This window comes from Syngnathoides biaculeatus, chromosome 12 (genome assembly GCF_019802595.1).
Source record: "Syngnathoides biaculeatus isolate LvHL_M chromosome 12, ASM1980259v1, whole genome shotgun sequence".
Lineage (NCBI taxonomy): Eukaryota > Metazoa > Chordata > Actinopteri > Syngnathiformes > Syngnathidae > Syngnathoides > Syngnathoides biaculeatus.
The window spans coordinates 29,616,905-29,677,852 of NC_084651.1; the positions used below are offsets into that span (position 1 = coordinate 29,616,905).

Consider the following 60,948-nt stretch of genomic DNA (forward strand, 5'->3'; position numbering starts at 1 on the left):
CAATCACTGCACTGAGTACTGAGAAAAAAAAGTGATGTTGAACCCAGCAACAATTTTTACTACGTCATGAGAAAGGCATGAGGATGGTGCAAAACATGATTGTCAAAAGTTAGCAGAAATATGAGCCAAAAGTAGAAGTGCCCTGAGAGATCAGCTTTTAGAAAGAAGAGAAGTGCTATTTGTAGATGGCTCATCGATGAAAATGAATGGTATAGACAGCCAATATGCATTTCCAACAGTGCATGTTTTTGCACAGCACTTGAAAAAAATAAGGGGAGGAATTCATCCACAGCCAAAGTAACACATGCAAAATTGTTCGTTAATTTTATTATTGCAATGCAAATGCCAAAAAACTGTTACAGTAAGCAAATGCCTCACACGTACATCAAACAAAGATATGATTTCATTGGGAAATGCTTTTGCTGATAGAATACTGAAGGAAGCTGCATTGAAAAAAAAGACAAATGACAAAATTTTGATAAAAGAAGATGTGCGCAACATCGTAAAAAGACATCTGTGACCAAAAAACAAACAAATCTTATAAATAGGCGGCCATTTTGAGCTATGATTTTGTCACATATCTCAACGAGGAGGGATATGAGTCGATACAATCAACATTACACAATTTATGGATCAAATTTTTATTTAAAAAATGTAGGACATGCAAAGACATGTGCAAGACAGAATCCATAAGGTAATTTGAGTCAATTTAGAGGACGGTTCCTTACACCACAATATCTGTTTAAAAACTTTCCATGAGTCTATTGAATTAAAAGTGAAGGGAAAAAAAGGGTTTGGTCATGATAGATGCCTTTTCAAAATGGATGGAACCCTTTCCAAGCAAACATGCCAACAGCTTTAAAAATAGCAGAGTGGAATACTCGAGTGAATTTGTCTCATTGTAAGAAGTTTATTGATTTTGAAACCATTGTTAATACTAATGTGTTTCATTGGCTATTTGTAAGAAAGCTGTTTTCATTCCCACTGCCAAAGTCGCTGTAGTCCAAAGGGGTCGTGGTATTTAGAACCCTTCCGTCTCACTCTGGTGAAGAAAACACTCCGACCGAGGCATTTAGGGAAGTGAGTCTGCTATCACAATAGCAACTAAACTGTTAAATTTTTTGTTGGATGTTGGATGTTATTTTTTCTGCTCCAGTGGTACCTGTGGGAACCACCCAAGGTCCTAAAAAACGGCATAAAAAAAAGGGGGGAATTTGAGTTCATTAAAATAAACACTAAATTAGATGTAGAAAGGCCTTTCACAATAATAATTGGGTTCTCATGGTAGAAAAAATGTGTCACAGTGGAACAGCTGTAAGGCTTTAGCCTCACAGTTCTAAGGACTGGAGTTTAGTCCCAGCTCATCCTGTATGGAATTGCATGTTTCCCCAATGCCTGTGTAGGTTTCCTTCGAGTCCTCCTGTTCCCTCCCGCGTCCCTGGAGCGTGCAACATTGATTGGACACTCTGGAGTGTCCCTACGTGTGATTGTGAGTGTGACCGTCATCTGTCTCAATGTGCCGTGCGATTGGCTGGTGGCCAGTTCACTGTGTACCCTGCCTCCTGCCCGGTGACAGCTGGGATTGGCTCCAGCACTCCTGTGACCCTTATGAGGGTAAGTGGCTAAGAAAATTTTACTTATGAAAGGAACGGTGCCTGATAATGCAGAAAAAAATGGGTTTCTGTGTATACACTAACAAAACATTGTTTTCTAATGATGTACACCAAATTTATTGGAACCGCAAACAAATTGGGAAATTTATCAGCATTGATGTGTTAAAACCATTTTTGTGATTGATAATTCATTTAAGTCATTGCCACATACAGACATCTGATGGTGATGCAGGGGTATAAATTAAAAAAAAAAAAGCAACAGCTTACTGTGCTTCAATAACTTGATAATTGCCATTTGTCTGTTCCTCCTATGTCTGTTTATGAATTTACATCTCCTATACATGCAGTTTTACCCTTGGTTGGAAGAGAAGCGGTATGGGAATGACAAGTGTTTTAACATATATCGACTCCACTGATGTTCCAAGTGAGTATAAATTGGCAGATCAATTTGGCGGCAGGATTTGAGTCCTCAGGTTGTTGGCGTACAACCAACAAAAACATAGACAGAATCAATTCCATTCATCACAATGTACATGAATTGGGCAATTGGACACAGAGAGGGTTTGCATCTGCGTGAACAGTTATCTGCTCATTTATGGCATTCCGAAGAGGAGTTGCTGTTGACAGGTTGGCTGAGAGAGGAGAAATCTGTGCTATGTTCGGAGAACAATGTTACGCAGTGAAGCCAAGACACAGCAACTAGCTACTAGTCATTCCACCAAGGGGCTTCGAACCGTGAACAGCACATTGCGGTATTGACACCTCCGTGTGAGAGACCTGGATGAATGCATTTGGAAGATGCACACCCCTGTTGTCCTCAAATTTGGTATCAATTGCAGTTTTTCCAGCAATTTTGACCTTGTGTGGAAGTTGTTGGATTCCTTGTCTGCGTGCTCTCGTTGCGAAACTAATTCACACTGTTATGTCACCCACAAATGAACTGGTGGTGGAGATGTATCCTTTAATGGTGAAGAATGTCAGTCACGACGATGATGATTTTCTATTCTCTGTGTGCATGTATTTGTTTTCATAAAAAATGTTTGAATCAGAATTTGTGCAAATACAGAATAAACAGGGGGGAAATGTTAGATTTGTTGTGAATATATTATGTATTTGAATTATTGTAGGTCCATTTAGTATGTAAGTTTCATCCTTGCTTCGAAGAGTCTTGTTCACAGGACGAGCTCCTACACACAGATGCAACAGTATCTTCTTAGAAGTGGCCAAGGACAACTCCATCATAACCAAAGAATGTGCCACATCATCACCAAAAACTGTACCTTTGTTCATTTCATCTGCTCACCCCTCCTTTTGAACTTGTGTGATTTCTAATAAAAAGAAAAAAAGAGCACGTGAGAGGCTGGTTCAGAACGTGTTTGGAGACTGTAACTGGCCTGTCTCTCACGTCCTCCTGATCAGAAGAAAGACAACTTCTTGTCGGTTATTTTAGTTTATCAGATTTTCCTTCCACCAGCCACTTATTCCTGCTCTTTCCTAGGGATCCCAAGCATTTCCCAAGCCAGCCGAGAGACATAGTCTCTCCAGCGTGTCCTGGGTCATCGTCGGGGTCTCTTTTCCGGTGGGACATGCCCACAACACCTCAAAATGGAGGCATCCAGTATGCATCCGAATCAGATGTCCCAGCCACCTCATCTGGCTCCTCTCAATGCGGAGAAGTAGCTAGCGGCTCGACACTGAGCCCCTACCGGATGACCGAGCTTCTCACCCTATCTCTAAGGGAGAGCCCAGACACCCTGCGGAGGAAACTAATTTCGTCCGCTTGTATCAGGCATCTTGTTCTTTCGGTCACGACCCACAGGTCATGCCCATAGGTCAGGGTAGGAACATAGACCAACTGGTAAATTGAGAGCTTCGCCTTTCAAATTAGCTCCTTCGTTACCACAACGGACCGACACAAACTCCACATCACTGCAGGCACTGCACCGATCCGTCTGTCGATCTCCCGCTCCATTCTTCCCTCACCCGTGAACAAGACCCCACAATACTTGAACTCCTCCACTTGGGGAAAGATCTCATCCCCGACCTGGAGAGGGCATGCCACCCTTTTCCAACTGAGGACCATAGTCTCAGACAATGTAAGTCGAAACATAAAAATAGAGGAGGAAAGCGGCTTAGTCAGCAGAAGAAGAAGAGACATCCACAGACCCTACAACTGGTGTGTAGGGACTCTGAATGTTGGGGCTATGACAGGAAAAGCTCAGGAGTTAGTTGACATGATGATTAGGAGAAAGGTCGATGTATTGTGCATCCAAGAGAGCAAGTGGAAAGGGAGTAAGGCTAGAAGCTTAGGAGCAGAGTTTAAATTATTTTAACATGGAGTAGGTTATATTAGAATTGAATATTCGGATGGTTCTTCGGGCGGAATTAACCAGAGTCTGACTACTCGGAGACCTACGCGCTACATAAGTGGATGTAAACAAAGGCATCCGGGAGCTCCAGGCTGGCAGCCCCGGATGATTCTTCGGACGGGAATGACGCAGAGTCTGACGAGAGAGCTCAGCGGTGGGCCACGAGCCGACCTTTCAGGTGGCGGAGGCCTTTAACTGAGCATTGGTGGTGGCGGAGGTCTTTAGCCGAGCTACGATGGTGGTAGAGGCCTTAGCCTTGCTTCGGCGCAACAAAGGCTCGATGACATGGGACACCATTATGCCCAGCACTGATTCCTCGGATTTATCCTCATCTGATGAAGAAATAGTAGTCTGGATTGGTCGGCAAGACGGAGGAATACTTCCATACAGATTTGAACCAGTCTCTGTAATTAATGTTGAATATTCGGATGGTTCTTTGGGCAGAATTCTGCGGAGTCTGACGAGAGAGCTCGGCGGCGGCCATGAGCAAGCTTCCAGGCGCCGGAGGTCGTTAGCCCCGGACGCCGAAGTGAGGCGAATGGCCTCCGCCACCCGAAAGCTCGCTGGCGGCCGCTGCCGGAGGTTGTGGCCCACCTTCCGAGGAATCAGCGCTGGGCATAATGGTGTCCCATGTAACCGAGCCTTTGTTGCAGCACGGTACACGTAACATAACTTCAAGTAGATAATGTGACTCACGAAAATGGCAGCGCCCCTGAAAATTCATCATTGGCGATAAAAATCTTTTCAAAACACTCTTAAATGAGAGAGGATTTAACATCACATTGTAAAAATACGGTACATATTACATCACCTATTGATACACTCTTCATGCAAAGCACTGGATTTTCCCTTTAAAGGAAAGCTGGTAAAGAATGTCTTGGAGGTGAAAAGAGTATCAGATCGAGTGATGAGGCTGAAATTTGAAATTGAGGGTATTGTGTATAATGTGATTAGCGGCTATGCCCCACAGGTAGGATGTAACCTTGAGTTGAAAGAGAAATTCTGGAAGGAACTAGACGAAGTAGTCCTGAGCATCCCAGAGAGAGAGAGAAAGTTGTGATTGGTGCAGTATACACTCTGCATGGGAGACTGGAGACAAGCAGCATCTAGATCATGCACTAGTATTGAACACCGAGAAATCAAGACAACTCAGGTATGCTTAACGTACCCAAAGAAACCATATTAAGACCACACTTCGAGCGTCTGGCCGCAGCTATCAAAGAGAGGTTCCCCACTCCTGTTACAGACGCACCGACTTCTTTCCCCTATGTTAGACAACCCACTTGAGCACTTGACTAACTGTACTAAACTTCTGACTGAATCGACTGGACTTCACCGTGGACAGTCTGGTTAGGAAGAGGCTATGGTCAGGATTGCGATCCCGGCAGGTCTCCCTGAACCAGTACAGACCACTCTTAAAGCTGACCCTGACCTCCTGTCCGAAGATGAGCCTAGATTTAGACGACACTCAGTGCATCACCTCAAAATTAATTCAAACCAACAACTGGGTGAGGATAATGAAATTACTAAACTCCAAAAACAACTTCTTAACTTAGAAGTGGCACAGGCAAGACGTAAAGGTCCAAAACCACACCAGATGTAATTTTTTGGCAGACAAAATCACCTTGACAGGCAGGTGGGTTCAAGGTTAATAGATGGATACGCAGGAAGGCATGGAGGGGCCGGAGGAGAGTGCAACATCAACATGATCAAGGGTGTTTTGGTTGTGGTTCTTTCGATCACTGGATTAAAGACTGTCTTACAGCTTCTCCACCTCAAGGTCCAATGCAAGGGCCTGGTGGCTGGTCCAACAACTGAGGGGGCCAAGGCAGAGGCAGAAATGACAGCTTTGGCAGCCCACCCTGGCAGCAGAATGGACAGCAGCAGGTTGGACAGTTCCACAAGGGGTGCCCAGGAAGCCAGGGGTCCGGCGATGCAGGTGGCATGATCGTCATCTCTGTTGCTGGGCGAAAAGTGAACACTCTCATTGACACAGCGGCAACACACTCCTCACTCAACATCTCGCTCCCAGACACTTTATTGTCACAACACACTGTGCAATTGATGGGCTTCTCAGGGACTCAACAGGCCTTGCAATCGACTCAACCCCTCCCAGCAATCTTGGCTGGACAGACCTTCCACCATTCGTTTAGAATCCCGGCAGCTGACACCATCTGCCACCCTTGACAATGGCTTATGACACCTGTGATTGAACCAACTCCAACTGTGGACATTTACTGACTTGGACTTGAACCAGAAACACCGCTCAAACCTGGTCTCATACATCAATTTCAGTTGTGGAAGCCCTGGTTAAACATTCTTAGGGCTTACCTGCCTCCACTAGATCCATACCATTGCACACTATATTAAGACCTCAACCACGATCTAGTACACATGGAAAACTTTGCATACATACAAGGTGATGCTTGGGACATTACATCCACACATACATACACAGCAAGAGAGGGTGTAGCAGCATCCTGCTATCTTACACCAGATCAAATGACATGGTTCAAAATGCAAGAAGAGTCAGTCTTGGAAACATCCACCTACTTGTGGTGTACACCACTCAGGCTAGCTTTAAAACCAGATGGTAACACTTATCGTATGGCGCATGAGCCGTTAATAATGTAATGACCACACCGTTGTTACCTCTACCAGACCCCCACAGAATGTTGTCTACCATCACACCTGGTTTGAAATACTTCATAGCGATTAATTTGGCAAATGCATTTTTCTGTGTCCCACTCGCACTCGAGTGTAGACACTTGTTTGCATTCAGATATCAGGGGCACAATTTGCAATACACCAGTTTGCCACAAGGCTTCAAAAATTCACCTGGAATTTTTAATCAATGTTTGAAATCATTGCTGCAGGATCGAGAACTCCTAGACGGATGTAAACTCCTGATGTATGTTGATGACCTCCTGTTGGGATCCCCAACAGCAGAGTTGTGTTTGTCTCTAACTAAACTTGTTTTGCTTCATTTGGATGAGCTCACATTCAAAGCTTCCAGAAAGAAACTTCAGTGTTGTCGCAAATCGGTCACCTTCTTGGGCAGAGTGGTGTCCTCTGAAAGATCCGCTATGTCCTCGGAGCATCGTTCTTCTATTCTACAGATTCTCTTCATCCACGTGCTGAATTCTCTCTGTCCAACCTCTGACTAACGGCAGGGCTCTGTTCACTGATGGTTGCTGTTACCGTAAGCCGAATGGCTCTTTGGCTTTGGTTTCCTCTTCCATACTAACATCTGCTCCCTCAGCCCAGGCAGCGGAAGCGCTCGCACTCTGTCTCGCACTGGAACTGTCGGTCGGACAATCTGTCACTGTCTATTCTGACTCATCTTACGCTGTCTCAGCTGCTGTGTTGGACCTGTCTGCCTGGAAATGGAATTATTTTAAAACAGCTAAAGGTACTCCTATTGCACATTTGACACTGATCCAACAATTAGATAAAGCCCTGGGCAAACCTTCGGCGGTGAATATCGTCAAGGTCCCTGGCCACTCCAAATCCACTCCAACCACAGCCCTCAGCAATAATGCTGCCGACTTGGCTGCCAAGCAGGCTGTGGGCTATGTCCCACAGATGCTTGTCCAATTATCTGACAAATCCTTTCCTGACCTGCACGAACCTCCGTCTCTTAGTGAATTGGTTAAAATACAGCACAACGCCTCTCCTGAACAAAAGATATTCTGATTGGAACCCACTCGATTGCTCATTTTGGCCCCAGAGCCATGCTAACCAAACTTCGCATATGGTGGCATACTAAAATGTCCTACTTGTGTCATGCCCACTGTTGTGACTGTAATATTTGCCAGCTACACAATGTTCACCCCACACTTAGACCGTTGTCAGGTTCATTTGACCCACCCACCTGGCCCGGTGCGGAACTGATCATGGATTACACAGACATGATCAATCCTGTTCAAGGTAAGCACTAACTTCTTGTTCTTGTTGACACCTTTTCCGGATGGCCTGAAGCCTACCCCTGCGCTCGCGAAGACGCCATGTCGGTTATGAAAACTTTGGTGAACCACTGGATTCCAACGCATGGTTTCCCTGCTGTCATCCGCTCGGACAACGGTGCACATTTCACATCCACACACCTAGCTACTGTAGAGAAGTGTTTAGGGTTAACTCACAAGTTTGGTTGTGTTTATCACCCCGGCAGTCAAGGTTCAGTTGAACTTATGAATAGCACGTTGAAGGAAAAACTGGCTAAAATATGTACTTCTTCTGGCAAGAATTGGGTTCAGGGTCTTCCCCTTGCTCTAATGTCTCTGAGACAAACTGTGTCTCGCCCTACTGGTTTCTCTCCTTACAAACTTCTTACAAGTCGCCCGATGCCTGGCCCTTCCTCCTCACTCCAACCGCTGGAAGAGGGCATTGTGTCTCCCAAGTTTTCTCATAAACTGTTTTGGACACAACTGCACAACTAGGATGAAAGGCAAAGTTTATAAAACAGTGGTGACGCCGGCCATGATGTACGCATTACAGACGGTGGCACTGAAGAAACAACACGAAGCAGAGCTGGAGGTAGCAAAAATGAAGATGCTGAGGTTCTCCCTTGGAGTGAACAGGTTGGATAGGATTAGAAATGACCTCATTAGAGGGACAGCCAAGTTGGATGTTTTGGAGACAAGGCTAGAGAGAGCAGACTTAGATGGTTTGGACATGTTCAGAGGCAAGTCAGGGAGTATATTGGTAGAAGGGAGCTGCAAGGCAAAAGAGCGAGAGGAAGACCAAAGAAAAGGTTGATGGATGTTGTGAGGGAGGACATGATGACAGTGGGTGTTAGAGAGGAAGATGCATGAGATCGGCTGAGATGGAAAAAGATGACACTCTGCGGCGACCCCTAATGGAATAAGACGAAAACAAAAAAAGAAGAAGGGATGAAAAGAAAGAGGAGGAAATATGATGACGTGTATTTAGCGCTTGGCTTCAGAGTGACTACAGTGGGAAAGAAAGAATGTTGGCAGCAGACAGCATCAAATCAAATAAATTAACTCGCCACTTAAAGACATTATACCACAGTCATGCGGATTAGATGCTGGATTACTTTCAGCGAAAAAAAGCCAAATATTGCTAACAATTACCCTGCTTTGTGGAAACTACTTCAGTAAAACAGTGAACACTGTTAGTATCATATAAAGTAGCGTACCAAACTGCTCAGTGAAAAAAAAAAACACACCATAGGAGTTTTATTCATTTTTGGGAGTGTTTGTAGATATTGTGCTCCTGAGTTCATGTTGATGAACTGAATTTGAAGGTATTTATTGATTTTATTTTATTTTTCACTATCAAATGGTGGAATAAATCAAAAACGGTCAAAAATGTTTACAGTATAAACAAGGATTTTTTTTTAATTCCAGGCAAATTGATGCGCTTCAAATCTTTTCTGTTGCAGACTAGAAAACAATATTAATGAAGTTATTCCTTGTTATAAGTTGAACCTTATTTCTAATTTATTTTTTGTTTTCTTTAATGTTAATAAGGATACAATGTTATCCAGCGCTGTACTTAAAACAAATGGATTAACAAGCGATAAGATTTATAGCCCGGGGGAGCTTTGGGGGGACGGAAATTGTTTTCTTCTTGCTAGAGGGGCATGACAGAAAATAATTGGGAAGTACTGTGTTAATAAGAAAGTTCTTGATCCTAGCACGTGAATTGTGCACAGTGTTGGAGGACACTTTTTCCTCTGCATGTTCATTTAATTTCGGGTCGTGAGAATGTTGGTTATCCAAATACAGGCAGGAGACGATGACCAGTTTCTTCAAAGCTTTTAATTATAGAATATTCCGGGCACAAATGAGCGACAGACAATGGCGATAGCAGATCATAAGTGAGAAGATACAGAGGACTTACAGCATTTTTGTACTATCAGAAGGGCCCGCATCACAAAACTATGAAAGCAAAATAAAGACCATCACAAAGAGCAAAAGATTCACATAATAATGACTAAACCAGTTCTAGCTGGTAATAACTGGCACATTCCTATGTCCTGGTCTCCAATAAACAGTTCAGCAAGGTTAACTGAAGGTTAACTGATGAGTTCGCATGCTTCAAACTTTTGGTTACAATACAGTGTTTGACGGTATGAGGAAGTTATACAGTCATGACTAAATATGGGCAGGAAATACTCTTCAATCCCCCTTTTGGACTCAAAAGAGTCCAAAACCTGAAATAAACAAAATTAAAGAAAGGTTCCAGCGGCGTCATCATCCGGAGTGCGAGGTACATCGGGTATGGGGCCTGAATGGGGAAGCAATTCAGTCATCATATAGGGTGGAGGACAATGTCGTTTTTATTAATGGCAGCAGTAATCAATCACTGACACAAGGATCGAATACAAGGAATGGAATTATTTCTGCTTGCACTTCTTCAAAACCTGTTTCTGTGGGCTGGGTTACTGCAAATCCAGACTGTAGGCCATCGTTGCCTTTGAAGCAACATCCGTCTGTGAAAAGAATCAAGTCCGGGTTGTCAAGAGGTGTCTTGTTAAGTTGAGTGCGGAGTGAGTTTTCTTCCATAGCTTATTTTTGTACACAATAATGCGGTTCTCCTTCGAGCAGACCTTCAGCCATGTTTACTCCTTCATGAGTAAAGAGAATATGCAGTTGTGTTAAAATTGCTTCAATTTTTTTTCTGTCTTCCTCCGGTCATGGTGAAACTTGGCTTGTGACGTACTGCACTGTACTGTGTGATGCTCGCACTGTCAGCGGGTTATGGAGAACAATGTGAGATGTTTTCTGAATTACTTTGGCTAGAGCAGATGCGAAAGAAGTGCAAATTGGATGTCTTTGCACCTATTTTTCCAATGGAGTGGATGCATACAGACAAACTTATCGACTTCCTCCTTCCCGCTTCTGATAAAGGGCAGCAGAAACACTCCTGACCTTTTTAGACACATCAAGATAGAACAGGTGGCTGTAATCAGGAATTGGAAGAGCTGCAGCAGTGGAAAGATGCTGTTTCAAGTAAATGAAGGAAGTATCTGCTTCCGTGGTCTAACAAAGAGTGTTGGAAAGGTTTTGCATACCCTGGTCATTTACCATCTGTTGGAGTGGCTGAGTGAGTTCAGCAAAGTCTGGAACATGGGGTCTGGAATAGTTGCAAAGACCAAGAAAGGCCAGCATGGTTTGGACATTCGTTGGTTTTAGGTGATGGAGGATGTCGTCTTTGTGAGAGGGAGACATTCCTGTGCTGTGGTGTGAGATCAGAAAGGCAACCTGTGGTCGGGCAATCTGAAGTTTGGACTTGGAACATTCAGGCCAACAGAGGCCAAATCAGAGAGCAAAGACCTGGTGGCTTCAAGACAAGAAGTTACAGATGGAGCTCCCAGGAAGAGGTCATCCACATACTGCACCAGGAGAACTCCGTGAGGCAATTCAAGCAGAGACAGCAACTGACGAAGACAGTTGTTGAAGAGTCCAGGGGAAAGGACAAAATCTTGAGGCAGCCAATTGTAAGAGTAGCAAACACTATTCCAAGTGAAAGCAAGAAATTTCTTTATGAAGGATGGAGTGGAATGCGAAAGAAAGCTTTAGCCGAATCAATGCAAGTGTGGGTTAATGTAATTTTGGGACCATGCCGAGTAAGGGTTTGGGACTGGCAAAGTGGGAGTTATGACGTTGATTGCTCACACGCAATGTTCCCTCTAAGCTCCACCACTGCACATTTGCGCACTTGTCGCACAGTCTCAGCGGAGAGGAAAATGTGAAACTGGACATAATTTTCTTCTTTTTCTTCCTTTTTTTGAGAAAGGTCTGGTCAGCAGTCAAAGTAGAAACTGCAGGATGAGATGGCGTGTAATTTTAAAATTCCACCTTGGCACAGCTTGATTGAGAATGAAAGCACAGACGATACATTGCCCAGAAAGCTAATTCTGTATTTTAAATGTAGGAGGCAACACAACATTAACCTTAGAAATGTTTGGGAGCATAATTCAGCTTTCAACATGCATTGAGAAAGATATTCATTGGGGATATCATTGTGTGTTGAAAAAGAAAAGAAAGAAAGTTGTAGGCGACATTTCAAATTTATAGTTAATAGTTGGCTTGGTATGTATTTGTATTGCAATGTATTTTTTTTTTTGTGTTTGACATTTTCATTCTAAGTTTGCAAAAACAAAAAATCGTTCTTAAAAATATTCTGAAGGGAATGTAATGTGAACCTTTTAATGAGCCATGTAACTTCAATGGATGACACTGATTGACCACAGTGCATACGTCTGATGTTGCTCACAGTGGTCAAAAGGAGGACTCACAGCCTGGGCGTGTTGTAATCAGAGCCGGGAATTTCACATAACACTCCTGCTTTGGGAAGGCCGTCAATTGTTTCCGAAATACCAATCATCTCAGCATCTTTTACAGAGTATAAGGGAACATACATTTGTCCTGGTTTCATCAGAAACTCAACAGGTGAGACGTTGCACAGACCAACATCAGTGGGATTCAGGGACCACAGCGATGTGGGAAGGGAGTCAAGAAGTTGACCAGCAAAATCGCTGTCAGTTGTTTCACATCCATTGTGTCTATCCAGAAGCTGGTGCTCCAAAATAGAATTGGGTAAAAATGTGTTAGACTGAATCCAATAAGCATCAAGTGTCATGGAATAGAGCAATTGACAGTGAAATGAATTTTGGCAATCAGTGGCCTGTGTGCATGCCAGGGCAAATGGAACAAGATCCTTCGCTGTGTGGTGAGGCGAAACCATCAAGGAGAGATGTGGGTGTCTTTCCCTCATCTGTCATAGTAAAGAGTGCAATGCATACAATCAGTTACCATATCATAAGATCTGAGGTTACGGAACCAAGGTGACCAGAGAGACCAAAAGTGCTCAGCTCTGAGCCAACCACTGTAGTCAATATTCACTCTTGCCCAGTAGATGTCAGCAGTGGCGCATGCCGCAGGGCGTTGTTCAACAAGCGGTAACTGGGAGGTGGCACCGGAGGCAGAGGCGGCAGAGCAGCAGTAGGTGTTCCCGACCGGAAATTCCAGGATAAGTCCATCGGGGCTGCATTTGATGAGAGGGTACGTGGCGATGAGGAGATCTCTACCCAAAAGATTGTCTGGACAGTTGGGTGCAAACACAAAAGAATGCAAAAGAGTCTGTGAAAACATTGAACGGTCACTGGAGTTGTCAAATGCAGCGCAGTTTCTTCACCCTTGAATCCAACAGATGAGATGCTTTTTCTGGTAAGAGAGATATCAGCTGGCAGAGTTGTGACGGTAGAATACCGACCTCCTGTCTCAACCATAAATGATAAAGTGGATCCTCCTATCGTCAGGATCATCAAAGGCTCCTGCAGGGATAAGCATGTGGATTCAGGGCACCATCATTGCGGAAACTCGTGGGAGTGCAGAAACCAGAGGGAGGCCCATACTGGAGGTTTGGCACCGGGGATATCCTTGTTGCTGTGGTTGCTGCTGGTGCTGTGTAACATGTCCTCTCCCTCGGGGTTGGTTGTAACCTCCTCGATTGTACCCACGTGCAGGTTGTTGGCCTCTGCCTCTGTCTCTCCATCCAAACAGTTGAGGTCGCTGTCTGCAAACGCGGCCCCAATTGACCAGGCCGTCCACAATTGAAGCACATGTCACGGCCACCAGGCGGCGCACCTCGACCCGTGAATGAATCTGTTTGATCCATCATGCACTCGGAACCGAGAGAGAGAAATGAGATCTCAGGAAGAGCAGCTTCTTCCTGCTTTTTTAGATTTTGCAACTGCAATACAGCAAGTTGTGTTTGTGCACTTTTGTGTTTGTCAACTTTAGACTCTTTTTCTTTAGCATGTCTCCTGATGTTTAAGATTTGACAACCACGGCTCAACATCAGCACTGGGAAGATGCAGACTGGCCTACATGCCCTGTGCCACAGACTTGGGAACGCCCTTCAAAATGGCTGCTCGGAACACTTGCGAATGCAAGGCGGAGGCTGTAGGGGCATGTCCTGTTTTCAGAGTATAATCAGTGAGGTCTCGGTCAACAAAAGCTGCGGCTTCCTTATCTGCTTTGGGAGCAAACACCAGATCTGAAATGACCCACTCAGGGAGGGGAAACAAAGCGTTGAACGCTGTAGACAAGGTCAAACAATTTTATCATGTAAGAGCTTGATGATCTGGGAGAGAAGAAAAGCCTGAATTTTGCATCAGACTATTCAACTGTGAAAGCGGACATAATTGTGTAAGAAGGACACGGATATCACCTGGTGTTAGCATATGTCCCATAACCGCTGTCTACACATCTTGAAGCCAATTGACACCACCAGATTGCATAGGTGAAAGTTTCTGCATCAGCACACTCACATCAGTGGGAGAGAAATGTTTGTAAAACATTGCAAAGTTACCACTTTGGCCAACATGGGAGCCTGTAAGATTTGGGAACGAGTCACAGGCCGATGAGAAGGAAAAGCTGAACCTTCGGAAGATTCCTCGGGGTCTTCAGGACCACTGGTTCGGTCCAGAACAGAGTCAGGGTGGGTGCCTGAGAGATTCTGGACATGACACTAATTCTGTTGCTTAGTTCTGTAACTGATCAATGTAAAACCTGTTTTCCACTTCCCCATTCGAAGGGCCTCTAACTGCATATTCCGCAGCGAAGTCAGCGAATTCCTGTTCTCTCTTCAGTTAGGCTGCTTCTTGTTCAGCGTGGAGGGCACGGTCTGCTCTTCTGCTTCAGCGTTGGCTCTGTCTTCATGTTCAGTGGCGATTCTCTCAAGTTGATCTCGGATATTTTGTGGAACCTCTTGGTGTCTATTTAATTGCACCTTGTACATTCCGAGCTGAGTCAAATGTGTGATTGGGTCGGCTCTCAAATCTGCAACTTTGTCCAATTCTCTTTCTAATTCTCTAATGGCGACGGTCACTCCAGCAGCCAGAGTTACCACAACCGTATTCATGTTTGATGTTTGTTGTGAGCGAGGAGAGACGTTTGATCGTCTACATCTACTTCAAGTCAGCCCACAGTTGCATTCAACACTGGAGCCTGAAATTCACCTTAATCTTTCCTGACTTACCATGATGTAAGGTGATGGTAAACATGGGTTATTTGGAGACAATGCCAACAGCCGTTTATCCTCCGAGTAAGGAGGCGGCCCGCAGGGCACTTTGGGTGTTGACGGCACCAGACCAACACTCTCTTTCTTGACAGCCAAACGGGACAACTTTAACGCATATCCCATCGCCATCATCCTTGCTCTCGCTTTCAATTCCACAATTTTCTTAGCATTCTCTCCCACCTTTCTACCTCTTGGAGACAACCTGTTAGTTTTTTCTACTTCTAATTTTATCGTCGCTGCTCTTTTAGCACAAGCTTTTTCCATTTCTCACATTAATGTCACCAAACACACAGTTGAAGACATTGGAGGAAACCATCCATTGTCATATTTCCTAATCCATTCTTTCAATTGTTCTTTCTCATTCTCTCGTTGTTTTTAAGGCAACCCTTGCACGGACACATCACATACATTTCTCACTTGTTCACTTAGCACCACTTGTTCAGAATGGTTTGGTATTTGCCGCAAATCGAGCCATTCACTTTCCCTTTCAAACTTTCCCTGCATTTTGGTGTAAATAGTCTTTTATCAAAAGTGGTCAAACCTCTTTATTTTCTCAAAAGTATTCAATACCACTCAAACAAAAGTACTTGACATTAATTTAGCAAACGCACTTGATCCTCTTATACAAAAGTACCCTTATAGTATATCTTACCAGGGTATTCGAATCTTTATTCCAAAGGTGTTTGATCCGATTCATAAAAACACGCAATACCTTTTTCTTCAAAAGTATTCTTAAAACAACCTTATTTTATTTGAGGAATTCTCCTTTCTAGGATTCTTGACAGAATGAAACAACCGCTCCTAAAATAAAATTAAAATTGCGCATTTACGTCTTCTCTTATTTATTTAAAATAATCTAATTTTATTTGAGGAATTCTAGTTTCTAGGATTCTTGACAGAACGAAACAGCCTCTCCTGATATTAAAATTACAATTGCACATTTCATTGTTCATCCGGGTTATTCTTCTCAACTTATTTTTATAGTTTACACTCTTTGTTCTTTGATTCCAAATGGGAAATTCTAGTCTCTAGGATTCTCCAAAAAGAACAAGACAAGCTCCTGGTTCAGAAAGTTTTGGACAGGCTTCAATTTACCAGTCTGTCTGCCAGTCACGGGATTCACAACCTTTTTTGTCGGTACAACCTCCAAACACAGGGGACTTCTAAACCCTTTTTAGAGTGGTACGCCGACACACTCTATGGCTTCTCAAACATTTAGGTGGAACACAATGGTTTCCTGCCAGGGCCTCTAACCCAGGACTATTCCATCCACAATGCCCCTACTGTTCAACCAGCCAGACGCTATAATTTCACAATGTCACAAATTCAAACGTGACACGAACCTCAACACCACTTCACAGACAGAAGGTCACTTTTGGAGGATAAATGTCCTCTTACCTTATCAAATGTTGGCCGGCCGATGTTCTGTCTGTCAACCAACACCTCAGTCTGAAATAACGTCGGGGTCACCAATTGTTGAAGGACACTTTTTCCTCCACGTGTTTGTTTAATTTCGGGTAGGGTGAATGTTGGTTATCCAAATACATGTTGAAGACAATGAACAGTTTCTTCAAAGCTTTTACTGACAGAATATTCGGGGCACAATTGAGTTACAGACAATGGCTGTCGCAAATCACAAGTGCAAAGATACAGAGGACTTAGAGCATTTTTATACTATCAGAAGGGTCCGCATCACAAAACTATGAAAGCAAAATGAAGTGCATCACAAAGAGCAAGAGATCTGCATCATAATGACTGAACGAGTTCTAGCTGGTAATAACTGGCACATTCCTACGTCCTGGTCTCCAGTAGACTGTTCAGCAAGGTTAACTGAAGGTTAACTGGTGAGTTGGCATGCTTCAAACATCTGGTTAAAATACAGTGTTTAACTGAGGGTATGAGAAAGTTATACAGTCATGACTAAATATGGGCAGGAGATACACTTCAATGGAAAAGGGTGTTTAGTTTGGTGATGAGAATGTCTGGGATGATTGTGTTGAAGCCCAAGCTACAGTCTAAAAGATCATTCGGACGTAGGTGTTCTGATGATCCAAAGTGAGCCAGTGCAGAGAGGAGGGCTGGCATCTTAGTGGTAGTAGTTTTTCACGGTATGCAAAATGGTCAAGGTTGGTAGGAACCCTAACCATAACCCTTGAGGTGTTGAAGAAGCAGTCTCTCACAACATTTCATGATTACCAGAATGACGGCCACCAGAAGGGTAGTCATTCAAACTGGTGTTGAGAGACTTCTTTGGTACTGGGATGATTATGCCAGATTTAAGACTGGAAGGGATGACTCCCTGGGCCAGGAAGAGGTTGAAAATCTTGGTAAATATGGAGGTGAGCTGGGAGGCACATGCTCCGAGGACCATACCAGGAACTCGATCTGGGCCCAAAGCCTTCTTGGGGTTTTCTGCCAGGAGCACTTGCCTGATGTCATAATTATCTACAGTAATGGGCTATTGCAGGAGCTGGGTAGGGGTTGGGGCAGAGCAGAGCGTGATGGGTGCTGTTGTGTTATTTCAAAGTTGGCAAAAAAGCTGTTTAGCTCCTCTGCCAGTATTGTACTTAAACCCCCACCACAACGTGTCTGGTGGTCGTCCAGGCCACCCAAAGTAAGGAGCTTAGCTGAGTAGATCAGGAGGTTGGCTAGGACACCAAGCACCAGGGTCCCTATGGGGTGACTCAGACAGATGTCAATGAGGAAGGTACCACTGGAAAAGCATGAACCAAACAGGAAGAGGTGACAGCTGCGGACGGACCACCGCTGAGGCGTTGCCGGGAAGTGGTGGCTGCTGCTGTTGGCTGACCACCAAGGCATGGTTGAGTGGCGGCTGCTGCTGCTGTGGCTCTGGAGTCGCAGGTTGGTCATCCCTGGTTTATGGTGTCATGCAGGATAGAGATCACGTAAGCACTGGGAGAAATATATACAGCCTTGATGAACACTACTGTTAGCTCTCTCGGTAGAAATAAAGGTCTACATCTTATGGACATGTACTTGACATTGGGAGAGCAATGTTTGTCCACAATAGTCCCGTTGTTGTACCAAGTATGCACATACATGCAGAGTTGCTCACCTTCTGCCCTTACCGTAGACCGGAGTCCGGCGTAGCAATGTGTGGCCTGCTAGCTTCAGATAAAGCCAGGTTACCATGATGATCAGGACACAGTCATGAACATAGTGATTACCAGCAAGTTGTAGTTTCAAATCTTCCCTTTATGTGCGAAGGATCTTCCTTTGGAAAGAGACAGGTTCGCAAGAGGTAACTTGTGTGATTGTCTCTTTAGCCTAAGTGTAACACTGGACCCCCCGCTTCTGCTTTCTCTCACGTTTCCACCTCCACCACCTCAATGGCCCGCCATCAATCCACAGAGAGCTTGGTGATCTTGTCGTGTCGACTTGGATTTTATGCGTGTGGTGAAAGATACAACTGGTTTCTGATGTTGATCATCAATTTCAATAAGTCTGACGGGTATAGCGATGGTTAAACGATGCATGAATAAACAATTTTTAATCGTCGTCTTCAGCAATTCTGACGAGTTACAGATCTGTGTGCATGCATGTGTGTGCATCTGTTCAGACAGATGGTCGTTGGTCCGCTTTTGTGACCTCTCTGCTCTTTCATGACCTATTAATTCACAGTAAGTTGCTCGCATCATTTGTAGCTAAAAGTGTACTCCATAAAAATAATTCTCTTTCTTGGCGGTTACTAATTGGGGAGACCTAAACAGTCATTGTAGAAGATGAGGAAAGTGGAAGAATCAGAGCCATAGGAGGCACTGGGTTCTTCATGCAGTGTGACGTGTGAACCCAGTTAGGTCTCTGAGGAGCTTGCACTGCAATGTGGGTCACAAGGAGGACTTGGAAAGGCCCCAGCCACTGCTGATGTGTCCACGTTGTCCACCAGAAGTTTTTAATCAACATGGAATCCCCGGGTTTTATGTCATGCTGGGGTCAGTTGGCCAGCCTTAGGAGTGCTGACTGAACTTGTTTCCTGAAATTCATTCATCGATAATGTGGAATACCTGAATGACTTGTATGCCCATCAGCAGATCTGGATTTTGCAGACCCGAATGGATTTGTTCCAATGGCGTGCCTGCAGAAATAATTTCATAAAAGGAGAGGGGACACACACATCCTCATAAATACCTAATTTGTTCGACTTCCGAGTATTTGTTGCCTTGTGGTAGTAATGTGTTTTGAGGTCAAATTGAAATTTGTCAGAAGGGTGTTGTCAGAGAATAATTTTGGTTATTTGTGCTACCAACACTTACTTCAATTATAACAGAAACATGTCAACTTTGTCTATCTTAAGGCCATGCTACCCTGAGAACGCCCGATCTCATCAGATCTGGTGAGTACTTGGATGGGAGACCACTTGGGAATACCAGGTGCTGTAAGCTTCTCTCCTCAGCTAAATCGCAGCGGGGTTGCGTCAGGAAGGGTATTCGGCATAAAAAATCTGCCAAACAAATATGCGTTCATTTGAGATGATACGTTGTGGTGACCCCTAACGGGACAAGCAGAAAGGAAAAGAAAAAGATGTCTACTTTGTCTAGACAGTACTTTGTAAGTGTAACAGTCGTTATTTCATTACGATATTACCAATATAGCGTCACTGTGGTCAACCGAATATCCACAATCAAATTCAAACTAGCATATGCATCCAACCAATTTCTGAGCCGCTTATCCTCATGAGGGTCGCGGCAGTGTTGGACCCAATCCCAGGTGTCATTGGGCCCGAGATAGGCTACATCCTGAACTGGTTGCCAGCCATTAGAGCTCGTGCACGTGACGTCACCATTTTCACGGTGCCATATTGTAGGTCAAACAGAGCTGCTCGACATTGTGGGAGACATTGAACCGGAGAATATATACAATATCCGAGACCTGTTGTCGTGTTGGCTGTCACAACAGACGAGACAGATATTCAAAGATATCATTCTATGGAATACCAGCTGAACAGACCAGAAAATATCAATGGATTTCGGCAATTAAACATGATGGATGCAGCCCAACCAAAATACACTCACGCCTGTGTGGAGATCGCTTTATTTCAGGTAGGAACTATTCTTCTCAATCTCAAATTACCAAAAAGTATTTATAATGCTAAATTGGCTCATTTGAGAACAATGCGTATTAAAAAAAAACTGTCTGTTGCAGAGGTTTATGGAGGTTAAGTGGAGCTACAATCGCTTCTGTGTACGTTCCTATTCTCTATTTTTTTTTTTCAACCATAGTTAATGAATGCAAGTTTGTATAAAACCAGGGGTCAATTATTTAAATATTGGTATTTGTATTGAAGACTAGTTGAAAAGATGGATGGATTCCGGCAAAGGTCAACGTGTGGCTGAACGCTTCCGTGTTCAAGAGCCATCAACCCATTGCTATGTGGGATTTATTCCTGATTGAGAAGCGATCCAGCTACGAATTATTTGTATGCGTTCATACATTTAGATGCTTTCAAACTTTTCCATGTAAATCTCGACGACTTACTCACAAGATACGTGTTTATATTCAGTTGTCCAAGGCAAGCAGAAGTGAATTAACAGTCCGATTTCTTATCAGCGGAAGCATCAACTTCGGCATTAAATATGGGTCCTCTATGCCGAGTTGAAGTAATTCTTCCACATACCTACCTTTGTTTATTTTCACCTTCTAAATATCCAACGGTATCAGACAAGACTCTGGACGTCGTGCTGGAAGACATATTTTCGTGTCGTCTCCAACCGACTTAGCATTGAACAATGCTTTGTTAGACCGGCAATATGGCGAGATAAACAAAGTTCACGTGATTTGATGAGGTGCACGAGCTCTATAGCAGGGCATATGGAGACAAAAACACTCACAATCACACCTTCGGGCAATTTAGAGTCTCCAATTAATGCATGTTTTTGGGATGTGGGAGGAAACTAGCATGCCCCGAGAAAACTCACGCAGGCACAGGGAGAACATGCAAAATCCACACAGTATTCGACCCTCGGTCTTCAGAATTATGAGGCCAAGGCTCTGCAGCTGTTCCACCGTGCCGGGCATACTAGCATAATTATTTGTAGATTATCATTATCTGTGAGACTGATAATCAAAATATGACGTAACGGGTCACTTTTTGTCTTGGTAACTTAAACTGAAAAGGGAAAAACAAGGGACTTTGAATGTTGGGATTATTATTTAAATTGTGTTACCATGGAGTAGGGATTATTTTGAAAGGAAGAGCTGGCTAAGAATGTCTTGGAAGTGAAAAGAGTATCTCCATTCTCCATTGACAACAACTAATTATTTCCTACTTGTGAAATACCGGTCACTGCCAAAAAAATGTCCATCCTGTTTTTTTGGTTGAAATATTTCAACTTCCTCCATAGTATACGGACTCTTTTGTCTTGCATTTGGGTTCAGGATGGCGTTAAATTGGCAACTGGTGAGAAGGAAATAGGGGTTTCCTTTGACATAAGCCATTAGATGGAATCCCCAGCAAGATGTGGTAGAAGGCTTAAAGCTGGTGGAATAATTGAACCTTTAGTTTAATTTACTTGTATTGTAAGGCCTGTTTCTGTCTTAAGCAAGGTCATTAGGCATTTGTGATGTCGAGAATATGATGATGTTCCCCAGGAGGGGGTCCATCTGTTACCTTCGTCCGCCACCAGGGTGTTCCACCTGGAGTCTCGTACATTATTTGTCAGATACCATTTATTTGACCTATACCTTATTCCTTGTAGGGTCCTTTTACTTGAGTGTTCAGTTAGACTTGGCCAAGGAATTAAAATAGTCCTTAGCTGATTCATTGGGTGGCACATATGGAGTCCTGCCCTCATGCCTTGGTGACTGCTGAATAGTTGTTTATCATGTTATTTGAAATGAGGCTGCGCCTCTTTATCTTATGTGTAGTAGGCATAGTTGAATTGTATATATATATATATAATTATTGGTTCTGTTATGTTTTTTTTTTCCAGCTGTACAGGTGCTCAAAGGTACCATATGAGCAAAAATATCATAATCAATGTTGCCGTTGCAGCCCAACATGCTATAATTTTTATATAGCCATCTTGAAGTCATGTCGACCAAGTCACCCCAAAATGAGTCAGGTGTCTCTTAAACCTTCACCAGCCTTCAGGTATTTGCAGATACTATAAATCTTCACCCACCTTATGCTGGACTTTGCTCACCTTTCCCTTCGGGTAACTCAGCTGAGATGACCTTTTTACAGTGTGTAAGATGTATCCACGTGTTTCCTTCTGCTATTTTCACTGCTATTGGTGTAGTCAGCAATACTTGGAAACTTTGGATCGTGCCAGTGCTTCTTCTTTATGCTGCGTGTCAGCACCCAGTCGCCTGGCACCACCAGTTGTTGATCCTGCTGGGAAGTAATATCACATTCTGGTAATTTAACTTCACTTCTTTTTTCTAATGTATTTCTCATGTAGTCTGATAAATTTGCCTCGTTATCTATCTCCCATTGTGTGGAAAATACTCATAATTTGTATGGTTTCCCAAACAGTGTTTCAAATGTTGTGCTTGTTATGTTGATGTATAGTTTGACTAGATCTATACATTGTGTCCATGGTCTGTGTTTCTTCCATGCATTTCTTTAGTCTATTCTTAATTGTGCCGTTCATTCTGTCTACCAATCCTGCACTTTGTGGATGATAAGATCAGTGGTGTTTCAAGTTAATGTGGAACATGTGTCCTATTTTGTCGAGCACTTTGTTTACAAAGTGTGTTCCATTATCACTATATATGGTCTCTGGGATGCCATATCGTGGTATGATATCTTTGCGTAATGCTTTAGCTTGTGTTAGCACATCCGGTTGTTTAGCCAGGAATACTTCTACCCATTTTGAAAAAGCATCAATGATGACTAAACAGTATTGTTTTCCCTCACTTTTTTTTAGTTCAATGAAATCCATGTGTATTCTCTGAAATTGATATGTAGCCTGAGGAACCTACCACATTTTGGATGCACATTCCCTTGTGGATTATGTCGAGCACAGGTCAAACAAGCCCTGCAAAATTTTTTTGCATACAAGTTAAATCCATAGGTCGTATAATGCCTTTGTACCAGGGCTACCATTCCCCCTGTTGAGACATGAGACTTCCCATGGCTCAATATTGACACCCACTTAAAAAGATTTTTTTGGTAGAACGGGTTTTGTATCTTGCATTTTGTTTAACACATTATCTGAAAATGTGTTTTCATTTGTTGCATGGTCAGCTAATCCCCTAAAGGTTTTGGCTGCTACTTCTTTTGCCTTTTTATGTGTAAATCAATTTCCCAATGATACTTTATCTGTATTTGATGTGTGTACTGCACATTTACATATGGCTATTTCTTTTGGTAATAGAACTGCTATGAGCAAATTTTGTCGTAGCTCTGCATGGGTCACTGATTTTCTTGTATATGTCACCATTCCTCAGTGTAACCCGGTTAAAAGTTGGTACAGGTAAAATTTCAGTATAATAGAGTGGGAATTAGGTTATAGGTTTTCTTTATACAATGTGTTGGAATATCTCTTAAACTGTGTGTGCTGACTTTATTTTCTTTTGGAGGGTTTTGTATTTAAATGTGTTTGATTCATTTGTGGAAAAGAAATACTTTCGTTTGTCATTTTATTGTTGAAAACATTGTTTAAGAAGGACAGGACGTGACATGTTGAAGAGACGCAGGAGAGAGAAAAAAAAGGCTAGATGGAGTGCAAGGGTGAGTGGTAACGGAGGGCAACGAAAGGACAAAGAAAGTGAACGCTGGACATTTAGCAAAAGTTGATCGACATGTTCGACAAGGACTGTTGAAAGTTCAACTGGGATAGTGTGTCGTTTGAGTGGACTACTCAAATCACGCCGTATCGTGGTGGAGAGAGCCGCTACCACAGGGGCTAAATGCATGCATGGGACTTGGCGTGGGCACTAGCAACCAGCTAACGCTAGCTAGCCAGGCCTGTGCATTGGACCATGAAGGAGAGGACAAGGGTGGTAGCGTCGAGCTAACACTGCTAGCGAGCCTGTGTATGGACTTCAAGGAAGAAAAAGGGACGAGGACCGTGAGGATGCCGGACAGAGGAAAAAACACCTTCACCTTTCTTCACTCCTGTCTTGGGAATCACCGCAGTGACATTGGGGTTTGAATTTTGTTTGCTTGCCGGCTATATTCATATTTGTTTGGGCCCTCAGCATGGGAGCATACCTGTTAAATTGACTTTGTTTATCTGACTGTTGTGTATACATGTTTGATTTACCATCCTTTATTTTGTTATTAAATGTTCACACTTTTTGTTACATCACTAGGTTTATTATTTGACTATGTGAAAGACAGTTAAAATAGTGATGAGTTTATTTGGTAGCTTGATTATTTAAATTAAGATAATATTAACTCATAAGGGGAAATATTATTTCAGAGACTTTTGATGGAGAATTAAATGCACAAGTAAAGAGTAAAATTGTAATACATATTTAGAGTAATTAACGATGAGTTAATTTATTAGTTTCGTACTTTGGAGTAAGAAAAGAACTAGCTACTCGTCGAATTATTTTATTTTTAAGCCGCTACATAAATTGGAGGCACCGCTGGGATACAAGTGAAATTTATTTGTGCATTTATTTTGTTAAATTTTGTGCTGGTAAATTTTGATAGCTTTCATTCTAAAATGGATACACAGACTGAGTTGGTAAAACAATTATGAAGGTGGTGCCAACAGGAGTCATTAGATCTGGCTCTCTTGGTGGTCATGCATGAAGAAGTAAATACTGATGGCATCCAAGAAACAATGGAAACAGTGAAGAGTCTTGGACGTGTGCATGTCAGAGGGTGAACCTCCAGCCTGCAGCAGAACCGGTACCTGGTTTTGTGTGAATGTAAAGAAGCTGTGAAGAGACAAATGATTCCCTTTGATGTGGACCCCATTGATGGTGGTGGACCGTGGTCGGTTTTCACAGTAGCTAAAGGCCTGGAGACCAATGCAGCAAATCAGAGGTTATCCAGACAACAGCAAGCAAACGGCAGATACACAAATGAGACACCTACATCATATTTGCCGGCGGAGGTTGTGACCAAATCTACAGCAGCCCTACTACAAGTAGTTAGTGAATTACTCAGCAAGACCAAACCTTTTAGTGATAATGGAAGCTACCGCAGATTACAAACTATTTCTGGATTGCTGCCCACTCCACCTGGAGAGGAACCATTTGAACACTGGTTAGGTCAAGCACGGCTCATGGCGGAAGAGGGTGAAGGCTCTCCAATAGAGAAAAGGCGTAGATTAATGGAGAGTTTGAGAGGACCAGCACTTGATATTGTCCAAGCAGCTCAATCCAGCGATCCTTCTGTCAGCCCAGAAGACTGCTTAGAAGCACTTGAGCTTGCTTTTGGGACATCTGAATCAGGAGAGGAGTTATATTTTGCCTTTCGTTTGTTACACAAACTGACAGCGAAGAAGCTCACTGACTTCCTCATGTGTCTAGAACAGTCGTTGAATAGGGTGGTTCAGAGAGGTGGTATTCCTGTCGCGTGTGCTGACAAAGTAAGGTTAGAGCAACTGTTGTGTGGGGCTATTGGTTCTGACATGTTGCTAATTAATCTTCGTCTTAGGGAGCGCAAAGAAAACGCACCCACGTTCCTCCAGCTATTAAAGGAGATAGGCACCGAGGAATAATATGAATCCTCAAGACAAAAGATGGGTGCAGTTGTACAAAGTGCATACGTACAACAGGGAAGGGATGCAAAACAGTCAGCAATTCAACAGTTAAAGTCTGAGATACAGGAATTGAAGTCCTTGGTAGCTGCTGTGGTGTCTACCCCCACGACAGATTCTTCGCACAGTACTGTGAAAATTCCCCCGAGTGCAGAATCTCATGAGAGCAGTTTGAGCGAGAAATGCTGCTTTGAGGAAAGAGTTTAAATGCGTGCAACAGAAATTGGCCCATAAAGTGGCGGAACTGCAAGCCGTTAAGATGTCAAAGTCAGTCAAAAACTACCCTCAAAAACCCAGACAAGATTCAAATGAGTCCATTTGTTACAGATGTAGAGAGGTTGGTCATTTTGCAGTGTCCAAATGGCGAGAACCCGTCTAAAGTGATCAATAGACTGATTCAAGCCCTGAAGCAGACAAAGAGCAATCAACCATCAGGGGATGCCTCATCAAGTGAAGTTACCTGCTCAGGCAAAAGGAGTGTAGTTGATGTGCCCGAGACTACAGGCATTCCTGATGGGCTGGTTGGACCGGCTCGTCTGGTGCCATTAAAAGTAAATGGGCAACCATGTACGGCCTTAATGGATAGTGGGTCGCAAGTGACAATAATATTTGTGCCCTGGTACAAAGAGTATTTATCTGATATTCCAATTCATCCCGTATCTGGTCTATCCTTCTGGAGATTAAGTGAAGCAGAGGTTAGTTACCCTTACCGTGGGTATGTAGTTGTTGACCTTGAATATCCCGCTGAGGCGCTGGGAGATAGTAAAACAGTCACTGTCTTAGCTCATATATGTCCCACTCCCAGACTAGATGATAAGACTTTCATTATTGTGGGCACAAATGCTCGCCATGTCCAACGGTTGTTGAACCAGTTTGGGGACAAAGCGGAGGTCAGGAAGGCAATTGGGCTGAGTGTTAATGGGAAAGAAGATCAGATTAGGGTTGAAAATATTGATTCCCCAGTTGAGGAAGAAGCTGGTCGTGTCCGATGGATGGGACCAGGTCCTTTGCTCTTACCAGCAGAGGGTGCCACACGGGTAGTGTGCAAAGCAGATTTAAAACATCCAGTTGAGCAAGAAATTTTGATGATGGAGTACTCAACAGCAGTCACCTTACCGACTGATGTGTTTCATCCAATGGTTGTGCCCAGTGGGGCACTGGAAATAAACAGTTTCCGAGTACTGGTCAAAAATGAATCCGCTATCTAGGTAGGCTAGGTATCCCTGCCGGTGGGAACAGTGATTGGAAGCATCTTTCATGTTGATTCAGTTGCTACCATCCCACCCAAAGAGACGACTTCCCCTGCCTTTGATGCCAATATGATCAACTTTGGCGATTCCCCAATATCTGCACAGTGGAAGAACCGATTACGGCAGAAACTAGCCAAAAAGTCTCATGTCTTCTCTTTGAATGAGTGGGATGTGAGATTGGCAAAGGGGGTGGAGCACAGGATTCGCCTGTCAGATGTTAGACCTTTCAGGCAACGGTCACGTCAATTGCCTCCTCCAGACATTGAAGATGTAAGAAAGCATCTACAAGAACTGCTACAAGCAGGCATAATCAAAGAGTCACGTAGCACATAAGCTTCCCCCATAGTCATTGTCAGAAAGAAGAACGGGGCTGTGAGGATGTGCATAGACTACCGATTATTGAACAGCCGAACAATACCTGATCAGTATACAACCCCGTGCATTGACGATGCTCTGAATGCTTTGAGTGGGAGTCAGTGGTTCTCTGTGCTTGATCTGCGTTCAGGTTACTTTCAGATTGCTATGCACGTAGAGGACAAGGAGAAAACAGCATGTATTTGCCCCTTGGGATTCTTCCAATTTGAGAGGATGCCACAAGGCATTACAGGTGCTCAAGCCAACTTTCAGAAATTAATGGAAAAGGCTGTTGGAGACATGAACCTTCTGCAAGTGCTAGTGTACCTTAACGACCTCATTGTGTTCGGGGAAAACCCTTGGAGAACACGAAGAAAGGCTGCTCAACATTCTAGATCGTCTTGTAGAGGTTGGACTCAAACTTTCGATAGACAAATGTTAGATCTGTCTCCGGTGAGTCAGGTACCTAGGGCACATAGTATCAGCAGATGGTGTCACCCCAGACCCAGACTAAAAAGAAGCTGCCAACACCTGGCCAATGCCCACAAATTTGAAAACGCTGCAGTCATTTTTAGTTTTTTTTTTTTGGTTATTACAGAAGGTTCATCCAGAACTATTCAGCAATAGTAAGGCCATTGACAGAGCTTACCAAGGGCTTTGCTCCCACTTTGGAGAAGAAGAAGCAAAGCCAAGATGCCAACAAAGTCCATCTGAAAGAGTCGGAGCCATACGGAGAAAGATGGAACAAGTCCTGCACCGATGCGTTCCACGAGATCATAAATTGCCTGACTCAAGCGCCTGTGTTGGTTTTTGTCAATCCACAAAAGCCATACATCCTGCAAGATGCCTGATCACTGGCTAATTCAGGGCCATTCCCAAGGTTTTCCATTGGCCAAGCAGCATTCAACACTCTTTGAGCAGACGGTGATAAAGTGGCTCTTTGAGTGATGAAATCCTCATCATCTGAGGATGAATCAGAGAAATCCTGGAGCTCGGGAGTCTCTGAATTTAAGTTTTTCTGCTTCTTACAGATGTCTGCTCTGGTCTTAGGTTTGACAGGTGGATCTTGGCTCTGCCTAATTGGTAGCATTCTGACAAACTGTCCAATCGGCAACAGGTGATCCCTGTGGATTGTCTTTGTCCCTTGTTTACCATCTTCCCGTTTGAGTTTAAACACAGGCAGGTTTGGCAGTCTCCCAAAGACAACATAGGGTTCAGGATCCCACTTGCTTTCTAACTTGTGCTTTCCTCTCAGGCCTAAGTTCTGAAGAAGAACTCTGTCCCCCACCTCTACGGACTGAAAAGTTACTCTTCAATCATATAACTTTTTGTTTCTCTGGTGCCTTCGGTCAGCAGCATCAGAGGCAAATTTGTATGTTTGTTTCAAATCTTCTTTAAGCTTGGACACATAGCGAGAGTGACATGCCTCTTCTATCCCATCAGGTGATGTTCCAAAACACAGATCAATAGGAAGTCTTGCCTCCCTACCGAACATTAGATGGTATGGAAAGTACCCAGTTGAATCACACTTGGTGCTGTTGCATGCATGAACTAGATATGGCACATGTTGACTCCAACACCGCTTTTTTTCTTGGCTCAGGATACCAAGCATGGATATTAGAGTTCTGTTGAACATCTCTGGCTGTGGGTCTCCTTGTGGATGATACAGGGTGGTTCGCGAATTTCGTATCCCCATCAAGTTCAACATTTCTTTGACCAGTCAGCTCTCGAAATCTCTTCCTTGGTCTGAATGAATTCTTGCAGGAAGTCCATAATGTACAAAATATTTTTCAATTTGAATCTTTGCCACAACTGAAGCTTTTTTGGCTTTTGGTGGGAAACGCCTGCATGTATCTCGTAAAATGATCTGTGACCACTAAGACATTGCTAATGCCCTGTGAGTCTGGTTCCATGCTAAGAAAGTCCATGCACACTAGGTCAATGGGCCCATGGCTCACAATATGGTGCAATGGAGCAACCCGCTGTGCAGGAGTCTTGTGAGTGACACACACACCACAGTTTCTGATATATTTTTCTACTTCCAATGACATTTTAGGCCAAAAAAATCTGGTCCGGAGCATGTCAACCGTTCTTTCCTGTCCAAGGTGTCCAAGATCATCATGCATAGCTTGGATGACCATCTGACAAAACTCCTTGGGAAGGACAAGCTGACTAACGCTCTCCCCGGAGGGCCTTTTACTGACACGGTATAACAGTCCATCTTTCAGGGTTAACTTTCCAACATCTCTTTTTAATTTTACTAATTCTGAATTATTTGGTGCTTCGGGCCATAGTCCATGCGTTAAGGCCCTGATAGCTGGTCCAATTGCTTCGTCGTTCACTTGAGCTCTTCCAATACTCTGCTTGGACATCCATTCGAGTAACTTGAACTCAACATGGGTGGGGTGCACATACAGATCTGGAATGCACTGTGAGGAAGCACTTAATTGAGTGACATATACTGGTGTGGTACAGGCAGATTTTGGAATGCAGACCCCAGACTGTGTTACGGTCACCCAGACTTCATCCTCAACAGTCAGTTGTCGAGTCAACAGTTCAGCGTCGATGTTGTGTCGACCTGGTCTGTACTGTATGTCAAATTCGTATGTGGACAGGGCAGAGCCAGCGATGCCCCACCGCATTGAGTTTGGCCGTCGATAACATATACGTAAGAGGGTTGTTATCTGTATGCACTGTGAATCTGGCTCTATACAAATAGTCATGGAATTTGTCCACAACAGCCCACTTGAGGGACAAAAACTCCAACTGATGTATAGGATAGTTTCTTTCAGCTGCACTTAACTTTCTGCTTGCAAAAGGAACTGGGCGCATACCTTCCGGGTGTTCTTGGTACAGTACCGCCCCTAGCCCCTTCAAGACATGCACAAATTTAGATATTTTATTTTGGAAGGACATTGGCTTTCTACAAACTTCCAGTCCTTACATGGTAATTTTTGTCTAAGATCCTCTGTGTCAACTATTTTGCTGATTTTGATGATTTTCCCATGTTGAAGTCAGTGGTTTTCCTAGGGTGAGTAAACTGACTTCCCCTGAACAGGGTGACAATTACGTTCTGTTTGAGGTAATTCTAAAGCTTCTACCACAAGTGGCGGAGAATTCTTACCTCTGTATCCTCAAACAGTTGTCACTCAATTTCCTGTTCAAATGAGGTAGCGAACCTCCATTCACACTTTTACACATGCACACGTTTCACGGAGCTCACGTACACGACACACGTTGCCCTTTTCTCAGTTTTATAGGGTTAGGGTTACACAAACTTGCATTCATTAACTATGACTGAAAAAAAAAGACCGCGAGTTGGCTCTTCATACATGGAAGTGCTCTGTGGCCACACGTTGAACTTCGGTAAACCTGTTCGTGACAGACTTTTTTTAAAAAATATGTATTGTTCTCAAATGAGTCCAATGGATATTTAAAAAAAGAAAAGAAACCGCTGGGATAGGCTTCAGCCCCCGTACACGAGGCGTGTTGCGGCCACACGTTAACCTGCGTAAACCTGTGTGAACGACAGTATATTTTCTTTTTTTTTTTAAATGTGCATTGGACTTATTTGAGAACAATCTATATTAAAAAAACATCTGTCGGGGAGAGGTTTACCGAAGATTAACGTGTGGCCGCAACACGCTTCGTGTACGTTGGAGACGACTCCCTGTGGTTTTTTTTTTTTTTAATGCATTGTTCTCAAATGTGACAACTTGGCATTATACAGTGAAGAAAAAAAGTATTTGAACACCCTGCTATATTGTAAGTTCTCCCACATAGAAATCATGGAGGGTGAAGTATGAATAATTTTATTGTGGTGTTTTTCCATATTTAAAAGATGTTTCGCAATAGCGTCGTATATGTTTTGCAATAGCTTCATATATGTTCGCAATAGCTCTGTATAACCAGCGAAATCATAAAAGGATGTTTCAACATAACATATGAGGTCGTGCAACGCCATCTGTTGGTAACAAAGAATAGTGTGGCGTCAGGTGGGATGAAATGGCCACTCATCCCTCCTTCCGCACACGCTTAGAGTATAAAAGGAGAACTTTGGATACTCTCGGTAGAGTCTGCTGCGGGTTGCGTACGGACGCCCAGCCGGTATTGAAGCTGCTCTCCCTGGAGTGTTGGCTCTCCCTCCTATTGGCGCACGGTAAGAGCTGGATATTCTTCTAAGAGCTGGTTGGATATTACTTAGCTTCATACCACGTGATTTGTGCTTGTGCTTGTGTTACCATTTCTGTGTGGGACCAATAAAGTGCCAATTGTTGGTAGCCAGAAGTGTGTCTTGTCTTCATTTCTGAGTGCCTATCTCCAACGATCCTATTAAAATTTGATACCAAACTCCTGAGCGAGGTATCAGAAATGTTTTAAAACAGAGGGGTCTGAAATTTTCATCGTACGCGCATGTCCACTGTGAGAGAGATAATCTAAAAAGAAAATCCAGAAATCACGATGTATGATTGTTTAACAATTTATTTGTGTGATACATCTGCAAATAAGTATTTGAACACCTGAGAAAACCAATGTTAATATTTGGTACAGGAGCCTATGTTTGCAATTTCAGAGGTCAAGGGTTTCCTGTAGTTGTCCACCAGGTTTGCACACACTCCATGAGGGATTTTGGCCCACTCCTACACACAGATCTTCTGTAGATCAGACAGGTTTCTGGGCTGTTGCTGAGAAACACGGAGTTTCAGCTCCCTCCAAAGATTTTCTATTGGGTTCAAGTCTGGAGACAGGCTAGGGCACGCCAGAACCTTGATATGCTTCTTACGGAGCAACTCCTTGGCTTTCCTGGCTATGTGCTTTGGGTCATTGTCATGTTGAAAGAACCAGCCACGACCCATCTTCAATGCTCTGACTGAGGGAAAGAGGTTGTTCTCCAAAATCTCACAATACATGGCCGCAGTCATCCTCTCCTTAATACAGTGCACTCGTCCCATCCCATGTGCAGATAATCACCCCCAAAGCAGGATACTACCACCCCCATGCTTCACAGTAGGAATGGTGTTCTTGGGATGGAACTCATCATTCGTCTTCTTCCAAACACAGTGAGTGGAATTATGACCAAAAAGTTCAATTTTGGTCTCATCTGACCACAAAACTTTCTCCCATGCCTCCTCTGTATCATCCAAATGGTCATTGGCAAACTTAACGGGCCTTGACATGTGCTGGTTTAAGCAGGGGAACCTTCCGTGCCATGCATGATTTCAAACCATGATATCTTAGTGTATTACCAACACTCACCTTGGAAACGGTGGTCCCAACTCTTTTCAGGTCATTGATCAAGTCCTGTTGTGTAGTCCTGGGCTGATTCCTCACTTTTCTAAGGATCATTGAGACCCCACGAGGTGATATCTTGCATAGGGCCCCACTCCTTTTCGAGATTTACCGTCATGTTTAGCTTCTTCCATTTTCTAATGATTGCTCCAACAGTGGACCTTTTTTTCACAAAGCTGCTTGGCAATTTCTAAGTAGCCCTGATTCAGGATAATACATGGAGTGGAGGTGGACTTTTAAACACAGACTAACAGGTCTTTGAGGGTCAGTATTCTAGCTCATAGACAGGTGTTCAAATACTTATTTACAGCAGTATCACACAAATAAATAATTTAAAAAATTGTCCATTGTGATTTCTGGATTTTTATTTTTAGATTATCTCTCACAGTGGACATGCACCTACGATGAAAATTTCAGACTACTCCATGATTTCTAAGTGGGAAAACTTGCAATATAGCAGGACGTTCAAACACTCATTTTCTTCACTGTAAATGTTTCTTGTGAATTTGAGATTGAGAAGAACAACACCTGAAATGAAGTGATAGCTACACAGGCATGTGCGTATTTTGGTTGGGCACCATCCATCATGTTTAATTGCCATCATCCATCGATGTTTTCAGTTTTTTTCAGATGGTATTCTATCAAATGACCTTGAATATCCGTCTTGTCTGTTGGAACAACCAACAGCACACCAAGTCTCGGGGATTGTGAATATTCTGCTCTGGTTCAATGTCCCCCACACTGTCGAGCACCGGCAATATGGCGCCGTGAAAATTGTGACGTCACGTGCACGCGCTATATTCAAGGTTGATAGATGTCGTGAGGCAAGACACGAGGGAACTTGGTGTTATAGAGGAGATAGGGTTACATGGAAAGGATAACGACCTGCGTGGTAGCCCCTCATGAGAAAAACCGAAAGGAAAAGAAGATGCCACATCCATGATTGCGGACGCGCTGACGTATCACTATAGCGGGCAACCCACCCAAGACGTCTGCGTTTTTGTCTCTGAAGTTAGGGTTTTGTTTTGTTTTCTTAACTATTATTATTGTTTTTTATTATTATGTCATTTTGATAGGTGTAGCCATAGATGTTTATGTTATTTGAGATTTAGACACTTGATCCAAGAAACATATTAGTCATGTTTTAGGAAAAAAATAAACAGCTTTTCATTTAATACTTCCGGGTTGTGGCGGAAGGATATAAGCAATTGCGGGAAAGTTATTTGTTCTTCCTGTGCCCGCAGCTCTGCCAACATATTTTTTTAGGCTGTGACTGATGATTTTTTTTCAGTCCTGACTGTATTTGTTAATCATGTCTCAGGCTCTGGTCACAGATTTCTTCTCCCAAAGCAAGAAAAAGACACCAATTTCGATAAAATCCAGCGCTGCTGCTTCTCGTGACACGACCAAATCAGGATCAGTCTCCTCTTCAAACAAATTAATTTTCTCGAATTCTTCATCAAGCCAAGTCCGGGATGAGTTCATGCGAGTTATCGACGCGGCAACTACTTCATCGAAAGGAGTGTCTACTACTAGTGAGAAACCAAAAGATGACCGCCTCACTCCTCGGACAAGAAAGCGGACCTCACTTAACAAAGGACTTGAGACAGACACAAGTTTGGCTTCCACGGAGCACAACATAACGAAGAAGAGGCGTCAAGTGGACTTATGTTCTGGCGACGAAATTATGGTACGAGCAAAAACAACAACTGCCAAAAAGAAATGTGTCTTCTCCCATCCTAAACAACAGGTATGACCAAAGTCTTACTTACATATTGTAAGCCTCAGTGGCGGAGCTAATCTTTTGTCCTTGGTTTAGCCAAGGTTACTTCAGGTGGTCATAAACTGTCTCCATCATACTGAGCACACAAAACATGAGGTTTCCGAAGTGGTACTTATTTAATGGTAAAATGTCTTTACCACTAGGTATCCGAAAAGAAGCTTCATAATTTGTAACATTTTCTGACGGTGTTAATTGCATTTTTTTTACACTTACATTTTTTTTCGCATTACTTAATATTCTTTTTTTTTTTCATAAACTCGTACTACGGAAGCGTCGAAAAAAATCAAATTTTCTGAGTATCTTCTTTTTGGAGTTTCTGTGTTTGTTTTTTCACTATTTTGTTTTATCACCGTTTTTTCCTGGCTATTTTTTCTGACTTATTTACTCCCCCCTCAGTTTATCCCAGTTTTACACAGTCATTTCTTCATTGAGAGCTCGTAAGCAAACACGACTGACTTATTTAGGTTGATCATATTTTATTTTTATATATGGTTTAAGGCACTGGCTGTGTGATATTCATGTTTGAATAGCATACATCGACTTAGAGGTATTAATTCATGCAGGCATCTGCAAACTTTGCGTTTGTTCAGGGACAAAGTCCATTCAGAGACTAATATTTTCCTGGGAGGATTTTAGTCACCTGAATCTTTTGTTAGTTGAGACTTTTGTAAGTAGAGGTACCACTGTTTATGCAAAACATAAATCTAATAGGGCAGCACGGTGGATTAGCTGGTAAGCATTGGCCTCACAGTTCTGAGGTCCCGGGTTCGTTCCCGGCCCCGCCTGTGTGGAGTTTGCATGTTCTCCACGTGGCTGCCTGGTTTTTTTTCCGGGCATTCCCGTTTCCTCCAACATTCCAAAAATATAACTCATTAATTGGGCACTCTAAATTCCCTTGGTGTGATTGTGAGTGCAACTATTTGTCTCAATGTGCCCTGAGATTGGCTGGCAACCAGTTTAGGGTTGCCTCCTACACGTTGACAGCTAGAATAAGCTCCAGCACTCCTGCAACCCTCATGAGGATAAGTGGCTAAGATAATGGATGGATGGATGGATGGATGGATGGATGGATGGATAAATCTTACACAGTTTACCCCTCTTTTTATTAAACCAACCTAATCAATCTACTAAATCAGTAAATACTACTGATTTAAAGTCAAAAAACAAAAGCCAGCTAACCATTGAACATGAACGTGCTAGAAAGTAAAACAAACAGTAAAGCTAAGGCATATAAATGAAACGGCAAATCCTCATACGTCGACAAATCAACAACCTCACAGTGATCAGTTTAAGAAAATCTATCATGAACACAGTCACTCATATTTAACCCATACTCACAAATCTGCACAGTCGAGCACGAAAAATCACATGCATAAAATTTATGATTAGAAAAAAATAGATATTGAAAGACTTAGTTTATTTTGTGTAGTCTTGACTTTAATTTACGTGTTTATTTCATGAACTAAACAAGCCTGCTCCAAAACAACCATTATTCACCTGAAAACAGGAAATGCAAGTTAACTGTAATGAGCATGTACGGAAGTTAGGCCGAAAGCTCATGTTCAGAGCTGCTTCTTGTACAGCGAGAGCATTTACATTGTCTGTCCATCGGCAAGCCTGGAGATTGCAGTCCATCATTTGGAGGGCCTGCAAACAGGGTCTCAATGGGGGACAGATTTGTGCCTTGGATGCACACGTAACCTCATTTACATAAAGACAATTGACAGACACTTGATCCAATTTCGTGTCTTCACATTTACTCAATTTAGCTTTTAGAACCCCATTTTCTTGAGATTAGATGGTAACTACAATGTGTTTTGAGGTCAAATTGTTGTCTATCCGAAAGCCCTCCTTTTGAAATATGGTCCAACCATTCATCACTTTAGCATACAGAGATGAAAGTCCTCCAGATTTTCCCGGAATTCCGGATTTTTAAATTTTCATGAAAATTACTCCCGAAAATTGAGGAAGAATTGTAGAAAATTTATCCAGATATTAGTTGACAACATTGAACGAACATGCCTTTCTAGTTAAGTTGTTCTGCTTTCACGAGCGTAGCCACGTTGAGGCACTAACACTAGTAACAGTAATGCCCCTCCCCTCGCATTCTCTCAAGACGTCTCTCATTTTGTGTGGTCTTGACATTAATTTACGTGCTTGTTTCATAAACGTTATTCACTAAAAAAGCCTGCTTCAAAACAACCGGTATTCACCCAGAAACGGGAAATGCGAGTTAACCATACTGAGCATGTACAAAAGTGCATGTTCGGGACTGCTTCATGTAATGCGAGCACATTGATGTCAAAAGTCATCATCATGAGCCATGTCAAAGTAAATTCAGTTACACCAGGAGTTCTCATTGCCTCGAGGCAGTGTGACGGCCTAAAAAAAAACCTCGGCCCTTCATTCAGATGTGGCCAATACATCTATCGCATGCACATAAAGGAGTGTTCGAGCAAGCTGGCCTCCTATTTACGGCAGTCCCATGCTGCGTGCCCCCCCCCCCCCCCCCCACAACAATACGTCACGATTGCCCACAGGAATGTTTGTTCCGATGTATCTCTAGCATGTTGCCACGAACGCTGATTATGTTGAACTAAACTTTCAGGATCTTCAAAACATTGCAAGTATAGATCGTTCATGTTTATTCCTTGACAGGCCAGTGCATTTAACTTTTCTTCCGATAACGTTTGTCAGATGAAAAATTTTAAATACCGTTTTATATCATGTTCTACTAATATCAGTTGAAATTGGAAATAATTTCTGAGTTTTAAATTTTATTTTTCCATTTTAGTTATGTATTTGTTTTTTATTTTTAATTTACGGTCATGTTTTATCAGTCCAGTAAGTTATTTTAAGGCGATCCCTAATCACACCCCCAACTTTATTTGTGAGCATGACTGACCACACCCGTACAGTTTTCAAATGTGTGTGTGTCTGCGGGCGTGTGTGTGCTTTTCCTTTTGGCTTGTCTCGTTAGGGGTGGCCACAGCATGTCATCTTTTTCCATCTCAGCCTATCTCCTGCATCTTCCTCTCTAACATCAACTGCCCTCATGTTTTCCCTCACAACCTCCATCAACGTTCTCTTTGGTCTTCTTCTCACTCTTTTGCCTGGCAGCTCCATCCTCGGCACCCTTCCACCAATATACTCACTCACTCTCTCGCCTCCGGACATGTCCAAACCATTGAGGTCTGCTCTCTCGAACCTTGTCTCAAAGACATCCAACTTTGACTGTCCCCCTAATGAACTAATTTAGAATCCTATCCAACCTACTCACTACTAACTAGAACCTCAACCTCTTCATTTCTGTTACCTCGAGTTCTGCTTCCTGTTGTCTCTTCAGTGTCACCTTCTCTAATCCGTACACCGTTGCTCGCCTAACCACTTTTTTTTTTTTTTTTTCCCCTTCATTCTAGCAGAGAATGTTCTGTCACGTAACACACCAGACACCCTCCGCCAGCTGTTCCAACCTCCTTGGACCAGTTTCTTCACTTCCTTACAACACTCACCATTGCGCTGGCATGTTCACCCTAAGTATTTGAAGTCGTCCACCCTCGGTATCTCTTCTCCCTGATGCCTCACACTTCCTCCTCCACACCTCTCATTCACGTACATGTACAGTGGAAAAAAATGAGTATTTGAACACCCTGCTTTATTACAAGTTCTCCCACTTAGAAATCATGGATGAGTCTCAAATTTTCATCGTAGGTGCATGTCCACTGTGAGAGAGATAATCTAAAAAGAAAAGTCTAGAAATCACAATGTATGATTTATTTATTTTTTAAAAACTAATTACAGTATTTGTGTGATACAGCTGCAAATAATTATTTGAACACCTGTCTATCAGCTAGAATTCTGACTCTCAAAGACCTGTGAGTCCAGCTTTAAAAGTTCACCCCCACCCCATCTATTATCCTGAATCAGGTGCACCTGTGTGAGGTCGTTCACGGCATAAAAACACTTGTCCACCCCATACAATCAGTAAGACTCAAACCTGTAACTTGGCCAAGACCAAAGAGCTGGTCAAAGACACCAGCGGCAAATTTGTACAACTCCACATGTCTGAAAAGGGCTATGGTGAAATTCCCAAGCAGCTTGGTTAAAAAAGGTCCACTGTTGGAGCAATCATTAGAAATTGGAAGAAGCTAAACATGACTGTCATGCATGGCACGGAAGGTTCCCCTGCTTAAAACACATGTCAAGGCCCGTCTTAAGTTTGGAATGACCATTTGGATGATACAGAGGAGTCATGAGTGAAAGTTTTGTGGTCAGATGAGACCAAAATAATCATAATTCCACGAACTGTGCTTTGAGGAAGATAAATGATGAGTTCCATCCTAAGAACACCATTCCTAGTGTGAAGCATGGGGTTGGTAGGATCATGCTTTGGAGGTGTTTTTCTACACATGGGACAGGACTGCACTGTATTAAGGAGAGGATGAACGAGGCCATCTATTTTGGGGACATTGTTCACTGTTCAAATTCTTATTTGCAGCTGTATCAGACAAATAAATCATTTAAAAAAAAATCATACATTGTGATTTCTGGATTTTTCTTTTTCGATTATCTCTCACAGTGGACATGCACCTATGATGAAAATTTCAGACCCCTCCATGATTTCTAAGTGGGGGAAATTGCATTATAGCAGGGTGTTCAAATACTTTTCTTCACTGTATTCTGTTTAACTTCAGTTGGTCTTTACTTTCTAGTGCATGCCTCCATCTTTCTAATTGTTCCTTCACCTGCTCCCTGCTTTCACTGCATATCATAATATCTGCGAACATCATTGTCCAAGGGGATTCCAGTCTTAACCTCGTCTGTCAACCTATCCATTACCACAGCAAACAGGAAGGGGCTTAGAGCCGATCCCTGATGCAGTCCCACCTTCACCTTGAATTCTTCTGTTCTGCTGGCATCATACCTCATGTCCTGTACTAGACAAATAATGCATCTGTGGGACTCTTTCTAGGCATGAAACCATGCTGTTGCCCGCAGATACTTCTGTCCTGAGTCTACCCTCCACTACTTTTTCCCATAACTTTGTGTGGCTCATTGACTTTATTCCTCCATAGTTTCCACAGCTCTGAACATTGCCTTGGTTTTTAAAATTGGAAACTACCACACTTTTCCTCCATTCTTCAGACATCTACTCACCCGCTAGTATTCTGTTGAATAAGTTGGTCAAAAACTCCACAGCCACCTTTCCAAATTGCTTCCATACCGCCACAGGCATGCCATAACAGGGTTCCCACGCGGCCCTAAAAGTCCCTAAAAACTCATAAATTTTCAAAGGTGCATTAGGGGCTCCTAAAAGTCCTTAAAAACCGCGAAAACCGGTCAAGCCCCTAAAAAAGCCTTAAATTAAAAAAATATCAAAGGGAGGACCTCTACCGTCAAAATTCTCCCTAAAAAATAAATTAATCTTTTATGTTAAAAAAAAAAAAAAGTAGCGATCCGTCTGGCATCCAAATCAGCCGGAAATTGTCAACGGAAGTCACCGTGTTGACAACTAGTTGCCATCTTGTTGATATTCCATTGTTTGTTTCCATGAGTAGGCATTTCACTTCGTCTTTGTTACGACGTAGCGTAGTTCTTTCATCGATCCAACTTGTATCACGGGGAAGTGTATTTTTCAAGAAGCTTGGGTTAAAAGTAAGGGGTTTGGGAGCTGGGTTCGTCGAGATCCAAAAGATCGGCACATGTTTTACTGCCATCTGTGCAAGCAGAGTTACCAGCTTGAAAAGATGGGCGTAAAAGCGCTGGAGTCGCACTGGAAAAACAGGAGACGGGCTGATTTGGCGAAGACTCTCTCATCTTCCGTTGGTATGAATCTGTTTCTAAAATATCAAGATAGTGAAGCATCAACTTCACACTAGGGATCCCAAAAAAACGCTTGCTTTCATAACCGGTTTTAACCGAACAGCTGTAGCAAAAAAACGGTACCATAATGGTGTTTACATAATTCACCCGCGGGACCTCGAGTTGTTTTTGTTGTTGCTCTTCCGGAGTGACGAGTTCACAGAGTTCCCCCCGTTATGCGAGTAGTGTTTTGATGTCTGCCAATAAAACAAGTTTACTCCCATACTTTGGAGCATTTCCTCAATGCCATGTTTGATGTTTCTTTGATTTAACTGAATATTCTTTTGAGTCCAACTTTACTCTAACAGCGAAACATTTAAAAAAGTGGAAATGATATTGAAAAAATAGCGCAATGTGGAGTACCGGAACCGGAAGAAATGATTGGAAATTTTAACCGATTTCGAAAGTCCGATTATGGTTTCGTTTTTAAAAAGAACCGAAAACCGGTTACAACCGGTTATTTGTGGGCGGTTGCGATCCCTAATGCGCACCTACAGTTGTCCAGCCATCGACTTCAACCAGGCAGAAGTCAGGCTTTATGAACGTAGTTGAATACACGAAGATGGACTCGTTAAAGGCAGAGATCGTGTGGACTTTAAAAGTGATCTGCAGCCATTACAGTTACAAATATTGTGAAAATAATTTGAAAGTGTTTGCAGTCATGTTCCCAAACAGTGACCTTGCTAAAATTTACCACTGTGGGGAAAGGCTACATTTGGCATCGCTGCCCACTTTTCATCTCTACTGCCTCAAAGCCAAAAAAGCCTGAATAGAGACTGACATTTCAACGCTGATTGAGAAGGCTGACAGGCTGTGTGAGGAGGCAGAAGAAAAGAGGAATCTGAGGTTTATCACAGAGGCCAATGCAGTCTGAGGCAGCGCAAAGGACAAGAGAGCCACTTTGGCACCTCTGCAGCAACAAATAGAGGAGGCACTGGGTAGGCTCAAGGAGCTAGAGTCGGGGTGCTGAGACAGACATCAGTAGAAGACATTTGTGTATATAGTTGCAATTGTAGTTAGAATCTGTTTTTCTGTATACTGTTATGTGAAGACGTTGACAATGGTTATATCAATGAGAACTACCACAAGGGGCGACAGGTGATCACTGTAACAGGTACTGAGGTACTGGAACATTTGATGAACCAAGAACGGTTGCTGGCACCATTGGGTGAGTCTTTTTTTCCTTACTCTTGATTTCCCATGATGGCCCTAAATTTTTCGTGTCGGCCCTAAAATTTTTTCCGGGTCAGCCCTAAATTTTTTGTGTCAGCCCCTAAGAATGCCCCTAAAAAGCCCTTTAAATTTTTTTTGGGCAGACTGAGTATGTACCCTGCTGATAAGGACTAACCGCCTTTCCATTTTTCATTCTCTTAAGTGACTTTCTAACTTCCCCCTTACTAACCATTGCCACTTCCTTGTCCTTCACACTTGCCTGTTCTACTCTTCTTTCTCTCATTTTCTTCATTCCTCAACATCTCAAAGTATTCTTTCAATTTATTTAGCACGCTTCTGGCACCAGTCAACACATTTCCACCACAATCCTTAATCAGCCTTACCTTTTGCACATCCTTCCCATCTCTGGCCAACCTGAAGGGATCCTTTTCTTCTTCTTTCGTGTCCAACCTGGTGTATATGTCGTCACAAGCATCCTTTTTAGCCTTCGCCACCTCTATGTTTGCCCTATGTCGCATTTCAATGTATTCCTTTCACCTCTCCCCAGTCCTCTCATTGTCACACTTCTTCTTCGCTAATCTTTCCTTATATGACTTCCTCTATTTTGGGGTTCCACCACCAAGTCTTTTTCTCCTCTTTCCTACCAGAAGACACCCCAAGTACTCTCCTGCCTTTGTCTCTGATCACCTTGGCTGTAGTAGTCCAGTTTTCCGGGTGCTTTTCCTGTCATTCAAGAGTCTCTCACCTCTCTCCGAAAGGCCGAACAACTTTCTTCCTTTCTCAGTTTCTACCACATGGTTCTCTTCTCTACCTTTTGTCTTCTTAATCTTCCAACCCACCACCAGAGTCGACCTACACACCGCCATCCTTTGCTGTTGTTACGTGTGAACTTAGACTAAAATCTCCAAATTCAAACCAGCAAAATATGACAAAGCAGTTGTTTAATTTAATCACACACGCACAACACAAAAATAAAACAATCAAAACAGAATAGAAGTTCAAAGACCGAGTCGTTGAGCCTAGCTATGAATAGTCACCAGAGTTGAACCAGGCAAATGTTCTTTCCAGCAAATATTCCAAGTTAACAAATGGCAGAATGCAGTGTGGCGTGTACCTGTCTACTTGTCCAAAGAGTGGTGATAAGAAGCTCCGTTTACGGTCCTTCTCAGTCTTCTTATATAGCCACCTCTTGGAACATTCCAGAATTCCACATCACAAAGGAACCGCATCATAGTAATATTAATGTATGAAAGGAAAATAAAAATACAGATAACACTGTGACACTGCTCCTGGCACAACATAACACACATTGGAAAAGTACAATTTCTTCATTTGTGTTTTTTGCAATTTTATTCATCCTTCTTCACCATGGGCCCCAATAAATGTGTGCGTGCATACATTGATGCATATTTTTTCTCTCAGTTACCCCCTCTTCCATCACCCACGATGCCTTTTGCTTGACAGTTCTCGTCGCGTAGCCGGCCAACGCAAAAACTAAATGAACATTTTTTTTTCCTTTACATTATGTACTTTGCTTATTTTTTTGGGGGAGCTTGGAACGGATTGTGCTATTTCCATGTAAAATCCATTTCTACTTACGAAAAATTCATGTTACGAAAAGACTTCTGGAACGGATTAATTTCGCAAGTAGAAGTACCACTGTATGTATTGGAAATCTGGTTGTAGAGATTGTATGGGAGTCAAGACGGTGACAAATCAGTCCGTTTTGAACTGAAAACTCTCAGCCTTATGGTACAAGTAGGAAAGTCGGACAGCTGTCACACTGAACCAAGCCAAACTGCTTGGCTATGGAAAATGAAAACAAGTCTTCTGGCCATTTTTGCTGTAAATCTGAAGCACTCTTATCTTTCAGACTCATCTTGGAGAAATTATTACTGGCAACAATTCTATCCTTAAGAGGATCAGGAAAGAAGTCAATGAGTATGGCACTGCTGCATCATCTTCAATTTCCACACCATCATTTTCATCCACTATTACAATGTCAAATTCACCTGTGGCTCGAGCAAAAGAGCTTGCAGCCAAAGCTCGGAGGACAAAGGAGAAAGAATCAGAAGATGAAAAGATTAAGACAGACACTCAAAGCTGGGAGTGGTGAGGTTATGTTAATTATTTTGTCTTGTGTTCCATGATGTGTGTACTCTTCTTTATTGTGTGGTAGCAGTGGTGTCTTGCTCAGGATTAAACCCTTGCCTTTTTTTCCTTCTCTCAGTATTCAACAGCCATCATACCAGCAGTATCATAATCTAGCCCAGGATATACTCCCAGGTCTCTGCCTGCCTTATCAGTTCAAGATACTGGCAGAGATGTTTCGGAGCATGGATACCGTGGTTGCCATGCTGTTCAACCGCTCGGAGACTGCTACCTTCTTCAAGATCAAAAAAGGAGTGCAGGACATGATTCACAAGTAGGTGTGGCTGTACAGTATTCTCACATCAATTAACTATTTGTGAATTGAATAGTGAAGCATAGGTTCTTTACTTTTAGATGGGATAGGGGGCCCCCCCCCCATCTTTTTTTTTTTTTTTGCATGTTCACTGGTTCGTGCTTTGTTAAAAGCCCCAAGATGCAGCTGATTTTTTTGTCAGAATGTAACATTTCCAAGGGTCTTGTTTGATGTGCATCCCGGTGTCGGTGGAAAAAATCTTGCGAGAATGCATGAAGTGTGTGTGTGTGTGTGTGTGTGTGTGTGTGTGTGTGTGTGTGTGTGTGTGTGTGTGTGTGTTTCCTTTCAGCTTGTCCCGTTAGGGGTGGCCACATCGTGTCATCTTCTAAGCCTATCTCGTGCATCTTCCTCTCTAACACCCACTGTCCTCATATCCTCCCTCACAACATCCATCAACCTTTTCTTTGGTCTTCCTCCCGCTGTTTTGCCTTGCAGCTCCATCCTCAGCACCCTTCTACCAATATACTCACTCTCTCGCCTCTGAACATGTCCAAACCATCTAATTCTACTCTCTCGATCCTTGTCTCCAAAACATCCAACTTTGGCTGTACCTTGAATGAGCTCATTTGTAATCCTATCCAACCTGTTCACTCCAAGCAAGAACCTCAGCATCTTCATTTCTGCTACCTCCAGTTCTGCTTCCTGTTGTTTCTTCAGTGCCACTGTTTCTAATCCGCACATCATGGCCAGTCTCACCACTGTTTTATAAACTTTGCCCTTCATCCAAGCTGAGACCAGAAACCTTCCGTCAACTGCTCCAACCCGCTTGGACCCGTTTCTTCAGTTCCTTACCATACTCTCCATTGCTCTGTATTTTTGACCCCAAGTATTTGAAGTCTGCCATTCTCTCTGTCTTCTCCATGGAGCTTCACTCTTCCTCCTCCGCCCCTCACATTCATGCACATACATTCTGTTTCACTTCGGCTAATCTTCATTCCTTTCCTTTCCAGTGCGTGCCTGTATCTTTCTAATTGTTCCACTGCCTGCTTTCACTGGAGATTACAATATCTGCGAACATCATAGTCCAAGGCGATTCCAGTCTAACCTCATCTGTCAGCCTATCCATTACTACCGCAAACGGAAAGGAGCTCAGCTTCTCTGACCTCTAAGACACACACAGTATGGCATCCGTTGTATGGCATGATGGGTAATCGGAAACCTAGCCATATCATCTGCAAACATCATGGTCCAAGGGGATTCCAGTTTAACCTCAGCTGTCAGCATGCCTTACTGCTGCAAACAGGAAGGGGCTCAGCTCGGTACTCTGATGCAGTCCCACCTCCACCTTAAATTCTTCTGGCACATCTCACCACTGTTCTGCCGCCCCCATACATGTCCTGTACTATTCGAACATACTTCTCTGCCACACCAGACTTCCGCATGCAGTACCATAGTTTCTCTCTTGGTACTCTGTCATAGACTTTCTCCAGGACTACAAAGACAATGTAGCTCCTTCTGACCTTCTCTGTACTTTTCCAATAGCATCCTCAAGGCAAATAATGCATCTGTGGTACTCTTTCTAGGCATGAAACCGTACTGTTGCTTGCTGATACTTCTGTCCTGAGTCTACCCTCCACTACTCTTTCCCATAACTTCATTTTGTGGCCCATCATTTTTATTCCTCAATAGTTTCCACAGCTCCGAACATGGCATTTGTTCTTAAAAATGGGGACTAGCACACTTTTCGTCAATTTTCAACTCTCACCAAAAAAAAAAAAATCGCAGGGTTTAAAGTCTTTCAAATGAATTTAAAAATCTGAACCTAAATTATCAATCCAGCATCAAGTCATCATCCTTTTCGGCTTTTGTCGCGTGAAGCGCAGCCTTGATGTAAATGTAAAAATACTGTATGATTTGTGTCACCCTTTTAGCGCGCAGGGGGTGCGAAGTAAGGTAGACGGATGTAACAGAGTGAGTGTAACGGAGCAGGTTGTTATTGTTGGAGAGTTCTGTCATCCCATCCAAGTGTTACCGTAATTTCCGGACTTCAAGACGCGATTTTTTTCACTCTCTTTCAACCCTGTGGCTTATATGGTGATGCGGCTAATTTGTGGATTTTTTTATTTATTTTTTTTCTCCCAAGGGGCCACTCAAGCGGAAAAGGTCAGAGTGAGACTGGTGGAATATATGGGCCAAGGATGTGACTTTTACCGTATTATCTGGCCCTGTTAGCACTGTGCTAGTGTGCTAGCGTGTTGCTGCTGTGTTACTGCCGCATCACAGGCAATGTTTGGGGGGGGGGGGGGAGCTAAGGTTTATGATTAAAACTCTTTGTGGGTACCGTCTGTCTTTGTAAATATCTCATGTTTCAATGTGGGCACATGTGGCTTTTAATCAGGTGTGGCTTCTGTATGTACAAAACAGTTTTTCCTTTAAAAATGTAGTGGGTGAGGCTTATCAGATGTCTAGAAACCCAGTGGTGACTCATGTTCCCTAATTGCCCATTGGTGAGGGTATTACAATACATTGGGGGTGGGGGTGGGGGTGGGGGGAAGCACTATTTCACTGTAGAATGAAAATAAATATTTGCAAAATAATATTGAATATTTATTTTACCTGCTCCTGAAGCTTCCCACACAGCGTCTACAAATCAGGGCTGTATTAAGTCACTTTTATTTTTATGCAGGACTGTAAGCTGCTGTCTATGAGGCAGTCAGGGTCTTGGGGTGCTTGACACATTTTGAGCCACAAAAAATATTTCATAAATGTGTGTATATATAATTTTAAAAAATTTGAGATCACAATCTTACAATTAAATAAACACAAATAGAATACTTTGTTCAGTTTGCAGTTGTAGTTTTGGTAGAACTGTCTGAGCAGCTCTTGTGATTTAGAGGTCAGTGGCAGTCACTTCCAGTCAGATATGACGTCTGGCAGTTTGGGCGGTGGAATGAAGCGGCAAAACAATACTTCTATTCTACCTCGAGTTGCACAGGAACCTACAGTTGATCTTTTAAACATGATCCAAATGGAAAAGTCCCAGCGAACAAAACTGACTGAGATGAATCAAAGAACTTTACTCATCATTACCGATAGAGCTCGTACCCCCACATAATAAAATCACGTGATTTTTTTTGTCACCATATTGCCGGTCAAACAAAGCTTTGTTGAAAGTTAATTCCGTTGAGACGAAACAAAAATGTCTGATAGCATGACACCCAGAGTTTTTTCTGATAGTTAAACATTTAGAAGTTGATGAAATGAAGATGTGTGGAAAAATTAGCGACACGTGGCATAGAGGATCCATATTGAATGCCGAAGTCGATGTTTTTGCCAATTTAAGAAATTTGACTGTTAATTCGCTTCCCTGTGTGGGATAACTGGATATACACATGTATCTGGTAAATAAATCTTGTAGATTTTTAGACAGAAGAATTTGAAAGTGTATAAGAGTCTGGACGCATAAAAATATGTAGTTGGTGGATCTGTTCTCAGTCAGGAATAAATCCCACATAGTGTTGGACCCACTCAGATTTTTTTTTTCAATACTCTTCTTCTTTTCGTTTCAGCTTGTCCCGTTAGGGGTCGCCACACCGTGTCATCTTTTTCCATCTAAGCCTATCTCGTGCATCTTCCTCTCAAACACCCACTGTCCTCATGTCCTCCCTCACATCATCATCAACCTTTTCTGTGGTCTTCCTCTCGCTCTTTTGCCAGGCAGCTCCATCCTCAGCACCCTTCTACCAGTATGACCCCTGGTTTTACACAAACTCGCATTCATTAACTATGATTGGAAAAACAAAATTAGGACAGGTAGAAGTCTCCTCCGTACATGGAAGCGTATTTCTACCACACGTTTATCTCCATAAACCTCTTATTTTTTCGTTTTTTTTTTTAAATACACATTGTTTTCAAATGAGTCAACTTGGGAGTATCAATATTTGATCATTGAGATTGAGAGGAACAACTCCTACCTGAAATGAAATCACTACATTGGCATGTGTATTTCGTTGGGCACCATCCATCCCGTTTAATTGCCAAAAGCCATCGATCTTTTCAGGTCTTTTCAGTGGCAACAGTGCAGCGGTTAGATGAAGTACAACTCTGGATTGCACTTGGAACTGGCAAGGATTTCCGCTACATTCCTGTCCATAAGATCTGTGCATCTCTTGGACCACAGAAATCCCTGGCCTTACCAGTATTTCACGCCTTCACAGGATGTGATACTGTGTCGAGCTTTGCTCAAATTGGTAAAAAGACGATTGGGAGGCTCATGATGAGTTCACCGCAGCGTTTTATGTTCTTCACAATTCCCCGACAGAGATAAGTGAAACACATTCATCTTTAGAATGCGTCACGATACTTCTGTACAACAGAACCAGTACGCCTTCCTCCATTTGGTGAGACCAGGAAAACGCTGTTCACACAAAAAGAACGTCAAACGGCATTACTTCCTGCAAGTAAGGCTGCCTCGGAACAGCATATTCGAAGAACAGCAGTACAAGGAGACCACTACTGGGGCTGTGCAACCGAGAGATCATCAGTTACCATGTCGTGGAGAGTAGGGATGGACTTGTCCTGAAAGATGGCAGCCCTTACGGAAACCCGTCTCGTGTTCAGAGTTGTTAAGCTCCAAATGCAGAACTCAATGCAGAAATTGCAAGTGTCCACATGCTCAGCTAAAATGTACTGTTGCATGTGCCAACGTGCTTATGAAAACATGTAAATCGAAACTAATTATCGTCGAGGAAGCAATGGATTCTGATGGTTTGTCTGCCACTGAGTCTGAAATATTCTTGGCCAAAGAGCACCTTATAATGTTTTACCTGTTTAACTGTATTGAGTCCCAAAGTCTGTTTATGTTGGAAAGGGTATTTTAAGTTGAGGAAAACTGCCCATCTTCATTTCATCTGTCGATTTGTGCTGTGTTTCCAACTGTCCAACTTGCCTGCATATTAACCTAGGTGTTTATAAATAAAATAAAAATTTCAGTTTACCAAACTTTACTGAATGGAGCCCCAAATGTATTTTCCTGAAAATACCCCTTCACTTTTTTGGGGCTTAAATCATATTAAAGTCACTATTTTGCATAGTTACTTTTTTGTTCGGATAGTTTTACACCATGTCCAGAAAAAAAAGTACTTTCCTTGAAAATTGCTAACACAAAACTTCTAGAATACTCCATCTCACAAGGTTTGCTGCTATGTTGCTAGGGTGAAACAGTTGCCTAGCAACTATTGCCAAGATAGGTCAGTTGATGAGCTCCATATGTGAAAATGATCAGTACACCGAACAGTACCTTTGTGCAAAGTTTCATGCTTTTATCAAAAACTGAACAGTTCTGTTAAAAAAAAACAACAAACACAATCGCCTGTATTATTTACATAAATCAAAATAGTAATCAACTGTCTAACTCTACTCACTGAGTTTTTGGTTATCTGGAGGGTAGCTTGTCGAGATGAAAACTGCAGTTTTGGAATCACCATGCCAGTTTTAGTTTTAATCAGCATAAAAATCTAATTCAACTGATCCCTAATAAATAGCAATACCTTTTTGCTGTTAGCAGTCCACCCCTGTCCCTGTTCCCCACAAAAAGCGTGGGTCCATTTCATACTATTGTCAACCTACTCATCGTCAAGAAAACATACTTTGAAATATTTTTACATAACTTTTTTTTTTTGTCTTTAATAATATATGGTGACGACCATACGGAGTACCTCTTAATAAGAAGTCACTGATTCTGACTCACTTTAAGTTAAAGATTTCCTGTTAAAACTATCCCTTTATTTATTTATTTTTTATGCCACTGTGCATGTCACACTTAAGTCTTCAGAGTTTGTTGTGTGCACAACTACAACTACTTTCACTGAAACATCAGTGGTTGTAGTTGCAGCTGTAACTGCACGTTTGCTTTGTCTTCTTGGTATCTACAGGCAGTTTGAAGAACACCACATTGGCCAAATACAGACAGTTTTTCCGGAGGCTTACACCTTCAGACAGGAAAAAAACATACCAATGTACAACAACTGTATTAAGAAGGGCAGCTACCAGCTCACCGTGGAACCGGTCATTCTTGGTGGTTTGTACTTTTCATTTTTTTCCCCAAAACTTTAAATACTGTGTTGCATTCATAGATTTAATCAATCACAGGCTGAGAATTGGATTTTTCAGTTTTCATTCAAAATATTTGTTCACCAAAACTAGACAGCCAAAGCAGGTTGTTGTGATGACTTGGGCAAAAACAACTGCCGGCACTGCCATAGCTACCTACCTTTGATTGCTAGCTGACTAACATGGGTGAACACAACACTGAGGCGACGGTTAACTTCATGTCTGTTAACACATTATAATTGAATAATCACCACCATGGGAGCAAATAAACTGCAAGTCTTGACAAGGATCATCACGAAGGGTGGACATGGTTTATACCACGAGACAGACGGGGAAACCATGTTAGTTGCAGTCACTGTGATTTGATGAGCGCGATTGTGCCCGCGCACCATTGCGCACTCAAGTCTGCAGTCAAGCACGAAAAATCACATGGGTAAAATTTATGAGTAGAAATACATCGATATTGAAAGATGTCGCTTGTTTTGTGTAGTCTTGACCAATGCAATTGTGCACTTGTCGCACATTCTCAGCGCATATGAAAACCGATCCACCTCAGCGAACCACAGCCTGACTTCTTTTTTTTTTCTTTTTTTTTTTTTCTTTTTTTCTTTTTCTCCCTCTCAACACAGAAGCACACGGTCTCCTGCTAGTTTACCTGACTCTGCCCCCCTCCATCTCCGAAAGGGGTACACTCATAATTACAAACATCCCCACTGCTTCAGTGAGCAACACAGTCTGGGCAATGTAGACCAAAGAGTTAGACGTGCTTTGTATTTACTCCTGATAATAAAAGTTAAAAAAAAATGCTTTTGCTTTAATGAATGTTGGAGTATGTGAATAATAGAAGAAAAAGTGGTGAAACTGGATGAGATTCTCATTTTTGAGTTTAAAAAAAAAAAAAAAAGTCTGGTCTGAAGCCAAAGTAAAAAATACAGGATGAAACGGTGTATAATGTTAGAATTCCACCTTGGCACATCCCGATCGATGATGAAAGCACAGACAATACAGTGCATAAATAGCTAATTCTGTATTTTAAATGTAGGAGGCAACATAACCTTAAAACTGTTTGGAAGAATCATTCAGCTTTCAACATGCATTGCTAAAGATATTCTGCAACCAATAATTCAGTTTTACACCAAGAAAAACAGACAGGGATATCACTGTGGATTAAAAAAAATGAAACAAATTTGTAAGCGACCTTTCAAATTTATAGTTCATACTTGGCTTCGTTTGGTTAGCAATGTATTTTTTATTTTCATTATAATTTTGCCAAAACAAAATTGTTCTTAAAAATGTTCTGATGGGAATGTAAATGCTGTAATTTAACAAAATTAGAAGGAACGTTGGTCTTTACATTAATTCAAAGGAAATTCAGTTGCACAGAAAACATTTCTGGGATATAACTGGTAATGTTTCAGTATCGAACTACAATTGGTATGAGATTGTGACTTAGTTTGACTTGATCTAAGATTTAATATTAGACTAGTCTGTCCATATATCTAAATGCGAACGGTCATTTTCTCCCAGGGTACCACGTTATCTTGAAGTCAAAAAGTTTTCCCCGCGACATGCTTTAGGAAGATATACTGTAGATCATCAACTGGTAGCTTTCATCAATGGAGTGACAATAGATACTGCCGTAAATCACACTATCTGATAATACATCATGATGAAATAAAATGAAAAATGCTTATATGAATACTTTTTGAAATTGAATGTCTCTTTAAAAATGTCTGTCTCAGTCTATGCAGTGTCAATAAGTTATGATTATGGTTTTAGGTAACTACATACTCAGGTATAACAACTCAGTAAGTTATTTTAAGGTCTTGAGATTCCATCCCTAATCACACCCGCAACTTTATATCTGTGAGCATGACTGACCACACACGTATATTTTTCAAATGTGAGTGACTGTAGTTGCAAAGCTATCGTGACATGAAGTCACAAAACACCAAAATAAGTATTTGGATGATTGTAGTCTTTACATCAATCTGATCAGTTGGACCCAATTGGGCAGATCGGCTCGTAATATTTAATAATATTGATATCTTACAAATATTGTCTTCTTTTCCTTTCGGCTTGTCCCATTAGGGGTCGCCACAGCGTGTCATCTTTTACCATCGAAGCCTATCTTGTGCACCGACCTCTCGAACACCCGCTGTCCTTATGTCTTCCCTCACAACATCCATCAACCTTTTCTTTGGCCTTCCTCTCGCTCTTTTGCCTGTCAGCTCCCTTTCTACCAATATACTCACTCTCTTGCCTCTGGACATGTCCAAACCGTCAAAATCTGCTCTCTAGAACCTTGTCTCCAAAACATCCAACTTTGGCTGACCCTCTAATAACCTTATTTCTAATCCTATCCAACCTCCTCACTCCGAGCGAGAAACTAATAGTCTTCATTTCTGCCACCTCCACTTCTAGTTCTTGTTATCTCTTCAGTGCCACTGTCTCTAATCCGTACTTCATGGCCAGCCTCACCACTGTTTTATAAATTTTGCTCTTGATCCTAGCAGAGACTCACTCTTGTCACATAACACACCAGACACCTTCCGTCAGCTGTTCCAACCTCCTTGGACCAGTTTTTTCACTTCGTTAACACACTCACCATTGCTCTGGATTGTTGACCCAAAGTATTAGAAGTCGTCCACCCTCATTGTCTCTTCTCCCTGTAGTCTCACTCTTCCCCCTCCACCACTATCATTCACGCACAAACATTGTTTTACTTCGGCTAATCTTCATTCCTCTCCTTACCAGTACATGCCTCCATCTTTCTAATTGTTCCTCTACCTGCTCCCTGCTTTCACTGCTTATCTCAATATCTGTGAACATCATGGTCCAAGGGGATTCCAGTCTAACCTTATCTGTCAGCCTATCCATTACCACAGCAAACAGGAAGGGGCTCAGAGCTGATTCCTGATGCAATCCCACCTTCACCTTAAGTTCTTTTGTTACGCCTACGGCATACCTCACCACTGTTCTGTACTATTCTAACATTTCTCAGCCACACTAGACTTGCGCATGCAGTACCACAGTTCCTCTCTTGGTACTCTGTCGTAGGCTTTCTTTAGATCCACAAAGACACAATGTAGCTCCTTCTGACCATCTCTGTACTTTTCAGTTAGCATCCTTAAGACAAATCATGCTTATGTGATACTCTTTCTTGGCGTGCTCGCAGACACTGACTTCTGTCCTCAGTTTACCTTCCACTACTCTTTCCCATAACTTAATTGTGTGGCTCATCAACTTTATTCCTCTATAGTTCCCACAGCTCTGAACATTGCCTTTGTCTTTAAAAATGGGAACTGGCACACTTTTCCACCATTCTTCAGGCATCTTCTCACCCGCTATTCTTTTGAATGAGTTGGTTAAAAAAAAAAACCCTCCACATCCACCTCGCCAAATTACTTAACCCTAACCCTATAGCTCCACAGGTATGTCATCAGGACCAACTCCCTTTCCGTTTTTCATCCTTTGGTAGTGCGTTTCTAACTTCCCCCTTGCTAATCATTGCCACTTCCTGGTCCTTCACACTTCAAAGTATTCTTTCCATCTATTGAGCCCACTACTGGCACCAGTTAACAGATTTCCATCTCTATCCTGAATCACCCTTACTTGCTGCACATCCTTCCCATCTCTATTCCTCTGTCTGGCCAACCTGTAAAGATCATTTTCTCCTTCTTTTGTGTCCAACCTGGTGTACATGTCATCATAGGCCTCTTCTTTCGCCGTTGCCACCTCTCCCTTTGTCCTACGTCACATCTCAATGTATTCCTTTCGCGTCTCCTCAGTCATCTCACTGTCCCATTTCTTCTTCACGAATTTCTTTCCTTGTATGACTTCCTGTGTTTTGGGGTTCCACTACCAAGTCTCCTTCTCCCCTTTCCTTCCAGAAGAGACACCAAGTACTCTCCTGCCTCTCCGTCTGATCACCTTGGCTGTTGTCGTCCAATCTTCCGGAAAATCCTCCTGTCCATCGAGTGCCTGTCTCGCCCCTTTCTGGAAGAGTGCACAGTATTCTTCCTTTCTCAGCTTCCACCATATGGTTCTCTGCTCTACCTTTTGTCGTCTTAATTATCCTACCCACCACCAGAGTCATCTTCCACACCACCATTTTGTGTTGTCCAGATACACTCTCCCCTACCACTACTTTACAGTCAGTAACCTCCTTCAGAATACATGGTCTTCACAGAATATAATCCACCTGCGTGCTTGTACCACCGCTCTTGTAGGTCGCTATATGTTCCTGCCTCTCCTGGAAAAAAGTTTTTACTACTGCCATTTCCATCCTTTTTGCAAAGTCCGCCACCGTCTGTCCCTCAAAGTTCCTTTCCTGGATGCTGTACATGCCCATCAATTCTTCATCCCCCCTGTTTCTTCCACCAATCACGACTCTCTCTGTCGGGGATGCTCAGAACTACTTAATCTAGTTCTTTCCAGAATTTCTCTGTCACATCATACTTGTGGGGCATAGCCGCTAATCACGTTATACATAACACCCTCAATTTCAAATTTCAGCCTCATCACTCTATCTGATACTCTTTTCACCTCCAAAATGTTCTTAGCCAGCCCTTCCTTTAAAATCACCTCTATTCCATTTGTCTTCGACCTACATCATCTGAATTTCTACCTACGCCTTGCAGATTAACAGTGCTAGGGTGGGCGTAGTTAGCCCAGGTCACGGCCTATCCGTTATGGGGTCATGAATGAAGATAGATCGAGGATGACGACTTCATATACTTGGGGTCAACAATACAGAACAATGGAGAGTGTGGTAAGGAAGTGACGAAACGGGTCCAAGCGGGGTGGAACAGTTGGCAGAAGGTGTCTGGTGTTCCATGTGACAGAAGAGTCTCCACCATGATGAAGGGCAAAGTTTATAAAACAGTGGTGAGGCCGGCCATGATGTACGGATTTGAGATGGTGGCACTGAAGAAACAACAGTAACCAGAACTGGAGGTAGCAGAAATGAAGATGCTGAGGTTCTCGCTTGGAGTGAACAGGTAGGATAGGATTAGAAATGAGCTCATTAGAAGGACAGCCAAAATTGGATGTTTTGGAGACTAGGTTAGAGAGAGCAGACTTAGATGGTTTGGACACATCCAGAGGAGAGAGAGGTGGTATAATAGTAGAAGGATATTGAGGATGGAGCTGCCAGGCAAAAGAGTGAGAGGAAGACCAAAGAAAAGGTTGGATGTTGTGAGGAAGGACATGAGGACAGTGGGTGTTAGAGAGGAAGATGTACGAGATAGGCTTAGATGGGGAAAAAAATGACATGCTGTGGCGACCCCTCACGGGAGAAGCCGAGACGAAAAGAACACCGCATCAGGGTTCAGCCCTGACCCCCTCCCCATTTGCAGTGGTAATGAATGGGCTGACACATGAGGTTACGACTAGTGGCCCATGATGTTCACAGATGACTGTGATATGTACTGAAACCGGGGAGCAGGTGAAGGAACAGTTAAAAAGGTATAGGCATGCCTTGCAAGGGAGCTAAATGAAGTAAAGAAAATATGTGCATCGAGAATGGTGCAGAAGGAAAAGTGAGGCTACGAGGTGGTGAGGGTGGAGGACTTCAAATAGTGTTCAACCGTCCAGAACACAGGTGTGTTAAAGTGAAGAAACTGGTCCAAGCATGTTGGAACAGTTGGAGGAAGGTGTCGGATGTTATGTGACAGAAGAGTCTTTGGTAGGATTTGGGACAAAGTTTACTTTACTATGATAGTGGTAAGGTCAGAAATTATATAAAGATTAGAGACAGTGGCACCAAAAAGAACACAGGAAGCAAAGCTGTAGGTGGTGGAAAATGACGCTCTTTAGGTTCTCTGTGCGAGTGACCAGGTTGGGTAGGATTAGAAAATAAACTCATCAGAGGGACAGCTAAGGTTCATTGTTTTGGAGACAAAGTTAGAGAGAGAAGATTTTGATGGTTTGGACTCATCCCAGGGAGAGAATGAGTGTCTTAGTAGAAGGATGATGAGGAATGGAGCTGCCAGGCAAGAGAGCAAAAGGAAGACTAAAAGAGAAGGTTGATTGTCATTAGGGAGTACGTGAGGGCATTGGTTGTTTGAGAGGAGGATACAAGCAGTAGGCCTGTATGGAAAAGGATGACGTTATTACGACCAATTACCCCTCAAGCCAAAAGGATGAAAAGATGACAAGACTGACAAAAAAATATATCAAACACTCTGGTCCTCACGTGATAAAGAGCCAATCAAAAATTATTAAAAAATGATCAAATATAATGTGCAGCAAATTGACAGAGCAATTAATCTTTTAATGACAATGGCGTCCCATGATTTTTTTTTTTTTTTTTTTCTGAATAGAAAAAACTTTCCCAGGATTGTTTTTGTCCCAAAATCACCCAATAGAAAATGATAGCTAATAGGGGGGAAAAAATAGACATTAAAAAAGACCTGAATCAAAATTTCCCTGTGATGGAACCAGACCTCGTCAAAAGTCCTCTTTCCCCGCTTTAGTTCATGAATGTGAACTAGCATGAATTAATGTTTTGGGTGACAAATCGGGTCATAAAATTAAATTACATTCCTCGTACCGAACTTTTGAAGAGCAAAACAGTAGATAGTGTCTGGGGAAAAAAAATGCACAGCTACTTGGGACTGAAAGCAGAAATGAATTTGTACATGAAAACGTGTCACTTGAGGGCAGGGTGCTAATTTTTAAAAGTACAATTTTTATGATAACCTTTGTTAGTACCACAATGGGGAGGTTTGCATTGTTTCGGCAGCAATAATGCTGCAAGAGATTAAAAAGGAAATACTTTGACTAATGATAACCAAATTTATTTTAATTTTGTTTGCCTTGGTTACCTCATTTTTGGCCCCAAAAATTTGTTTGGGAGTATCTCTAAAATTTACTGACGTTCATTGCTCATTTTTAGGTGTAAAGGAAGGTAAATCCATCTTGACTGCCTCTGATCTTTTGGAGAGACGACACGCCTTCCATCACAACCTCCTTTTGATTGTCAAACACCATCATAAGGTCAGCCTTTGTAGTCTGGATTCAGCAAAAAAAATTTACATTGCAAACAATGTGGATGAGGTCAGTTCTGATCAAGTCATTTCTGTCTTTTTTTTTCTTTTTCTTTGCAGCTTTTCCTCTCCTCATTAGTCCCTCAAGTGTGTGTCCCAGAAGAAAAACTGACCCGCTGGCACCCTAAATTTAATGTGGACACTCTGCCAGCTGTCCATGCAAGTTTACTTCCTCAACCTCCTTCTATTGAAAAACTTGTATCTGCCCAGGAAGTGTTGTACAAGGCCCATTCTTTCATTACACCCAAGGTCCTTTAAAAAGTTATTGTTCGGCACAATTTCAGTCCTTTACAATTTTCTGAATAAATTTCATCTTTGGCTTCTTTCACCCAGATAGAGACAGCTCTGGTTTCTCTGGTTCAGAAGACTGAAGTTAAGAATGCACAATGTAAAAAGCAGTCTCCAAAAAATCTGAACTCCAAGGAAACTGCTTCATCTTGTATTCCAAATGCCCTGTATGGAGTTTCACAGTCCTTGTTAGGCAGAGTAAGTATTTCATGTGCTCTTAGTTTTGAGATGTTGCACAATGGTAATATTCTCCAAAATTTCCAGGACTCGTTCTGCACTGTTAAAAACTTGGACGCAAATATTCTGGTGTGCAAGTCTATTGCCAGAATTTTTTTATACATAGTGAGCCCTTTTCCATTTGTGGTTCACCAGCATGCTTTGCAGCACCATGGCAGTCCTGGGTGCTTCAAAGCATGCTGGGAGCATTTAAACAGCACGTTTAAAGTTGAAGCACATTTAAAGTGCGTGTTTTGTCAATTATTTCATGAGTCTTTCTTTTGTTTTATTATTTGCTAGTTATGCTATTCTGTTTGCATTGGTGTGATAATTTTAGTTTTGATGTGACACTGAGTGTATACATCGTCAGTAATGACCCCGCCTACACGGGGAGTGTGTAGGGCAATGTAAGTTCTTTCTGCTTACAGAACAAAACTAACTAAAATGCAATAGTTTGGTACTGCCTTGTGAGTGCCAAAGAAGTTTACATATACGCTAAAATGCATGCGAGCATGCATTCTCACAGTGTAACCAGTGTGTACTGCATCCATTATACGTGGATTTTTGTTATTCGCAGTGGTGCAAGGAACGTAACCCCCACAAATAAAGGAGGAACACTGTAAAGCGGTACCTTTTCACAAACTCAACTATTTGCAATTTTCTGCAACCCATCCGCACAATTCGTTGAAAAACCTTTGTGCCATTCCTATATCTCTGATGCCACAAGTTATTTAAAGTAATGTAAGATTAATTTGAAATTAGATTTTGTTTAAAATTGAGTACTTTCTACGCAATTTAATCAGAATCCTGTGTTTCCAGTTTCAAAAAAAAAAGTGCCTTACATGCTTTAGATGAATGCCCTCAAACCTTTTTTGCACCACTGACTGACATATAAATAACAAGGCCCACATTTTAGGGTTCTTTATCCAAATTGTGTATCTGGCTTGAAGGTAACTAAATGACATAAATCGATGGGAGAATCTGTACAGCCAGAAAAGTATGCAACTACTTGTTTTTTTATTCACACTGTGCACATGAGTGAATATGGTCTTGAGTGTCTGATTCTTTTCGCTGCTCTAGATTCGGGCAAAGGAAACTCAGAAGCTCCAGGCGGCTATGACCAGAAGTCCTTCTCAAGAGGAGCGCCTTTTGATGATGACCCGGCTTGGACAGCTAGCTAGGATTCTTCGGAATGTTTTTGTATCTGAAAAAAAAACTACTTTAATTATAGAAGTAATTTGTAACCGGATGACTGCCAGCTATAGCTCTGATCTCACTTCAGGTTGGTCAACATATCAGGACAAAAATAGCTGACTGGTAATTTCTTTCATCTTCTGCAACTAGATATTCAGTGAGACAAACAAAAGCATGGCTTGTGATTTTATTTATATTAACATGGTGGATGAGTGGTCTGCTTTAGAGCTCTGGGTTCAAATCAGCCTATTCCTGTGTGGAATTTGCATGTCCTTACCTGTGTGGGTTTTCTCTGGGTATGCTGAATTGTAGCTTAAATGAAGACTCTAAATTGCCCGTAGGTGTGAATAGGTGTCAACCAGTTCACAATCTAAAAGTCAACGGGGATAGGCTCCAGCACACCCGTGATCCTGTGAGGATAAGACAGATGGAAAATAAATTGTACTATTAGCTGATCTCTTCTCTTTGCTTTTAGGTGAAATGGAGAAACACATCCGATTGCTGGCAGAGCTCAACCCCAACTGGCTTTCCATACATCCAGTCAGAAAAGATGTGTACCTTAAATTGAACAAGAACATGGACCTCAGTGTAATTCTGGATAAATTAAGCTGCAGCCTCAGAGAAGAGGAAAAACTAAGTGCATCATTGTGACTTGGGTCAGGGCCTGTCACGGTTAAGTTTCTTTGTTTAAGAGTCCAAATGAGTCTGCAATACTGGGATACAGCAGTGTTGTCAAGGCATACATATATTTTTCCTCTGAATCTGTAGTACTTTCTAAACTTTTTTTTAACGTTCACAACTTTTTTGAATTGTGGGACAATATTAAAGGAACAAAGGGGGGGGGGAAAGTCTCGATTTGTAGCTGTAACAGCTTCTCAAAAGCTTTTCCCAACACTTGTTTGTGTTGAATTTCTATCTGTCCAGAAAAACATTGGAACAGTTATTACATACATACAGGCAATAAATAAATGCACAAAACCTAAAGTGAAAAAAGTGGACCAGACTCGAGTCTCTGAAAATGGCACTAGTGGCCTGGATGAATATATGGACACTGTTAAACCCTATATCAGATTTTGTGTATAGGTGCGTGTGCGCACGTGCACCAATGAAGTCATTGTGCACACTCAATAACAAGCCATGGTTCACTGGCAAGCAAAAGCAACTTCACCAGACTAAAGCAGTCTTACAATGTAGTGGAGACAGACAGGGCCCTGCATAACCACCCTGGGAACCAACTGACAAAAAAAAAAAAAAATTAACATTGCAAAGGAAAACTGCAGCAACGTTAGAAAAACTGTTTAGTGCTAACGACTAAATCAGTTTGTTGTGACTTTCAGTAAGCATTAGCAAAGAAAGTTTATTCATAAACTGCATTTGATGTATAAGGTTTACATAAGTATTTAAAAACAAAAATAATTAAAACTGAAAATTAAAACAAAACATGTAATGGACGAAATCTCATTTTAAAAAAAATGCAAATAATGTACATACGGGAAAAAAATGTCTTTGACCTGGATTTTAAAACATTCACACTTGGGACCGGTCACTTCTGGTTACAGATATTCCATTTTGTGTACGCCATAATCACTAAATGCTGCATCACCATGTTTGCCTTGGACTATGTGCTCCACCTTTTGAACTGAGTCTGTCTATCTCGGGGCGCTACAGGATTCATGTTCCATTAGCATTTCTTTACTGTATTCAGAACCTAAACCATTAAGTGATTTATAGACCCGTAGCAGAACTTTAAAATCTGTTCTGAAGTTTCAAGTTTTAATTTTATTTTCATTGCATATAACCACGACGAAACTGCACATGCCCTCCTCCACATAAGATTTAATAAGCAACCATAGGAACAAATGGAATGTGAAATTTAAAAGTGCTTGAGTAAAAATGTATTAAAGTGCAACCATCTTTGTGTTTCCATAATAAGCAATAGAAAGGCACATTTAAAAAAAAAATCATTTTCCTGACATGTAATGTGCTGATGGACTGCGATGTATGTTGGTGAGTCACAGAGTGAATGGTTTTTTTTTTTTTTGGGGGGGGGGGGTTAAATATACTGCTGTGCGATATAAGTGACCTGTCTCGCCTTTGTGAGGGGAAAAGAGTGAAAATGTGATTACGGGAATGAGAAGTGTAGTGATGGTCCTGGCCCTAGTGTGATAACGGGTATTGGCAACTTCAGTGGAAGAGGGAAGAGAATGACTTATTCAGCAGTTCTTACAACTCTGCACTATCACCTTTGAT

At 42.3% G+C, this 60,948-nt stretch overlaps 1 protein-coding gene across 3 annotated transcripts; it reads left to right on the top strand.

The window, feature by feature from the left end:
- Positions 1-33,808: 33,808 nt before the first annotated feature.
- Positions 33,809-60,610, top strand: cdt1 (chromatin licensing and DNA replication factor 1). Of its 3 annotated transcripts, none has more exons than XM_061837233.1 (10): positions 33,809-34,305; positions 43,307-43,545; positions 43,664-43,858; positions 49,771-49,916; positions 50,578-50,634; positions 56,850-56,950; positions 57,061-57,249; positions 57,334-57,486; positions 58,585-58,786; positions 59,174-60,610. In XM_061837233.1, exons 1-10 carry the CDS (start codon positions 33,928-33,930, stop codon positions 59,347-59,349), a joined length of 1,836 nt encoding a protein of 611 aa, XP_061693217.1. In that variant the 5' UTR covers positions 33,809-33,927; the 3' UTR covers positions 59,350-60,610. The 3 variants fall into 3 exon arrangements, with proteins under 3 accessions (XP_061693217.1, XP_061693214.1, XP_061693215.1); XM_061837230.1 differs by having other exon boundaries at positions 33,811-34,365; XM_061837231.1 differs by lacking the exon at positions 50,578-50,634 and having other exon boundaries at positions 33,813-34,365.
- The last annotated feature ends 338 nt before the right edge of the window (positions 60,611-60,948 follow it).

What these genes read in the sequence shown, in the direction of transcription:
- cdt1 (XM_061837230.1), top strand. Translation starts at nt 33,928, where the DNA reads ATGTCTCAGGCTCTGGTCACAGATTTCTTCTCCCAAAGCAAGAAAAAG. An exon ending in TCTCCCATCCTAAACAACAG is followed by an intron (nt 34,366 to 43,306) that starts GTATGACCAAAG and finishes CTTATCTTTCAG; the next exon opens with ACTCATCTTGGAGAAATTAT. An exon ending in CCCCTCCATCTCCGAAAGGG is followed by an intron (nt 50,635 to 56,849) that starts GTACACTCATAA and finishes GCTCATTTTTAG; the next exon opens with GTGTAAAGGAAGGTAAATCC.